The sequence below is a fragment of the Salmo salar genome, chromosome ssa14 (genome assembly GCF_905237065.1).
Source record: "Salmo salar chromosome ssa14, Ssal_v3.1, whole genome shotgun sequence".
In the NCBI taxonomy this organism is placed as follows: Eukaryota; Metazoa; Chordata; class Actinopteri; order Salmoniformes; family Salmonidae; genus Salmo; species Salmo salar.
In genome coordinates this window covers 25,992,777-26,064,865 of record NC_059455.1, presented here as the reverse complement: position 1 = coordinate 26,064,865, position 72,089 = coordinate 25,992,777, and the positions used below count along the sequence as shown (strand labels likewise).

The 72,089-nt window shown below is 42.2% G+C and overlaps 1 protein-coding gene across 1 annotated transcript; it reads left to right on the top strand.

The window, feature by feature from the left end:
• The first annotated feature begins 15,529 nt into the window (after positions 1-15,529).
• On the top strand, positions 15,530-71,577 carry LOC106569209 (TGF-beta receptor type-1). The gene is made up of 9 exons (XM_014140342.2): positions 15,530-15,694; positions 55,511-55,765; positions 57,160-57,396; positions 59,482-59,712; positions 60,080-60,247; positions 60,464-60,620; positions 63,956-64,080; positions 64,395-64,525; positions 70,632-71,577. The coding sequence occupies exons 1-9, from the start codon at positions 15,619-15,621 to the stop codon at positions 70,755-70,757; spliced, it is 1,506 nt and encodes a 501-aa protein (XP_013995817.1). The 5' UTR covers positions 15,530-15,618; the 3' UTR covers positions 70,758-71,577.
• The last annotated feature ends 512 nt before the right edge of the window (positions 71,578-72,089 follow it).

Sequence of the window (72,089 nt, the reverse complement as noted above, 5' to 3'; positions counted from 1 at the left end):
TCCTGAGACCAAGGCCATGGAGGAGTACATCGAGGACTCTCTGGCTGTTGGGAGTGTTCGTCCTTCTGCCTCTCCTACTGGTGCAGGATTCTTCTTTGTGGGAAAGAAGTTCAAGACCCTGCGTCCATGCATTGATTACCAGGGTCTCAATGACATTACGATAAAAAAAATTGGTACCCTCTACCACTCCTCTCCTTGGCTTTTGAGCCTCTCCAGGGGGCTACCATCTTTTCTAAACTGGACATTCGGAATGCCTACCACCTTGTGAGAATACACGAAGCAAATTAATGGAAGACGGCTTTCAACACTGCCAGTGGACACTGAGTACCTGGTCATGCCGTTTGGACTCACCAACGCACCCGGTGTCTTCCAGGCCCTGGTCAACGATGTGCTCCGGGACAAGTTGAATCATTTTGTTTTTGTCTACCTCTGACATCCTGTTTTTCTCTTGTTCTGCCCAGGAACACTCTCCCATGTTCGACAGGTCCTTCAGTGCCTCCTGGAAAATCAGTTGTTTGTAAAAGCTGAGAATTGAGTTCCACCGCTCCTTTCTGGGATACATCATCGCTAAAGGGAATGTTTAGATTAGAGGTCGACCGTTTATGATTTAACGCCGATACCGATTATTGGAGGACCAAAAAAGGCCGGTACCGATTTAATCGTCCGCTTTTCTTTTTTCTTTTTAGTAATAATGACAATTGCAACAATACTGAATGAACACTTATTTTAACTTAATATAATACATAAATCTATTTAACCTCAAATAAATAATCAAACATGTTCAATTGTTTAAATAATGCAAAAACAAAGTGTTGGAGAAGAAAGTAAAAGTGCAATATGTGCCATGTAAAAAAAGCTAACGTTTAAGTTCCTTGCTCAGAACATATGAAAGCTGGTGGTTCCTTTTAACATGAGTCTTCAATATTCCAAGTAAGTTTTAGGTTGTAGTTAAAGGACTATTTCTCTCTATACCCTTTGTATTTCATATACCTTTGACTATTGGATGTTCTTATAGGCACTTTAGTATTGCCAGTGTAACAGTATAGCTTCCGTCCCTCTCCTCGCCCCTACCTGGGCTCGAACCAGGAACACATCGACAACAGCCACCCTCGAAGCATTGTTACCCATCGCTCCACAAAAGCCGCGGCCCTTGCGGAGCAAGGGGAACAACTACTCCAAGTCTCAAAGCGAGTTACGTCACCGATTGAAACGCTATTAGCGCGCACCCCGCTAACTAGCTAGCCATTTCACATCAGTTACACCAGCCTAATCTCGGGATTTGATAGGCTTGTAGTCATAAACAGCTCAATGCTTGAAGCACAGCGAAGAGCTGCTGGCAAACGCACGAAAGTGCTGTTTGAGTGAATGCTTACGAGCCTGCTGCTGCCTACCATTGCTCAGTCAGACTGCTCTATCAAATCATAGAATTATAACATAATAACACACAGAAATACGAGCCTTTGGTCATTAATATGGTCGAATCCGGAAATTATCATTTCGAAAACAAAACGTTTATTCTTTCAGTGAAATACAGAACCGTTCCGTATTTTATCTAACGGGTGGCATCCCTAAGTCTAAATATTGCTGTTACATTGTACAACCTTCAATGTTATGTCATAATTATGTACAATTCTGGCAAATTAATTATGGTCTTTGTTAGGAATAAATGGACTTCACACAGTTCGCAACAAGCCAGGCGGCCCAAACTGCTGCATATACCCTGACTGCTTGCACGGAATGCAAGAGAAGTGACACAATTTCCCTAATTATAAGAAATTCATGTTAGCAGGCCATATTAACTAAATATGCAGGTTTAAAAATATATACTGGTGTATTGATTTTTAAAGAAAGGCATTGATGTTTATGGTTAGGTTTGGTGCAACAACAACCATTTGGCGAAGTAGGCTGTGATTCGATGAGAAATTAACAGGCACCGCATCGATTACATGCAACGCAGGACACGCTAGATAAACTAGTAATATCATCAACCATGTGTAGTTTGTTTTTTTAATAAGAAGTTTAATGCTAGCTAGCAACTTACCTTGGCTTCTTGCTGCCCTCGCGTAACAGGTAGTCAGCCTGCCACGCAGGCTCCTCGTGGAGTGCAATGTAAGGCAGGTGGTTAGAGTGTTGGACTAGTAACCGGAAGGTTGCAAAAACGAATCCCCAAGGTAAAAATCTGTCATTCTGCCCCTGAACAAGGCAGTTAACCCACCATTCCTAGGCCGTCATTGAAAATAAGAATGTGTTCTTAACTGACTTGCCTAGTTAAATAATGGTGTAAAAAAAAAATCAGATTGTTATGAAAACTTGAAATCGGCCATTCCGATTAATCGGTCGACCTTTAGTTCAGATGGATCCGGAAAAGGTGAGAGCGGTCGTGGATTGGCCCCAGTCCCGGTTGCACCTACAACGGTTTCTGGGGTTTGCTCATTTCTACTACTGTTAAATTTGGGGCTACAGAGACTCGAACCATCTGCATCTGGGTCTCGCCCTGTGCCCTTATAGCCTTGATGGTTGTGGCACACAGCGCTGCTTTGTACATTATTGTCCTCTAGACCAGTTGTCCCCAACCTTTGAGTCGAACACTGAGTCAAAATGCAAGCCGAGATCTACCCTTTTTTTTCTTATCACATGAAAAAAGTAAGCGTATGCAACATTAACCAATTTAAAAACAGTACTGTAGTAATGAGGTTTGTACAGTAGGCTATAGGCCCAAAACATTATCACCGCATATCGGCTTTGCTTGAATTGCCCTGCCAATGCATTGCTCTTCTCACACCATATTTTTTTTTTCTATGTCAACATTTGAGGTAGGCTATTATGATCACACCGGTAATAGATCAATTGTTGTAGTACTTGTGAAGTACAGCTGAGTGATTTGCTGTTTTATTTTACTGGGCTGTTGGAGCCTGCATCTGATGGTTAGTCTCAGCCTCCCTTCCTTCCTCCGCTGACCAAAAAGGGACACCGTCTTCCAGCTGATGGTGTTAACTCAAGTCGCACCACATTATTTCTGCCTCATGCACAAATTAATGTTACTTCTATGACCAGAGAAAGTGAAATATTCCTCAACATTAAAAAAGACCCAATCCGCTAAAAATATCGCAAGCCTATCGATATACTTTCCTATTTATTCATTGCAGCTGCAATGCTGGTTGTCGTGCAAATGGAAGTACGGAGGTCGCCCATTTTATGGTATATAAAAGTGTTAAATAGAATGTTGACAGTGCTGAGTAAACTTAAACATGACCTAACTTATAAAAACTGCAGCTCTTTTATCTGTTGACAGTCTCTTTCTAGTCATGGTTTTAAAAAATGTCAAATCTCACAGTAGCAACTTTGCTGTAGCGTTCTTTTATGACTGCAACATTACTGCAGACACGATAATCTGAGCCAACCGATTGGCCAGTGGTAGACCCATATTGTACTCGACTTGCTCCCCCGGGGCAGTTTGTACCTGCAGACATGAAATGGCTCAAAATGAGAGCACACTTGCCCACCTGCCATGCGAGAGAGCTGAATCGGGTGCACCTACCGCCAACAGTGCAAGACAAATAAAAAATAAAAATAGGAACACAAGGTTTAACTTTTTTACAGAAGTCGACCGCGATCGACCAGTTGTCCACTGCTCTAGACAAAGCTGGAGTTCTGTGAGAGCCTTTCTCTCTTTATGAGAACAGGATGCACTTTTGGATTGACCTTTTTCAATTAAAATTCCTTTTCAATTAAAATATATTCAAAGTTAAGTTATATACACACAGAAAGAGTTAAGGACAATTTAAAACTTACTGTAACAAAGTTTCTAAACCCAGAGGGTCAGTGCTCCCTGTGATCCTTGGGACATCCATACCTTAACCCTTACCTTAACCCTTACCTTAACCATTTTAAATGTCAACTTTAACACGGACCAAACGCAGAGGCGAAACATCGCGCGACTTCCGGGAACACTTGCGAAACAGACCAAGCTGGGCTTTGAGAAGGCAATGAGAAGTTCCTCCCTGGGTTGTTAATTTTCTGTAAATGTAAAGGCACAACCTAGATTCCAGCCAATGTCTTAAGTAGTTGAACACGTTATTACTCCAACCTCGTGAGTGGCAAACTGACACGTTTTCATGTCAAAAACAACTTTATATCAAAGGGGTGGCTTTATTTTGCACGTGCCCAGTTCGGCGCGAGACAACCGTTAGACCTGATGCCGTGTGGCTCAGTTGGTAGAGCATGGTGTTTGCAACACCAGGGTTGTGGGTTCGATTCCCATGGGGGACCAGTACAGGGGGAAAAAAAGAAAGTATGAAATGTATTCACTACTGTAAGTCGCTCTGGATAAGAGCGTCTGCTAAATGACTAAAATGTAAATGTGTTTCTCAAGTTGGATCTTTCATCCCTCATAAAATCAATAGCATCCATAGTAATCATCTCCAGTTCAAGAAGTGCATTGACTTGGGAGTCAGGGGGAGCTTACCATATTTCACCTGTGACAGAGGACAGTTTCTCATGCGGCAGTGTGTGTTTTCTCCATTTAATTAAATTACGTTGAACCAATGTAGAATAGATGTTGAATTGACGTCTGTGCCCAGTGGGTAGTGTCTGCTGTTTTTGGGGTTTTCCTTTCAATTAACTTCTATGGGCTACGTGGGACGCTAGCATCCCACCTGCGGGGCACAGCCAGTGAAATATCAGGGCGGCAAATTCAAAATGTCATTCAACTTTCTCAAACATACAACTATTTTACACCATTTTAAAGATACACTTCTCCCTGATGTAACCACATTGTACGATTTCAAAAAGGCTTTACAGCGAAAGCAAAACATTAGATTGTTAGGAGAGTACATAGACAAAAATAATCACACAGCCATTTTCCAAGCAAGGACATGTGTCAATAAAACCCAAAACACAGCTAAATGAAGCACTAACCTTTGATCTTCATTAGATGTCACTCCGAGGACATTATGTTACACAATACATGTATGTTTTGTTCGATAAAGTTCATATTTATATCCAAAAACAGCATTTTACATTGGCGCGTGATGTTCAGAAAATGTATTCCCACCAAAACCTCCGGTGAATGTGCACATCAATTTTCAAAAATACTAATCATAAACGTTGACAAAATATATAACAATTATTTAAAGAATTATAGATAGACTACTCCTAGATGCAACCGCTGTGTCAGATTACAGTTCGGGGTCACCTAAACTCAGAATTAGTATTATAAATATTCTCTTACCTTTGCTGATCTTCGTCAGAATGCACTCCCAGGACTGCTACTTCCACAAGAAATGTTGTTTTTGTTAAAAAATAATCCATATTTATGTCCAAATACCTCCGTTTTGTTCGTGCGTACAGATCACTTATCCAAAGGCATAACGCGCGAGCGAGGTACCAGAGACAAAGTCAAAATGTTCCATTACCATACTTAGAAGCATGTCAAACGCTGTTTAAAATCAATTTTTTATGGTATTTTCAACATAAAATTGCGATAATATTCCAACCGGACAATAGCATATTCATTCAAGAAGAAAAAGAAGGAACGGCGCGCTTGCGGGACCGCGCATATCCATCCCTTTGTCCACAGGCAGTCCACTGATTGACTGAGCTCCTATTATCTGCCCAGTGACAGGAGAATGCTGAAAGAACTTTCTGAAGGCTGTTGACAGCCAATGGAAGCCTTAGGAAGTGCAATGTGACCCCACAGAAACTGTAGTTTCGATAGAGAATCAAAAGAACTACAATTCTGACTTTCCACTTCCTGGTTGGATTTTTCTCAGGTTTTTGCCTGCTATATGAGTTCTGTTATACTCACAGACACCGTTCAAACAGTTTTAGAAGCTTCAGAGTGTTTTCTATCCAAATCTACTAATAATATGCATAGTCTAGTTTCTGGGCAAGAGTAGTAACCTGTTTAATTTGGGTATGTGTTTTCATCCGGTCGTGACAATACTGCCCCCTACACCCCAACAGGTTAAGATCTAGACTACCAGGTGAGGAGAGTTCCAATCAGTGACCTTAACCTCTCTGGGGTATGTGGGACACACTATTCAACAGCCAGTGAAATAGCAGGGCGGCAAATTCAAAACAACAAAAATCTCATAATTCAAATTTCTCAAACATACAACTATTATATCCCATTTTAAAGATACACTTCTCGTTAATCCAACCACATTGTCTGATTTCAAAAAGGCTTTACGGCGAAAGCATAACATTAGATTATGTTAGGACAGCACCTAAACAAGAAAAACCACACAGCCATTTTCCAAGCAAGAAGAGGCGTCACAAAAAACGGAAATACAGCTAAAATTAATCACTAACCTTTGATCTTCATCAGATGGCACTCATAGGACTTCATGTTACACAATACATGTATGTTTTGCTCGATAAAGTTCATATTTATATCCAAAAACCTCATTTTACATTGGCATGTAATGTTCAGAAATGTTTTGCCTCCCAAAACTTCCGGTGAATGAGCACATCAATTTACAGAAATACTCATCATAAACGTTGATAAAATATTCAACAGTTATTCAAAGAATTATAGATACACTTCTCCTTAATGCAACCGCTGTGTCAGATTTCAAAAAAGCTTTACGGCGAAAGCAAATTTTGCAATAATCTGAGTACAGCGTTCAGACACGAAACCAAACCCGCCATTTTGTGGAGTCAACAAAACTCAGAAATAATATTATAAATATTCACTTACCTTTGATCTTCATCAGAATGCACTCCCAGGAATCCCTGGTCCGCAATAAATGTTTGTTTGGTTCGATAAAGTCCATCATTTATGTCCAAATACCTCCTTTTGTTCGCGCGTTCAGTCCACTACTCCAAATGCAGGAAGCGCGCGCAAATGTCACGACGAAAAGTCAAAAAGTTCTATTTACATTCGTAGAAATATGTCAAACGATGTATAGCATCAATCTTTAGGATGTTTTAAACAAATCTTCAGTAATATTCCAACCGGACAATTCCAATGTCTTCAGAAAAGAAAAGGAACACAGCTAACTCTGTGTCAGATAGCTAGCTATCACTCTTTGTATGTGGACCCATACATCCAGTGGTAGGTGGGACAAATCATAATTCAATGTTGAAGTCTTGTTATTGATTTATATTGAAGCTATCCTCACAATATCCACATTACAATTCCCAGCAAGTGTGTTAACCCTATTGGCGCCATGCATACAGTGTTTGGATTTCACACCACCAACCTGGGTTTGCTTCCCTGCCCTGTCGTTCGATACACTGGTGTCAGAAATTAAATGGCCATCAGAACGCATGACCCGTCGAGTGAGAGCTGAGTAGTCAAAGCGCGGGGTTCGAAGGGGGCATTGTAGCGATCCTGCTATTTGAGCCACATTACAATTCCCATCAAGTGGGTTAACCCGATTGGTGCGATGAATAGGGTTTTTGCCTTTCACACCAGCAACCTGGGTTCGCTTCCCTGCCACTCGCTACAATATATATGCCACATAGGTGTAGCACATGGGGATATGTGACACTTACTCCTCATCCTGAAGTGGTGGCGCTGACTGGGAAGACGCTTCAGGAGGGCGGTCACATGTGCTAGCAAGGCAGAGGTCCTGGGTTTGAGCCTCTGGGTGAGCTGAATCAGGAAGAAGTGGTACTTGCTAAGCAAGCAGCGTGATGTCCTTTAAATAGGTTACATTAGCCCAAGAATGTAGCCTACTGTTATGGAGTCTAGGCAAGCCTACCATTGTCTGAGGACTGGCTCTGGCAGCCAAAACAGCCAAATACTCCATCTAAAAGTGAATTTGTAATCAAGTGGAATATGGTTCTAGAAACAAAGCCCTTTACTTTCATATTACATTAAATAATTTCACTAATGCAAAATATACCCTTACTGTACACTGTTTTTAACCGGGTTTAACAGCCAACAGTATTTTTCAATTATAACACTTTCCTGGTTGTCACTAGTTTCCACAGCCACAAGGTAAAAATTGGCTATATTGTAAACTCATGAAAACAAGAATGTGTTTTATGGACTTAATTTAGGGTTAGGCATAAGCAGTGTGGTTAGGTTTAAAATCACATTTTATGAAGAGAAATTGTGGGGGTTTATGACTTTAACATTGGTAGTAGTAGCATGCACAACTCTGATATAAAGTGGGGGTTTTTTCTCAAAGTTGCCGGAATCTCACGTGTCCTACTTATATCAGTACACTCTTAACCTAATCATTACAAACTTATTTTCGATCAGCCACAAGTAGCAAAAAAGCCATTACAATTTTTGTTAAAGGGAAATTTCACCCTGGCTCTGCCACGGTATATAGTCATTAGTATGTTAACAACATTACGTTTTGTCATACACGTCAACATTATCCAAACCACAAGCTAGAACGAGCTCATTTTCATTTCCCTGGTAGAATTCGGATGTTTCGACTTCCTGTCTATTCGTCTGCTCATAGTGAACCACAAAGCCCGGCATTCATCGTTAGATAGATGGGGCGTGCCCACAAACTTGGTTGATGGCGTTGTTTACATCGAACTATCAACACACAGTAATCTCAGAACTTCTCTAGGCAAGATTTTATTTTTTCATTAACATTTGTCATCATGCCCATGTGGTGTTCTGTGTCTGGCTGTGCTAATTACAAACAAGCGCGAAAATGTGTTATCGTTCACCATTCTACGTACCAGAGATTTACCCCAGTCAGGGATGCAAACTGGTGAGGGCCCAAAAAGGTGACCTTTTTTTTTTATTTTGGACTGAAACATGCAAAGAAATCCCTGCTAGGGGGAAATGCAGGTTTTAACTAATTAAACAACAAAGAATATGATCTACATGATCAGTCTGTATGTAAAATAGTGGTTAATGTGAACCAAACTCACAGCAAAAAAAATGTAAAGACAGCAATCCAATGTTATTTGTTGCCTAGACTTTACTGCAAATGACACTCAAGTCTTGATAAAAAACAATACACTAATATTGCTGTTAGCCATGACAGCCTTTATAATAGAACGCGTGTGACCACACACATTAAATATAGCACTTGTTTTTTTCACATCTTAAAGTAGAAATAGAATGAAACAAACAGGTATTCCATTTTGTGCTATTATAGTGGCCACTATGGTTGATGTCGATCAAGTGCACAAGGCTACATGTGTGCAAAAATAACGTTCATAAAAATTAAATAATCCCTCCTCACTCACGTGTCACTGTCAAGTTAAACACAAAAACAATATATTTGGGCTCCACTGCACATTATTACATCTTACACTTTCTGCCTGTGGACATCTATTCTACAATGTGCCAGCACAGCATGATACCCTTTGTTGGCATAATTGATCTCTTTCAGTCAGAGAGTAAACCTGGCATACCCCTTTTTATCCACTGTATTGAAAAACTGAGAGCGGGAAAGTGTGGTGTTCCTTCCAACTCTATAGTGGCTTCCAGTTTATGCCAGGCACAGCTCCAACTACATTTGATCCCTGAATCCACTTGTTTAACAAGCAATGCCTCATTTTCACCTAATTCTTTCATTCAAAATTTTTTACCACAAACTGTAGAGGGAAAACAGTTCACAGATAGTACTCTAGCTAACTTGTTAACATTTCACACAGATTGCAAGGGTCCTGTAAGCAACTAACGCATTATAACTTGAGGAATGGCAAGGAGTCGTATACCAGTTAATACTATAGCGAATGGTTAGGTTACTAAGGTTAGTTAACCTGATGTTGTAACATTAGCTAGCGTTAGCCATGTGACCTTAGCCGTCTGAGCCAGCTGATTTTCACACCATAAACTCAAGTAGTTGATCAGTTAACCTCTCTTGGGCAGGTGGGACGCTACCGTCCCACCCACGGTTCACACTATTCAACAGCCAGTGAAAAATCAGAGCGCCAAATTCAAAACCACAAAATGTCATAATTCAAAGTTCTCAAACATACGACTATTTTACACCATTTTAAAGATACACGTCTCCTTAATGTAACCACATTGTCCGATTTCAAAAAGGCTTTACGGCAAAAGCATAAAGTTAGATTATGTTAGGACAGGTACAACACAAGAAAAACCACAGTCATTTTCCTAGCAAGGACAGGCGTCACAAATACCACATTCAGCTAAAATTATGCACTAACCTTTGACGATCTTCATCAGATGACACTCCTAGGACATCATGTTACACAATACATGCATTTTGTGTTCGATAATGTTCATATTTATATCCATAAACCCCATTTTTACATTGGCGCGTGATGTTCAGAAAATATTTTGCCTCCAATACTGCCGGTGAATCAGCACAGCAATTTACAAAAATACTCATCATAAACGTTGATAAAATATTAAACTGTTATTCAAAGAATTATAGATGAAAATCTCCTTTATGCAACCGCTGTGACAGATTTCAAAAAAGCTTCACGGGGAAAGCACACTTTGCAATAATCTGAGTACTGCGCTCAGAAAAATACATCAGGCAATACAGATACCCGCCATTTTGGAGTCATCTAAAATCATAAATAGCATTATAAATATTCACTTACCTTTGATCTTCATCAGAAGGCACTTCCAGGAATCCCAGGTCCACAATAAATGTTGTTTTGTTCGATAAACTCCATAATTTATGTCCAAATACCCCCTTGTTGTTCGTAAGCTACTCCAAGTGCGTTCAGTAAGCTACTCCAAGTGTAGGAAGCGCGGCCAAAATGTCACGACGAAAAGTAAAAAAAAGTTATATTTACGTTCGTTCAAACATGTCAAACGTTGTATAGCATCAATCTTTAGGGCCTTTTTAACTTAGAACTTCAATAATATTCCAACCGGATGATTCCAATGTCTTAAATTGTTTTGGAACACAGCTAACTCTCAAGTGAATGCGCGCCAATGAACTCATGTGCTTTCCTGAGTCAACAACTTCCAACTTCCTCTGTTCGCTCTCTGTTCATCATAGATGCCTCAAACAAATTTCTAAAGACTGTTGACATCTAGTGGAAGCCTTAGGAAGTGCAAAATGAACCCTACGTCACTGTGTTCGATAGGCAATGACTTGAAAGGACTACAAGCTCCAGATTTCCGACATCCTGGTTACATTTTTCTCAGGTTTTTGCCTGCCATATGAGTTATGTTATACTCACAGACATCATTCAAACAGTTTTAGAAACTTCTGAGTGTTTTCTATCCAAATCTAATAATAATATGCATATTCTAGTTCCTGGGCCCGAGTAGTAGGCCGTTTAATTTGGGTACGTTTTTCATCCGGCCGTGAAAATACTGCCCCGTATAGTGAAGAGGTTAACTTCCTGCCTGATGTCTTGAGACGTTGCTTCAATATATCCACAGTTCTATTTTTGTTTCATCAGACCAGAGGACAATTCTCCAAAAAGTATGATCTTTGTCCGCATGTGCAGTTGCAAAGCGTAATCAGGCTTTTTTTATGGCGGATTTGGAGCAGTACTTCCTTGCTGAGCGGCCTTTCAGGTTATGTTGATATAGGACTCGTTTTACTGTGGATATAGATACTTTTGGTTTCCTCCAGCATCTTCACAAGGTCCTTTTGCTGTTCTGTGATTGATTTGCACTTTTCGCATCAAAGTACATTAACCTCTTACATCTAGATGTTCCGCTAGCGGAACGCCTCGCCAATATCCAATGATAGAGTGTGGCGCGAATTACAAACTCCTCAAAAATCCCCAAACTTCCATTTTTCAAACATATGACTATTTTACACCATTTTAAAGACAAGACTCTCCTAGAGAAGTTAAATTGGCTAATGTTGCTCAACATTTCTCTGGCTAGCTAACGGAGAATTCGATCCAGCTATTGTAGCAAGACACTGTAATGAAACAGGCAGGGAGCAGGTCTCGAACCCTTGACCTTCTAGCCCGAAGTCCTGCGCGCTATCGACTGTGCCGCAAAAGCATGCTCGAGCAGCTGAGTCGATAGCCGCACTTATAAACCCAGGGTCGTTACAATACTTAACAATGGTAACAATACTTGTTCCACCACACTTTCTCCCTCACCTCAAACTTCCCAAATGCCAGTTGTTTTTCGGTTACAGCTCATGAAGTATGCTTCATCACCTTCTCACCCCAGTCTCTGGTCAGGCTTCTCACCTACCTCACCGTTATCGTTCTGGGGACACGTTGCTGCCATTCAACTCTCCGCTCTCTCAGCGCGTGCTGATGCTGTAACTAGCACATTGGTTGTCTCTTCTCTCTTCAGTCGCGTGCTGCATTCTGTTATGCGAACGATTGGCTGAGCCTTGGATACAGCCAGTATTGCTCCAAAAGCCCAACAATCTTTCGCATACAGCCAATAGTGACCCCGCACAAACTTTTCTTATCGGGTCTACACGAATCACATAGGTCACCTATTTTGGATTCAAAACGGCGAATTTCGCCGAAAGGTGACTAGTTTGCATCCCTGCCCAATGCTGCGACTATCAAGAATGATGCATCCGGTGACTAAAGTCTAGACGGATTTTCAGGCTGACGACAGCTGAGAAGTGATGAGAAACCGTTTTTCATTCACAAAAAAACAGAAGATTATCGATTAGAGGTAACGTTAGCTAGCTTGCTAGCCTAGCTGGACTGAGTAAATTAGCTAGCTAATGTTACAGTCCTGTAAATCATATAGCTAGCTATCTTTTGGCTATACACTGTCAATCAATTTTGCCTATGCCATGGTAGTCACTGCTAGACTGGTAGCTACCTTCAGCAGAGTAAATATTTGTTTGTTCATTCTATAATTGACTAACGCTAGCTAACATTAGCAAATAAGAGTAACTCAATCTGCTAGCCATCTATTCCACCCTTGTCCGGAAACACTGTTACTAAAAATAGAATTGTCGATTTACAGTGCATTTTTCCACATTTTGTTACGTTACGGCCTTATTCTTAAATGGATTTTAAAAAATCCTCATCAATCTACACACTACCTCAATGACAAAGCAAAAACTTCTTTTAGAAATGTTGCAAGTAAAAAAAAAAAATGTTTTAACTGAAATATCACATTTTACATAGGTATTCAGACCCTTTTACTCAGTACTTTGTTGAAGCACCTTTGGCAGCGATTACAGCCTCGAGTCTTCTTGGGTATAACGCTACAAGCTTGGCACACCTGTATTTGGAGAGTTTCTCTCATTCTTCTCTGTAGATCCTCTCAAGCTCTCAGGTTGGATGGAGAGCGTCATTGCACAGCTATTTTCAGGTCTCCAGAAATGTTCGATCAGGTTCTGGCTGGGCCACTCGAGGATATTCAGAGACTTGTCCCGAAGCCACTCCTGCGTTGTCTTGGCTGTGTGCTTAGGGTTGTTGTCCTGTTGTTCCTTCTGGGAAATTATGTGTGAAACACATCTCACTGACGTAGATACGCCTCAGACATGATGAAAACAAGCCCAGATTCCCCTAGATTGAAATTCCCCTTTAACCAAATTAGTCACTCTCTCTCATTGACCTCCATAAAAAAAATATGAAAAATCACCACCTGCTGGAGAAGACAGATTTTGGGCCCAGTTATCCCTCTCACTTCACCTCTTCCTCTCTATTCTCACTAACTGCACCATGAATGCAGCCCTCACTTGCATTGTTGGAGGCAATATTTGTCAACCAATCATTAGGGTGTTTTTGTTTGACCCACTCAAATGAACATAGACGGGACTGAAACAGGAACCAACATGATCGGGATAGAATTGAAAATTATATTTGAGACCTCTCTCTAACCAATTAATTGTGCACATATTATGTTTTCAGTTTGTATGTTTTCAGTTTGTTAGTTTGTGATATGGGGTATAGAAAAGTTTATTTAGACATTTATACAGAAACTTTTACAAACAATAGCAGCTACACTATATATACAAAAGTATTTGGACACCCCTTTGAACTAGTGGATTCAGCTATTTCAGCCACACTCGTTGCTTACAGGTGTATAAAATCGAGCACACGCCATTCAACCTCCATAGACAAACATTGGCAGTAGAATGGCCTTACTGAAGAGCTCAGTGACTTTCTCAGTGACTTCCAACAAGTCAGGTCGTCAAATTTCTTTAGCGCTGTGCGCAATGCCAAGTGTTGGCTGGAGGGGAGTAAAGCTCGCCGCCATTGGACTCTGGAGCAGTGGAAATGTGTTCTCTGGAGGCAAGAATCACGCTTCACCATCTGGCAGTCCGACGGACAAATCTGGGTTTGGCGGATGCCAGGATAACATTACCTGTCCCAAGGCATAGTGCCAGCTGTAAAGTTTGGTGGAGGAGGAATAATTGTCTGGGGCTGTTTTTCATGGTTTAGGCTAAAACCCTTAGTTCCATTTAAGGGAAATCTTAACACTACAGCATACAATGACATTCTAGGCGATTCTGTGCTTCCAACTTTGTGGCAACAGTTTGGGGAAGGCTCTTTCCTGTTTCAGCATTACAATGCCTCCGTGCACAACACGAGCTCCATACAGAAATGGTTTGTCAAGATCGGTGAGGAATAACTTGACTGGCCTGCAAAGAGCCCTGACCTGAACCCCATTGAATATGACAAGCTGGTGTCCACATACTTTTGGTCATGTAATGTATCTGGCTGTCTCCCCCGCCCCCTTCACTTCAATGGTGGGCTGAGAATAACTTTCCTTGTCTCGAAATATTAAAATAGAGTGTAGGACAGAATAGTTTGACTGCTCCCTGCCTGGTGTTACTTTTCATCAGGCTCTGTACTCTAGTTTCTCTCTGTTCAATAGCTTTTGTCTCTTGAGGAAGAAGACAAGCTGTCAGGACATTCCATATTCAGGTTTTATTCTCTGTGTGTAGAACTACGTTGAGCTCAGTAATAGTGTTTTGATTTACATAGACCTTCTATTCTTGTTCTCAGCTGAATTGCTCACCTGGGTGTGCAGGCAGATGTACTGCCTGAGCCCTATGAGCCCTGGTCAAAGGACTTGCACTATATAGGAAATTGGGTTTCATTTAGGAGTGGGATGCAGCCATATTTTGTCAGCTGGATAAATATTTCATCATGTTATTTCCAGATTATTTATTTAGAAGTGGTGCCTGTGCACAAAGCGAGATCCATACAGAAATGGTTTAGTCGAGATCGGTGTGGAAGAACCTGACTGGCCTGCATCGAGCCCTGACCTCAACTCCATCGAACACCTTTGGGATGAATTGGAACACCGACTGCAAGCCAGGCCTAATCGCCCAACATCAGTGCCCGACCTCACTAATGCTCTTGTGGCTGAATGGAGGCAAATCCCCACAACACTGTTCTAGTGGAAAGCCTTCCCAGAATAGTGTAGGATAGTATAGCAGCAAAGGGGGACCAACTCCATATTAATGCCCATGATTTTGGAATTATATGTTAGATGAGGCAGTGTCCACATACGTTTGGTCATGTAGCGTATGTTGACACTGCCATGTTAATCTGAGCCTTGCTGTTGGGAAACCACTACAGTGTCCGACTTTCGGCTGTCGCAGATGCACCTCCGCTGACTTCATTCATTGATTTTCGACTACCGTCTGCATGCTTGAACACGCCCAGTGTGAGAAGGGGTTTTAAGGGCGGTTGGGGGTGTTCCATGTGGGCGGGGTATTTTCGCGTTGTTGGCAATCAGACCATTTTTTTTGTTCTTCCTCCAAGCAAAGAATACAGAAGTTGGTGAGAAATTGCCCAGAGTAATTTGTTATGACAATGGATACAATACGCTGTAATTTCATATTTTTGGTCGTGTTCCTTGGAGCAGGAATTCACATATCCATTGGTAAGTGAAGCAGACACTGCCGTATATGGCTTTAGACACAGAATTATGATTCTCAAGTTAGATTTTCACACTTGGTTTTGTTTTCAATAATTGTGTTTTCAAACATGGCGCAGGTCATGGGGAACCGAGCTGCCAGGAATGGTTATTGTTAAGCAAATGACCAGGCGAGAAAGCGGGGGAGAAAACGTATAAAAAGTCACTTGCACGAAAATGGCCTCAGTTGCCTATAGTTTAGGAGGTGCCTTGGCCAGACATTTATATCCCGATGTGTTGAAGTGGCTGATATGTTGTCTAGCAAAAGAGAGACTCGACAATTGCTCTCTTTCGGGTACTTGGTCCATTTGTGACATCGCGCGCGGTGAAGTCGATTTGTCCAGTATATATTCTTTTTGGTCAACATAGTTGTTTGAGTCATAGGACGAGCAAAGCGAACCGAATGAATAGGATCGGCACATATGAACTGTTGAAAACGTGACAGTTTTATACTTGTTACAATGTGATACAGTTTCCAGATAATTATTATCATGGAAGCGTGATAGGGAGGCGACATTGTAGTCTATTGGATCATACAATGCATCCGCTTGTCTGCTGAGATATGTAGTGTCTCTAGAGATCGAAAAAGCTCGTCATAACTTCTTTCGTTGTATTCGACAAGTGCTATCTGAATACATTAGTCCAAAGAGCACATTATCATCTAAAATGTCTAAATAGTCGATTATTGATAAGGACTCACGTAGGTAGATCAATATGTAGCCTAGGCTAAGCCCCTTTAGGCTATTTAACGTTAGATACACTGTTGCAAATAACTGACTACCGAATGACCCGTTTACCAGATACAAATCGTATGCTTTGATACAGAATATTGGAGGCGTATCGATTCAAGACGTGGTGTTTCTGATAATTGACTAACAAGGAATGATTACTTAGGCTACCAAACATACTCTACGTGCCTGCTGAAGCGTCCATGGATGCTGGAGGCGCATGTAGCCTACATTGACATTGTAACCCACGAGTTGTTGCCCGAGGCAACAATTTATATATTTTTCAGCTTCTCCATTGAAGCTTTGCTATAGCAAAATTACCTTGTCACAGTATAGTCATCTCGAGTTCCAATTCTAAAATTGTGCAGGGAGTTTTTTTTAACGGATGGATAGGAGATGTAGTCTAGAGATGAGAAGGTTATAGTTAATGAAGCCATAACGTGTTTAATCTTAATCGCAATCCAATTCACGGAGTAGGCTCGTGGAAACAAAGCATCCCATCTGTATGAGGAATGGTGATGGGCTCCATTTGTCCACTGATGGGCAGAGCTGAGAACGGCTCATCCATACATACCTTCAATGTACAGAGAGCACAAATTCTCCAGCACAAGCATCCCTGTGTAGGGTGTCTTGTAATGGATGACAAGAGGAGAGGAAAGCAGGGACATGATCAGAAACATGATCTAGTTTTCTGCTGTAATATGTCATAGGTTCATAAATGAGTAATGTTATTTTGCATGGTTAGATCTCATCTGGTCCATGCCTATCAGTGTACTGTGCTGAGATGTGAATAGGTCTATATGTAATTTCCATAATGTCACTTACAAACCTATAGTCCACCATAGGGAATAAACCCTCCTCAGAGCCATTCCACAGTGTGCACAGAGGGATGGAGTTCTGTGAACCAATTGAAGATGGGTCTTTCCATGTCATTTCAGCCATCCACGACGCCCACCATCTCAGATTGTATCTGTAGTTAGAAAGAGATCAGATTAGCATTCCTGCTATATTTTGTTGAAATATAATTTGATCTCTGATAAATTAAGGTAATTGATTCCACACAAATTTGCCATTTTTAAATTATAGGATTCATATGCTAATTCAGAGACTTTCCTCAATTGGCCCAGACCTAATATTTAATCCAAATTGATTTATTCTAAAGTGATGTCACAGGTGCCAAATACAGCAGGTGTGGACCTTACAGTGAAATGCTTATTTACAAGCTCTTAACCAATAGTGCAGTTAAAATAATTAAGGAGCAACAATAAAAGAATAGTAGCGAGGCTAATATACAGGGGGTACCGGTACAGAGTCAATGTGTGGGGGCACTGGTTAGGTGAGGTAATTGAGGTAGTATGTACATGTAGGTAGAGGTAAAGTGACTATGCATGGATAATAAACAGAGTAGCAGCAGTGTAAAAATGGGATGTGGGGACAATGCAAATAGTCAGGGTAGCCATTTGATTAACTGTTCAAGAGTCTTATGGCTTGGGGGTTGACGCTGTTAAGAAGCCTTTTTGACCTAAACTAGGTGCTCTGGGACCGCTTGCCGTGCGGTAGTAGAGAGAACAATCTATGACTAGGGTGGCTGGAGTCATTGGCAATTTTTTGGGCCTTCCTATGACACCGACTGGTATAGAGGTCCTAGATTACAGGAAGCTTGATGTACTGGGCCGTACACATTACCCTCTGTAGTGCCTTTCGGTCAGAGGCCAAGCAGTTGCCATACCAGGCGGTGATGCAAACAGTCAGGATGCTCTCGATGGTGCAGCTGTAGAACATTTTGAGCATGTGAGGACCCATGCCAAATCTTTTCAGTCTTCGGAGGGGGAATAGGCATTATCGTACCCTCTTCACAACTGTCTTGGTGTGTTTGGACCATGATGGTTTGTTGGTGATGTGGACATCAAGGAACTTGAAGCTCTCAACCCACTCCACTACTCCACTACAGCCCCGTCAATGAGAATGGGGGTGTGCTTGGCCCTCCTTTTTCTGTAATCCACAATCATCTCCTTTGTCTTGATCACGTTGAGGGAGAGGTTGTTATCCTGGCACCACACTGCCAGGTCTCAGCCTATAGGGAGGAGGTCAGTCTATATCATTGTCAGTGGTCAGTCCTACCACTGTTGTGTCGTCAGCAAACTTAATGATTGTGTTGGAGTCGTACTTGGCCATGCAGTCATGGGTGAACAGGGAGTGCAGGAGGGGACAGAGCACGCACCCCTGAGGGGCTCCTGTGTTGAGGATCAACGTGGCAGATGTGTTACCTACCCTTACCACCTGGGGGCGGCCTGCCTGGAAGTCCAGGATCCAGTTGCAAAGGGAGGTGTTTAGTCCCAGGATGCTTAGCTTAGTCATAAACCTTGAGGGCACTATGGTGTTGAACGCTGAGCTGTAGTCAATAAATAGCATTCTCATGTAGGTGTTCCTTTTGTCCAAGTGGGAAAGGGGAGTGTGGAGTGCAATAGAGATTGCGTCATCTGTGGATCTGTCTTGCATACCGCCCCGACAGCTCTGCCACATCTGAGCGCCGGAGCTGGTGTAGTACGATTCAATCTTAGTTCTGTATTGACCCTTTGACTGTTTGATGGTTCGTTGGAGGGCATAGCGGGATTTCTTATAAGTGTCCGGGTTAGAGTCCCGCTCCTTGAAACCAGCAGCTTTACCCTTTAGCTCAGTGCGGATGTTGCCTGTAAACCATGGCTTCTGGTTGGGGTATGTACATACAGTCACTGTGGGGACAACGTCATCAATGCACTTATTGATGAAGCCAATGACTTATGTACTCAATGCCATTGGAAGAATCCCAGAACATATTCCAGTCTGTGCTAGCGAAACAGTCCTTGAGCTTAGCATCTGTGTCCTCTGAACACTTCCTTATTGAGCGAATCACTGGTTCTTCCTGCTTTAGTTTTTGCTTGTAAGCAGGAATCAGATTTGATATGGTCAGATTTGCCAAATGGAGGGCGAGGTAGCTTTGTACCTGTCTCTGTGTGGAGTAAAGGTGGTCCAGTTTGTTCCCCCCCCTGGTTGCACATTATACATGCTGGCAGAAATGAGGTAAAACAGATTTAAGTTTCCCTGCATTAAAGTCCTCGGCTTCTAGGAGCGCTGCCTCTGTGTGAGACAGCTATAGACAGCTACGAAAAATATACAGTTGAAGTCAGAAGTTTATGTACACCTTAGCCAAATACATTTTAAACTCAGTTTTTCACAATTCCTGACATTTAATCCTAGTAAAAATGTACATTACATTTTAGTCATTTAGCAGACACTCTTATCCAGAGCGACTTACAGTAGTGAATGCATACATTGCATACATTACATGCATATATTAAAAAATATATATGTTGTACTGGCCCCCCGTGGGAATCGAACCCACAACCCTGGCGTTGCACACACCATGCTGGCGTTGCAAACACCATGCTCTACCAACTGAGCCACAGGGAAGACTATGCCATGTCTTAGGTCAGTTTGGATCACCACTTTATTTTAAGAATGTTAAATGTCAGAATAATAGTAGAGAGAATCTTTTATTTCTTTCATCACATTCCCAGTGGGTCAGAAGTTTACATGCACTCAATTAGTATTTGGTAGCATTGCCTTTAAATTGTTTAACTTGGGTCAAATGTTTCGGGTAGCCTTCCACAAGCTTCCCACAATAAGTTGGGTGAATTTTGGCCCATTCCTCCTGAAAGAGCTGGTGTAATTGAGTCAGGTTTGTAGGCCGCCTTTCTCGCACACGCTTTGTCAGTTCTGCCCACATTTTCTATGGGATTGAGGTCAGGGCTTTGTGATGGCCACTCCAATACCTTGACTTTGTTGTCCTTAAGCCACTTGCCACAACTTTGGAAGTATGCTTGCGGTCATTGCCCATTTGGAAGACCCATTTCCAACCAAGCTTAACAGAACCCCGTTCCGCCAGCGGAACCCCTAGCCAACAGCCAATGGGATCGCATGGCACGAAATACAAAAACTAAAATGCCACAATTCAATTTTCTCAAACATACGACTATTTTACACCATTTGAAAGATAAACCTCTCCTGAATCCAACCACATTGTCCGATTTCAAAAAGGCTTTACAGCGAAAACAAAACATTAGATTATGTTAGGATACAACCACAGCAAAAAACAACACAGCCATTTTCTTAGCAAGGACAGCGATTTTCAAAGCAAGGTTAGCCGTCCAAAAGCACAAAACCAGCTAAAATGATGCACTATCCTTTGACGATCTTCATCAGATGACACTCCTAGGACATTATGTTAGACAATACATGCATTTTTTTGTTCCATCAAGTTCATATTTATATAAAAAAAAAAACATTTTACATTGGCGCGTGAAGTTCAGAAAATGTATTCACCCCAAAATTTCCGGTGAATTTACAAAAATACTCATCATAAACGTTGACAAAATACATAACAATTATTTTAAGAATTATAGATACAGTACTCTTTTATGCACCCGCTGTGTCAGATTTCAAAATAACTTTACGTAGAAAGCACATTGTTCAATATTCTACTGAGCACCATGCTATTCAGTTAGCCGTCCAGCCACGGCATCCCCAAAATGCTGAAATATGTTAAATATTATCTTACCTTTGCTGATCTTTGGCTGAATGCACTCGGAAGGTCTCCCACTTCCACAATAAATATTAATTTGTTCGATAAAGTCCATCATTTATGTCGAAATAAATCCGCTTTGATGGCGCGTCCAGATCCCCATTCCAAAATGCATCTTTCCACCGTCGACAAAGTTATAAAGTTCCCTCAGCGTTTGTAGTAACATGTCAAACCATGTTCACAATCAATCTTTAGGGTGTTATAATCGTAGAATTGCGATAATATTCCAACCGGACAATAGCAGATTCATTACAAAAGAAAAATGGCTAATCCTTCGTGAACGCGCACGAGGTAAGGCAATGACCCCAGCCCGACCACATACTGTTCCGGGTGTTATTCAATGAAATTGTATTCTAGAAGCCTCAAACTAGGTTCTAATGACTGTTGACATCTAGTGGATGCCTTAGGAAGTGCAATATGACATCACAGACACTGTATTTTAGATAGAACTTCATTTGAAATGACTACAGCCATCTGAGGTCAAACTTCCTGTTCGGATTTTTCTCAGGTTTTTGCCTGCCATATGAGTTCTGTTATACTCAGACATCATTCAAACAGTTTTAGAAACTTCAGTGTTTTCTATCCAAATCTACTAATAATATGCATATTCTAGTCCCTGGGCCCGTGTAGTTGGCCGTTTAATTTGGGTACGTTTTTCATCCGGCCGTGAAAATACTGCCCCCTATAGTGAAGAGGTTAACTTCCTGCCTGATGTCTTGAGACGTTGCTTCAATATATCCACAGTTCTATTTTTGTTTCATCAGACCAGAGGACAATTCTCCAAAAAGTACGATCTTTGTCCGCATGTGCAGTTGCAAAGCGTAATCAGGCTTTTTTTATGGCGGTTTTGGAGCAGTACTTCCTTGCTGAGCGGCCTTTCAGGTTATGTCAATTATAGGACTCGTTTTACTGTGGATATAGATACTTTTGGTTTCCTCCAGCATCGTCACAAGGTCCTTTTGCTGTTCTGTGATTGATTTGCACTTTTCGCATCAAAGTACGTTAATTTTAATCTCTAGGAGACAGAATGCGTCTCCTTCCTGAGCAGTATGACAGCTGCGTGGTCCCATGGTGTTTATACTTACGTACTATTGTTTGTACAGATGAATGTAGTACCTTCAAGCATTTGGAAATTGCTCCCAATGATGAACCAGACTTGTGGAGGTCTACAATTTTTTTTCTGAGGTCTTGGCTGATTTCTTTTGATTTTCCCATGATGTCAAGCAAAGAGTTTGAAAGTAGGCCTTGAAATACATCCACAGGTACACCTCCAATTGATTCAAATGATGTCAATTAGCCTATCAGAAGCTTCTAAATCCATGACATTATTTTCTGGAATTTTCCAAGCTGGCACAGTCAACTTAGTGTATGTAAACTTTTGACCCACTGGAATTGTGATACAGTGAAATAATCTGTCTGTAAACAATTGTTGGAAAAATTACTTGTGTCATGCACAAAGTAGATGTCCTAACCAACTTGACAAAACTATAGTTTGTTAACAAGAAATTTGTGGAGTGGTTAAACTAGTTTTAATGACTTCAACCTAAGTGTATGTAAACTTCCGACTTCAACTGTAGATAAACTCTTGGTATATAGTGTGCTTCACAGCCTATCATGATATACTCTACTTCAGGTGAGCAAAACCTCGAGACTTCCTTAATATTAGATTTTGTGCACCAGCTGTTATTTACAAATAGTCACAGACCACCAACCCTTGTCTTACCGTAGGCAGCTGTTCTATCTTGCCGATGGACCGAAAACCCTGCCATCTGTATGTTATCCATGTGGTTATTCAGCCACGACTCAGTGAAACATAAGATATTAGTTGTCCCGTTGGTAGGATGTCCTTGATCGGAGCTCATCCATTTTGTTATCCAATGATTGCACGTTGGCTAATAGGACTGATGGTAGAGGGGGTTCACTCACTCGCCTCCGAATTCTCAGAAGGCAGCCCGAACTCCGCCCCCTTTATCTCCGTCTTCTCTACACGCAAATTACAGGGATTTGGACCCGTTCCCGAGAAATAAGTAGATAATTCACGTGGACTTGTTAAAGAAAAAAATCGTATTTGTCCAGTTCGAGGTGGGTAATCGCTGTTCTGATGTCCAGAAGTTATTTTTGGCCATAAGTGACAGTAGCAGCAACAATATGTACAAAATAAGTTACAAACAATGCGGAAAAATTAACAGTTGGTTAGGAGCACGTAAAACTTCAGCCATCCCCTCCGGCACCATTCTTCAAATAAGGCTGTAACATCACAAAATGTGGAAAAAGGGAAGGGATACTTTCCGAATGCACTGTGTGTGTGTGTGGTGTGTTTTTCTTTACTCAGAACTTAGGAGGCCAAATAAAACCACAATTTGCAGGCCGCCAGTTGGGGAACCCTGCTTTAGACATACGAGTTACCACACCTCTACTGAGTTAGGTAAATCAGCTTTTAGTTTGTTCCAGGGCAGTTCAGAAAGCTGATTGAGGACCTTATTACCGAGGAATGTGTTTTGTGTGTGTATATATCTTTGATTTGGGTATGTTATGTAGGGCTCATCTGTTAGACCTTGGTCTCAGTATGACTCCCAGATAAAATAAAGGTTCAATATTTTTTTTTTTAACCCCTGGTCGGGCTCGACATCCAGCGAAAAATCCTATCGCCATTAGCATAACAAAATTTAATATATATATTTTTTCAAATATAGGACTATGTTCTATCATTTTATAGATACACCTCTCCTGAATCGAACCACGTTGTCCGATTTCAAAAAGGCTTTACAGCAAAAGCAAAACTGTAGATTATGTTAGAGGAGTATATCGTAAAAGTAGCCACACAGCCATTTTCCGACCAACCACATGCATCACAAATAACCAAAAAACAGCTAAATGCAGCACTAACCTTTGACAATCTTCATCAGATGACACTCCTAGGACATCATGTTACACAATACATGCATTCTTTTGTTCGATAAAGTTCATATTTATATATAAAAACAGCATTTTACATCGGCGTGTGACGTTGACTAACTATTTTCCCTCAAATGCATCTGGTGAAACAGCGCTACAATTTACTAAATTACTATTCGAAAACATTTTTAAAATGTAATATTGTCATTCTAAGATTTATAGATTAGCATCTCTTGAAAGCACCTGCAATGCCAGATTTAAAAATAACTTTACTGGGTAATCACACTTTGCGATAAAAGGGGATGCGATACTCAGAAAAATAGGCTACCGTTACAGGTCAGCGCCATCTTGGAACAATCGCATATCAAATCTACTCTTGTATACTATTGTCAATAATCCCTTACCTTTGATTATCTTCATCAGAAAGCACTTCCAGGAATCCCAGGTCCACAACAAATGTATTTTCGTTCGAAAAAGTTAATCCTTTACGTCCCAATAGCTTGTTCTTGTTAGCGCGTTCTGAAGGCTGCTCCAAAAGCTCCGTCGGCCGCGGGACTCCTCTTTCAATAAAATGCATTTTTTTTAAATGTAGGTTTGTTCAAACGTTGTATAACATAAATCTTTAGGGCCTTTTTCAACCAGAGCTCCAATAAGATTCAAGGGGGACGATTGCATTGTCTTTCTAAACGTTTCGAAAGGGGAGGGTAGCCAGGGGCGCCAGCGTCATAATGGTGATGGCCCTCCTCATGTGACCACTTTCCACAGCCTCTCATTCTGTCAGTTTTCACAGTAGGAGACTCAAACCACTTTGTAAAGACTGGGGACATCTAGTGGAAGCAATAGGAAGTGCTCAATGAACCATTGCTCACGGTATGATTTATAGGCAAAGTGATGAAGTTGAGTCCCCAATTCAGAATTCCACATCCTGTTACGATTGGTCTCGGGGTTTTGACTGCCATATGAGTTCTGTTATACTCAGACACCATTCAAACAGTTTTAGAAACTTTAGGGTGGTTTCTATCCACAAGTATTAATTATATGCATATCCTAGCTTCTGAGTTTGAGTAGGAGGCCGTTTAAAATGGGCACGAATTCTTTTCAAAAATTGCTGTAGCGCCCCCTATCCTAGGCGACTGTCAAGAGGTTAAATATAGTACACATCTGATTTGTAAACAGTATCAGCCCATCAACGAGCATACAGTATCAGCTCTGTCTGACAAGTAGTATGGAGCTGCGGCTCGTAGTATTGTTTCTATTCATCCTATGTAATGCATACTTAGGGAATTTGATGGGAATTTAGGGAATTCCGCCTTTCTGAGTGGACTAATCCATTGCGGAGGCCGTGAGGGTAGCACACCAGTATCAGCAGTAGTACATAATTTCTAATCTACAATGTTTGTTTGGTTCCGGTAACTTCTTTTAACCTGTTAGGGCTAGGGGGCAGTATTGACACGGCTGGATAAAAAACATACCCGATTTAATCTGGTTACCACTCCTACCCAGTAACTAGAATATGCATATACTTATTACATATGGATAGAAAACACCCTAAATTTTCTAAAACTGTTTGAATGGTGTCTGTGAGTATAACAGAACTCAAATGGCAGGTCAAAACCTGAGAGATTCCTTTACAGGAAGTGGCCTGTCTGACCATTTGTTGAACTTCTTTTCCATCTCTATCATTTACTAAGGATCTCTGCTCTAACGTGACACTTCCCACGTCGTCCATAGGCGCTCAGAGCCCGGGAAAAAACAGAATGTCGTCATTCCAGCCCCAGGCTGAAACACATTATCGCCTTTCTCAAGTGGCCGATCAAGGGACACTGGCTTATGCGCGTGACCCCGACCGCCCCCGCCTTTGGGATTTTTTCCTCTGTTTGCCGAAAAGGAGATTCCCTGTCGGAATATTATCGCTTTTCTACGAGAAAAATGTCGTAAAAATTGATTTTCAACAGCGGTTGACATGCTTCGAAGTACGGTAATGGAATACTTAGAATTTTATTGTCACGAATTGCGCCATGCGCGCGACACTTCTTTACTATTTCGGATAGTGTCTGGAACGCATCCGAACAAAACGCCGCTATTCGGATATAACGATGGATTATTTTGGACCAAACCAACATTTGTTATTGAAGTAGCAGTCCTGGGTGTGTATTCTGACGAAGACAACAAAAGGTAATCAAACTTTTATAATAGTAAATATGATTATGGTGAGTGCTAAACTTGCCGGGTGTCTAAATAAGCGAGCCCGTGATGCCTGGGCTATGTACTTAGAATATTGCAAAATGTGCTTTCACCAAAAAGCTATTTTAAAATCGGACATATCGAGTGCATAGAGGAGGTCTGTATCTATAATTCTTAAAATAATTGTTATGCTTTTGTTGAACGCTTTATCGTGAGTAATTTAGTAAAATGTTAGCGAATTCCCCGGAAGTTTGCGGGGGTATGCTAGTTCTGAACGTCACATGCTAATGTAAAAGCTGGTTTTTGATATAAATATGAACTTGATTGAACAAAACATGCATGTATTGTATAACATAATGTCCTAGGGTTGTCATCTGATGAAGATCATCAAAGGTGAGTGCTGCATTTAGCTGTCTTCTGGGTTTTGGTGACATTATATGCTGGCTTGAAAAATGGGTGTCTGATTATTTCTGGCTTGGTACTCTGCTGACATAATCTAATGTTTTGCTTTCGTTGTAAAGCCTTTTTGAAATCGGACAGTGTGGTTAGATTAACGAGAGTCTTGTCTTTAAATGGCTGTAAAATAGTCATATGTTTGAGAAATTGAAGTAATAGGATTTTTAAGGTTTTGAAAATCGCGCCACAGGATAGCAGTGGCTGTTACGTAGGTGGGACGAATTCGTCCCGCCTAGCCTAGAGAGGTTAATGCATTCAAATTATTATTATTATTATTATTATTATTATATTATTACAGTCTTACCGTTGTCATTGTAGGAGTGGACACGTTGTGAAGCAGAGGGCACAACCTAGGCTACACTTGTGAGGAAAAAGTTTTGGTTTTATTTCATTTCATTTATTCATTGTCTTTTGTTTGGCGCACTCCTGTCAATCTTGATTAAGGACACTCACCTGGTTACTCTTAGAACTAGGGCTTAGCTACCTGGCCTGCATGCAAATGTAGGCTCATAAATGTGCCCATTTGGGGATTTGATACTATTTTTGATTGTCTTAACTCACCATCACTGTGGAGCTTCTCAAAGTAATTTTTATTTGCCTCAAAAAGCAAGTAAATCCATTGAGAAAGTCTTGAGGAATTATTGTCAATTTGAAAAATCTTTCCAGCTCTCTCCCTTTCGATAACCACTCAGCATGAAAGGGGGAAAAAATGTCATGCTCTGATCCAGTGGAAATGTAATAAAAAAAGGCCTATCTGATTACTTCTTATCTCTTGCTCAAATAACCTAAAACTGTGTCTGTCTGTCAGGAGCTCACTGGCATGGGAAACTGAGGGCACAGAATACTTTATACAATGTTGCAAGTTTGCTAGTGCAAGCTTCAGGCCAGGCCCAAGTTAATAGTTGATACAACATTTCAAGTTTGTTGCAGACTGGCCAGTCATAGCCAATGCGATTTATAGGTATTTATTTTTATCAGGATATATTCTACTTGGGACAGCCCAAAAGTCAATGGTACTTATATTATCACGCAAACAGATTGGGGTGGGTGGCTTTTGACCATTTCTTTGGAATCCTCATATCTTACTCATTACTCAACACTGGGGCCCCTCAGGGGTGTGTACTTAGTCCCCTTCTGTACTCCCTGTTCACCCACGACCAAACACGACTCCAACACCATCATTAAGTTTGCTGACGACACAACAGCGGTAGGCCTGATCACCAACAACGACGAGACAGCCTATAGGGAGGAGGTCAGAGAACTGGCAGTGTGGTGCCAGGACAACAACCTCTCCCTCAATGTGAGCAAGACAAAGAAACTGATCGTGGACTACAGGAAAAGGCGGTCCGAACAGGCCCCCATTAACATCAACTGGGCTGTAGTGAGCTGGTCGAGAGTTTCAAGTTCCTTGGTGTCCACATCACCAACGATCTATCATGGTCCAAACACACCAAGGCAGTCGTGAAGAGGGCACGACAAAACTTTTTCCCCCTCAGGAGACAAAAGATTTGGCATGGGTCCCCAGACCCTCAAAGTTCTACAGCCCCACCATCGAGAACATCCTGACCGGTTGCATCACCGCCTGGTATGGCAACTGCTCGGCATCTGACCGTAAGGCACTACGGAGGGTAGTACATACGGCCCAGTACATCACTGGGGCCAAGCTTCCTGCAATCCAGGACTTATATAATAGGCGGTGTCAGAGGATAGCGCATAAAAGTCCAGTCACCCACACGGCAAGTGGTACCGGAGCGCCAAGTCTAGGACCAAAAGGCTCCTTAACAGCTTCTACCCCCAAGCCATAAGACTGCTGAACAACTAATCAAATGGCCATCAGACTATTACATTGACACCCCCCCTTCCATTTGTTTTGTACACTGCTGCTACTTGCTGTTTTATCTATGCATAGTCACTTCACCCCTACCTACATGTACAAATTACCTCTAACCTGTACCCCAGCACACTGACTCGGTACCGGTACCCCCTGTATATAGCCTCGTTATTGCGTTTTATATTTTTTTGCTTTATTTGGTAAATATTTTATTAACTCTTCTTGAACTGCACTGTTGGTAAAGGGCTTGTAAGTAAGCGTTTCACGGTTAGGTCCATACTTGTTGTATTTGGCGCATGTGACAAAGTTTGATTTGATTAACCACATCATACTGTATTAAAAAAATCACAACGGCTGTGATGGAATTCAGATTCTACATGCTGAGATCTTTTTGTGTCAGAAAAATGAATTGTGCGAGAAATGTCGGTGGAAACGCCATATAATAACCATCATATCGAAGTAATGTCATAAGGTGTGCGTGTGTGGTCCTCCAACTACGACTTGGGAACAATGTGGTTTATTAGGCTACAGATTAAATAAGTTATGATGATCTTCACAGGGTGGCGAAAGTGCACGTTGATGAGCTTGATGCTCCTTTCCTATAAATATCGAGGGTCTTATTCTGGTGACATGATCGATGCTTGAATGCCGTATGACAAAAATATTCTTGCTCTTTTCCATAGTAATCTCATCCATGTAAACTAGCCTACTTGATGTATATGCAAGCTGTTGGCTAGAGAGCACCTGCTACTGTATTTAACACAAGTTAGTGTTGAAAATACAATGGAAACAACTTTAAATTATGGAACATGAATTTAAGTGAAAAGTACATTGTGTACACCATGTCATCACGCACTGATTTTTATCCAGAACAAGCGCGTTTGGTGGAAATGCACCACTGTTTGGAAAATGTGCAAATTTTCTTTATGCGGATTTTAGAATATTCACATGGAAATCTGCCGTCAATTGGATGGAAACATATCTATTGTTAGATATTTTTGTTGATCCAAATCAGATATTATGTACTTTAATATTTATTGAATATTATATGAATCCTTTAATTTAAAATGGCAATTGTAACAGATGTATATCGTACTCTCCTTGCGTTGTGTTTTCTCCTAATAAATCACATCAGCCAGTGGTCCCAGTTGAGCATCATTTATTCCTGTTGTTAAATGAGAAACAGCACGGTAGTTGTGCAGGGCTTAATGATACTGATGGCTGTCGATGGCAAAATCCCTTGCGTCACATTTTCATACTGGGAAGACCTGACGTTCGCCATCTCCCCCTATCTGCAAGCGGGGCCAATCACAACAAACCTTATTGTCATCAGTTGAACCAACCAATACGAATGCTTGAACATTAAGTACACATTTCTTTAGAGGCAAGTGGAAACATAACCAACCCTGTTACATTCTCCCCTGCAGAATTACACTTGCATACTATAAAGAAACAAAATGAGGTATGCAATACATATGTCACCAAATATTCCAGTGCAAAGACTATTCTCTAAAGAGAATTAGGGGAATTCAAAGACCCCGTAGGAAAACATGCCTGTTACATGTTCACTACACTCAGTGACAATAAGAACCTCAGACAGAAAAACCTTGACCTCTGACCCATGACCTCCATGGGGTCTCTTGAACGAGAAAAAAAAAAGAAATGGGCTACAGACTTGGATTCTAATCCTACACCCACACAGGTATTCTAATGAATTCTGTATGAAAAACCCTCTGTGTCTGCATAGTCTCTGAGTCTCACTGGGCTTTTCTTAACCCGACCAGCCCCTGACCTGACAGGCCTAACAGAGTTATTACGTTTAACCTGTTCACCTACAACCACCACTGGTCTGTTCTGATACCCACACACTAGTCCTCTCACCAATGTCCATTTCTGGTGTATCGTTCACGGATGAGTCCTCCATCTCCTCACTTGGATCCTCACGGTCTCCCGTATTAGGTGTCTCCAAGGCAGTGTCAGGTAGAGGCAAGAAGTTTACAGGCATTATCAGATTACGGTGGACTGTTTTCTCCTGGCCAGTCGACATGTTCTGTATCTTGAAGATGTGGATAACGCTATTCTTCTCCGTAACAATATAGAGGTTGTTCTCCCAATGATCTGCCAGCTTCCTCTTTCCACGTTCACCCTTATTCGCCAGCAGCACCCGATCACCGAGCTCCTCTGATCTTCCTGTTGTAGAGGCCCGCATGCCTCTTCAGCTGTTTGGTTGCCGACACCTGTACCGTCTCCATGGCCTCCCTCAGGTCGCTCGTCAGGGACTTTATGTACTCGTCATAGTCTACAACCCTCTGAGTCTTGCAGCACAGTACCAAACATCATGTTGACAGGCATACGTGGGGTTCTCCCAAACATCAACTGGAAAGGGGCATAGCCCGTGGTTTCATGGGCTATGGTTTCATGGTCAACGACTTCAGCTTCTGAGGCCACCTGTGCTTTGCTCTTGTAGGTAAAGCCCTGATCATGTTTCCCAGCGTTCTATTGAACCTTTCGACTCCCCCGTTCCCCATTGGATGGTAGGGAGTTGTGTGCGACTTCTGGACTCCTGCAGCACTCAACAACTCAGCCATCAATTTGTTGGCCCCTTGGTCAGAGTGGATACGACGAGGAAAACCATACACACAGAAGATTTGTTCCATAGCTGAAGGGCCACTGCTTTAGCTGATTGGTTCAGACACAAGAAGGCATGGGCCATCTTAGTAAAATGATCAGTGATGACCAGGACATCCAAGGACTTGTTGTTGGAGTCTTCAGCAGACCAGAATTCCACGCACACCAACTCGAGGGGCTCAGTCGTGATGATGTTCTCCAGTGGAGCTCTGGCCTCTGGCTCGGGGGCCTTACTGAACACACACCTCTTGCAGGTCTTGACATGCTCTCTGACATCCGACTCCAGACCATGCCAGAAGAACCGCTGTCTCGTCAAGTACAACGTCCGCTGTTGCCCCTGATGACCGGCTTCATCGTAGAACTGTCACCCTCATGGAGGTGGGTACTACATACTGGTACGTCTTCTTCTTTGACAGCAAATTTTTGGTAACGCGATACAGTACACCCATTTTCAGAGTGAACTTCTCCCAGGTCTTCAGAATCCGCAGAGCCTCGAGTGGTTCATGGCCACGTTCCCTCCTAGGTCTACGGCCCCTGTCCACGTAGAAGACAACTCTGGCGAGAGCGTCATCCTGTCGCTGCTTTGATATCAGGTCGTCACGGGATAGCACTCTCACATCTGACATCTCAGATGGCACCAGTGACTGAGTGAGCTGAGGCAGTAGCAGCGCACAGTTCTGTAGACCAGCCTCCCCTTGCGACCTCAGGACTGCTGACACCACTTCCTTTGACAGAGAACCAGGAGAAGGATAGGAGGTAGTTTGGCAGTCCATGACAATTTCACAGGCATCTGCCTCAATTGACGGTGAGCAGCTTTCGAGGTCGAATGGGTGGTTCGACCAGCAGAACACATCTTGCACCTTCTCAGCACGTACTCCCGCAGCTTCTTCCAGCAAGGCCTTGTATGGAACCCTTGTGACGCGGTGGAGAGCGCTCGGCTGCACAAATGGCTGTCTACTGAGTGCATCAGCAATGACATTTTTGGAACCGGGAATGTACTTGATGTCAAACTCGAATGGAGCAAGTTTAGCAACCCATCTCTGTTCATAGGTGTCCAATTTGGGCTTGGACAGGATGTATGTTAACCTGTTAGGGCTAGGGGGCAGTATTGACACGGCTGGATAAAAAACATACCCGATTTAATCTGGTTACCACTCCTACCCAGTAACTAGAATATGCATATACTTATTACATATGGATAGAAAACACCCTAAAGTTTCTAAAACTGTTTGAATGGTGTCTGTGAGTATAACAGAACTCAAATGGCAGGTCAAAACCTGAGAGATTCCTTTACAGGAAGTGGCCTGTCTGACCATTTCTTGAACTTCTTTTCCATCTCTATCTTTTACTAAGGATCTCTGCTCTAACGTGACACTTCCCACGTCTTCCATAGGCTCTCAGAGCCCGGGAAAAAACAGATTGTCGTCATTCCAGCCCCAGGCTGAAACACATTATCGCCTTTCTCAAGTGGCCGATCAAGGGACTCTGGGCTTATGCGCATGACCTGACCGCCCCCGCCTTTGTGATTTTTTTTTTCCTCTGTTTGCCGAAAAGGAGATTCCCTGTCGGAATATTATCGCTTTTCTACAAGAAAAATGGCGTAAAAATTGATTTTAAACAGCGGTTGACATGCTTCGAAGTTTGGTAATGGAATATTTAGAATTTTATTGTCACGAATTGCGCCATGCGCGCGACACTTCTTTACCATTTCGGATAGTGTCTGGAACGCACGAACAAAACGCCGCTATTCGGATATAACGATGGATTATTTTGGACCAAACCAACATTTGTTATTGAAGTAGACGTCCTGGGAGTGCATTCTGACGAAGACAACAAAAGGTAATCAAACTTTTATAATAGTAAATATGATTATGGTGAGTGCTAAACTTGCCGGGTGTCTAAATAGCGAGCCCGTGATGCCTGGGCTATGTACTTAGAATATTGCAAAATGTGCTTTCACCAAAAGCTATTTTAAAATCGGACATATCGAGTGCATAGAGGAGGTCTGTATCTATAATTCTTAAAATAATTGTTATGCTTTTTGTGAATGTTTATCGTGAGTAATTTAGTAAAATGTTAGCGAATTCCCCGGAAGTTTCGGGGCTGTCTGCGCTGCTTAAATATATGCAAACATGCATGTATTGTATAACATAATGTCCTAGGGTTGTCATCTGATGAAGATCATCAAAGGTGAGTGCTGCATTTAGCTGTCTTCTGGGTTTTGGTGACATTATATGCTGGCTTGAAAAATGGGTGTCTGATTATTTCTGGCTTGGTACTCTGCTGACATAATCTAATGTTTTGCTTTCGTTGTAAAGCCTTTTTGAAATCGGACAGTGTGGTTAGATTAACGAGAGTCTTGTCTTTAAATGGCTGTAAAATAGTCATATGTTTGAGAAATTGAAGTAATAGGATTTTTAAGGTTTTGAAAATCGCGCCACAGGCTGCAAGTGGCTGTTAGCGTCCCACCTAGCCCATAGAGGTTAACCTCTTACATCTAGACGTTCCGCTAGCGGAACACCTGCTCCAATATCCAATGATAGGCGTGGCGCGAATGACAAATTCCTCAAAAATACAAAAACTTCCATTTTTCAAACATATGACTATTTTACAGCATTTTAAAGACAAGACTCTCGTTAATCTAACCACACTGTCCGATTTCAAAAAGGCTTTACAGCGAAAGCAAAACATTAGATTATGTCAGCAGAGTACCCAGCCAGAAATAATCAGACACCCATTTTTCAAGCTAGCATATAATGTCACAAAAAACAAAACCACAGCTAAATGCAGCACTAACCTTTGATCTTCATCAGATGACAACCCTAGGACATTGTTATACAATACATGCATGTTTTGTTCAATCAAGTTCATATTTATATCAAAAACCAGCTTTTTACATTAGCATGTGACGTTCAGAACTAGCATTCCCACCGAACACTTCCGGTGAATTTACTAAATTACTCACGATAAACATTCACAAAAAGCATTAACAATTCTTTTAAGAATTATAGATACAGAACTCCTTTGTGCAATCGAGGTGTCCGATTTTAAAATGGCTTTTCGGTGAAAGCACATTTTGCAATATTCTGCGTACATAGCCCGGCATCACAGGGCTAGCTATTTAGACACCCAGCAAGTTTAGCCTTCACCAAACTCCGATTTACTATTAGAAAAGTTTGATTACCTTTGGTGTTCTTCGTCAGAATGCACTCCCAGGACTGCTACTTCAATAACAAATGTTGGTTTGGTTCAAAATAATCCATTGTTATATCCAAATAGCGGCGTTTTGTCCGTGCGTTCAAGACACTATCCAAGGGTGACGAAGGGTCACGCGCATGACGCATTTCGTGACAAAAAAATCTAAATATTCCATTACCGTACTTCGAAGCATGTCAACCGCTGTTTAAAATCAATTTTTATGCCATTTTTCTCGTAAAAAAGCGATAATATTCCGACCGGGAGTGGTGGTTTTCGTTCAAAGATAAAACATGGAGTCAACTCGTGCACGAGCCTGAGTCTCACAGTACTGTGACCAGCCACTATCCAAACGCGCTAATGTTTTTCAGCCAGAGCCTGCAAAGCCACGATTCAGCTTTTTGCCGCCTTCTGAGAGCCCATGGGAGCCGTAGGAAGTGTCACGTAACAGCAGAGATCCCCTGTATTGGATAGAGATAATCAAGAAGGGCAAGAAATTGTCAGACAGGGCACTTCCTGCATGGAATCTTCTCAGGTTTTGGCCTGCCAAATGAGTTCTGTTATACTCACAGACACCATTCAAACAGTTTTAGAAACTTTGGAGTGTTTTCTATCCAAAGCTAATAATTATATGCATATTCTAGTTTCTGGGCAGGAGTAATAATCAGATTAAATGGGGTACGTTTTTTTATCCGGCCGTGAAAATACTGCCCCCTAGCCATAACAGGTTAATGGGTTGTTGTCTGTCCATACAGTAAAAGGCTTGCCCCTAAGCCAATTACTAAATTTCTCACAGACAGCCCACCGTAAAGCAAAAAACTCTAACCTATGGGCAGGATACTTTGAATGTGCATAAGTAAGTGATTTGCTGGTGAATGCTACCAGTCTGGCTGCAGACCCATCCCCTGGCACCTGGGAAAGGACAGCACCTAATCCATTACTAGATGCGTCTACAGACAGCAAGAAAGGTCTACTAAAATCAGGGTGGGCTAGCATGACCTGATCGAGGAGAGCTTGTTTCAACTGACTAAAGGCCTGTTTGCACTCACCAGTCCAGTCTGCTGCTGTGAGTTTCCTATGTATCCCTCTTTTCCTCTTGCCTTTCCCGTGGCGTGGTGCCTTCGTCCCCGTTGTCAGCCCATGCAACGGCTTAGCGATGGTGGAGCACCCCTCAATGAACTGCTGGTAATAGACTATCATTCCGAGAAAGGACTGAATCTTCCACTGGGAGGGCACGTCCGTGTTATCCTCCATGAGATCCTTCTCTGTCATCCCTGCAATAGCCGTCACTTTTTCTGGGTATGTGGCCACACCTCCTTCACTGATGACATGCCCCAAGAACCGCACTGACCTCTTCATGAAATGGCATTTCTTTGGAGACAATTTCATATTATGGGCTTTGAGACGCTCAAAAACTGACTCCAAGCGTTGCAATCCAAGTTCTTCAGTCGGGGCAAAAACCAGCACATCGTCCAGGTAGCATAGGAGGCTAGAAAAATGTTGATCCCCAAAAATGCTCAACATCATCCTCATGAATGTAGCTGGGCTGTTGCATAGTCCTTGTGGAAGACGGTTATATTCATATAACCCAAAAGGAGTAGTGAAGGCTGTAAACTTCTTGTCGTCTTCATGCACCTCCACATTGTAGTAGCCAGAGGTCAAATCCATTGTAGAGAAGAAGGCATTGCCACCCAGGGCCGCCAGAGCATCAGCTTGGTGAGGTAGAGGGTGGGCATCCTTTACGGTGCGAGCATTGAGCCATCGGAAGTCTGTACACAGTCTCAGATCACCAGACTTCTTCCAGACCAGCACGAGTGGGGAGGCATACTCACTGCTGGATTTCCTGATTATCTCTCGTCTCTTCTATCTCATCCAAGGCCTGCCTGAGCTTGTCATAATGGTTAGGGGAGAGCCTACGGTAAGGTAGCCTAAAAGGCTTAGTGTCACGGAGTCTGATGCGATGGACATATCCCGTAGCCTTCCCGCAATCTAGTTTGTGCCGGGAGAAGATAGACTCGTAGCGGGCTATAAGCTGAACTAGCCTGGCCTTACACTGTTGCGACAACTGAGTGGACTCAATGTCACCTAGCCCTAACTCGTGCAACACCTCACTTGTCACTCTGTGCGGTTTGACGGTACTGTCAACGGTCAAGCTATCTCCACTACCATTGTCAAAGTCTGGATTGTCATCCATTTTGTGTACCTGCTGCACCAGGGGGACCGGTTTGACAGTGGGCCCATCCATATAGTCAGTGTCAAAGTCCTCTAATGCCATGCAAGGAAAAACGTCCGCTATCTTGGCATTCCGTCTCACTGTTACTGGCTTTGGTGAGGGATTGATAACTTTGACAGGGACCCAGCCATCGCTCCATAATGTCGCTACTGTTCTCCCCACTAGAATGTTTTTTGGTCTTGAGCGTGCCCTCGTAGGCTCAATAACGACAGCACTGCCCGCGGATACATTTTGAGGCGTACACAGCCGGCCCCAGACTAAATGTTCCTGCATAGGCTCCAATGTGACCGCCCGCTTCAGCCTTACTGTGCCCACTCTTTCTGGCACTTCGGTCCCTTTCCATCTCTCTACATTAGCCAGCAGACGGAACAGTTTGTCATCTCCATTGTGTTCAGATGATGACATCTTCTCCCAGAAGTCACCAGTCGTCTTCAGCTCCCTGATGAGGTGTTTAATCACGTTGCTGCCTAGGATAAGCTCATCACGTTGGCCATCCACTACTAGAACAGGGACAGAGACACTGCTGCCATACAGACCGATTCAATTCACACACACCTACAGGCTTGGTCTTCAACCCCCTGCAGCCAACCAACACCACTTCAGTTGGATTGAGGGAGCCACTCTTGAGCACACCTGCTTTCTCAAGGCGTGGCACCACTGTTGAGCTCAATGTGCATGCCATAGAACCGCTGTCAATCATAGCGCTCACCTCTATAACATCCCCCAGTAACACACTAGTATAGAAGAGTTCATCGTTGTGGAGCACTCTCTGTGTATTTTGCATAACGACTTTTTCGTTCGACTTGACTTCATCACAAACACTTGAATATACTGACTCTAAATCTACACCACTAACTGATTGGGGCACCTCACAAGGCCCAGCACTTCCCCCCCCCATCCTGTGCGGGCCCGCTAGTTTTCCTACCGCTGTGTCGTGTTGCTGTTTGATGGAGCGACGGGAGTTACCGATGAAGTGCGAGGGCATTCTTGACGTGTGTGTGCCCAGCTGCATAACAGAGGAAGCATAGGTGGTTAGAATAACAATGATCCATTGTGCTGTGATTCGCATCACCACACACTTTGCATTGCAAAGACGGGTTCTCCCTTCTCCTGGGCCTCCCATGGAAATGGTTATCATAGCCGCCTACAGGTTGCTGTGGCCTCTGCTCCAAGACCCGTTCAAGTATGCCAATCACCCGATCCAATGCCTCGGATGAGCCAGTTGTGGGCTGCTGCAAGGGGTCCGGACCGTTTGCAATAGCCAACACTGGCCTACTTACTTCCTGCGACAGTGTGGTGACCAGTGGGGCCAGCCGCAAGGGACGTGGAGCCTTGCACTTCCTCTGGTACTCCTCCAGCCTGCCATGGACCTCCGCAACCGTCCACTCATGCAATGGTTTGCACATGAATATCAATGACAGCTCTGGGTTTGGACAGTGCTTGATGAACATGACAGTCAGAACACGTGATGGATTGTCTAGCTCCTTGTTATGCCTCTTCAAACAGTCCTCTGCCACCTCTATGGCCCTGTTCAGTCTGCTCCAGTAATCAAATGGAGTCTCCCCTTCCATTGACAACGTAGAATAAACATCAGCTAGGGGCATGTCGGAGTTGACTGTGACGCTTCAGAATGTCAAAAACTGGTCTAGGGTCCTGGCTTAAGTTAACTGGGTTACTGCGTAGGCTTACTCTTACCACGTCACGTGCCCGCCCTGACAGTTTATCTGACCTCTCCTGCCCACCATAGCCCTTCTTCTGCATGTACGCTAACATGGTCTCCTCCCACTCATGCACTGTGCATTTCTCTGAACCATCCCCCCTGAAACACACTGGTTCCCTGACATCATTTTTCACCACTACATTTAGACTAGAGCTGGCCCCAGCCATGGTACCACCAACATAATCGACCTTCTGTCCTACCCCATCTCCCATAGCCTTTGATTCCAAACAAGAGGCAATATTTTCACCTATGGAGTGACCTATCTGCTTAACAATGTCTGCCAGGAAATCCATAGACACATCCTCCTTCCTAGGACTAGGTGAAACTGGCTCGAATGCACTGAGTTGAGGTAGCTCTAAATCATGTGGAAAGCGCACACTTGCCTGTGCAGTTGGCCTGGCCAGAGGTGTGGAAGTAACTGGAGAAATAGCTGCCCCCCCTACCCACTGGCGGTGAAGGGTTAAACATGAAAACTCCCCTACCTCTCCCAAAACGTTCCATTTTTAAAATTAAAATAATATATATATATATATATTTATTTATTTATTTATTTATTTATTTATTTCTTTCTTTTAATGTAAATATTAAGACAAAAATATCACAATCAATAAGAACAATTCTATCAAATCAAAATGAACATAATCCACTCACTACAAATGTTCAGTAGTAGATGTCTAACAAGACCAAGAATCAACACAAAAGTAACAAACGCCATCATAAATAGTTGTCGCCACCGTGTGGTAGAAAATGGCATTGCCCTCACGTTAATTGGCTTCGGAAGGTTACTAGCATAACAGCACAATTACATCACTAAATAATCATAGCATCACCACATACCAGTACATTATATTTCCCCCACTCACTCATGCTACCAGGAGCTCCCTGAGAATTCCACTTGTGCAGACTGCGAAACCTAGGCCTCTGGCGTGCATCAGCAACCACAGTCCTTCTTGAAGCCAGGTCTCGGATCCCTCCACGTGACGTCCGGCGAAGACAAGAAGACGAGTCACGGCACCAGTGTAACAGATGTATATCGTACTCTCCTTGCGTTGTGTTTTTTTCCCCTAATAAATCACATCAGCCAGTGGTCCCAGTTGAGCATAATTTATTCCTGTTGTTAAATGAGAAACAGCACGGTAGTTGTGTAGGGCTTAATGATACTGATGGCTGTCGATGGCAAAATCCCTTGCATCACAATTTCATACTGGGAAGACCTGATGTTCGCGATCTCCCCCTATCTGCAAGCGGGGCCAATCACAACACACCTTATTGTCATCAGTTGAACCAACCAATACGAATGCTTGAACATTAAGTACACATTTCTTTAGAGGCAAGTGGAAACATAACCAACCCTGTTACACAATCATTTGGCTTAATTTACCAGAGAAAAATGATATTTCAACAAAATAATGTTGCAAGAATGCTAATCTTATGTTTCTTGCAGAAATTATTTCAGAACAATCTGAGATCAAATACAATTTAGCAGGTTTTGTGGCGGGTGCAGCGAAATGCTTATTTTCCTAGTAATCAATGCAGTAAATGTCTACAAAATATAAAAAAAACTATGAGATGGTGGGTGTCAATCCTTGTGTTTTTTGAGAAGAAACGACACAGTTTTCACATCAATTGACAACCAATATTTCTCATCATCAAAGGCTTTGTTAGTGAATGCTTCTGCTCCACATATTGAATAAAGATGGTCGGGCCAGCACAAATGTATAGAATTTCTTACATTTTATTTCGTAACACCAGCCTCAAGGACACATATTTTGGTTTCACAAAGTTAGCTGTCCACAAAGCTAGAATATTTCAGCCAACAAAAAAAACATTGTCTGGGCTGTTGTATCCTTGACACTGCTGTTATGAAATAGCCTAAACATAAGAAATAGTCACTGCACTATATTTGTGAGTGCTGCTAACATATACATTCATTCTGTAAGTGTTCAATGTGGGGTGGCAGCGTAGCCTAGTGGTTAGAGAGTTGGACTAGTAACCGAAAGGTTGCAAGATCGAATCCCCGAGCTGACAAGGTACAAATCTGTCGTTCTGCCCCTGAACAAGGCAGTTAACCCACTGTTCCTAGGCCGTCATTGAAAATAAGAATTTGTTCTTTACTGACTTGCCTAGTTAACCTCCCTAGTCAACAGCCAGTGGAATCGCGTGGCGCGAAATACAAATACCTCAAAAATGCTATAACTTCAATTTCTCAAACATATGACTATTTTATACTATTTTAAAGACGAGACTCTCGTTAATCTAACCACATTGTCCGATTTCAAAAAGGCTTTACAGCGAAAGCAAAACATTAGATTATGTCAGGAGAGTACCCTGCCAAAAATAATCACACAGCCATTTTCAAAGCAAGCATATATGTCACAAAAACCAAAACCACAGCTAAATGCAGCACTAACCTTTGATGATATTCATCAGATGACACTCCTAGGACATTGTTATACAATACATGCATGTTTTGTTCAATCAAGTTCATATTTATATAAAAAAAACAGCTTTTTACATTAGCATGTGATGTTCAGAACTAGCATACCCACTGCAAACTTCCGGGGAATTTACTAAATTACTCACCATAAACGTTGACAAAATACATAACAATTATTTTAAGAATTATAGATAGCGAATGCATCTGTATGTCAGATTTTAAAATGGCTTTTTGGCGAAAGCACATTTTGCAATATTCTGAGTACATAGCTCAGCCATCACGGCTAGCTAATTTGACACCCGCCAAGTTTGGGGCAACCTAAACTCAGAATTACTATTAGAAAAATTGGATTACCTTTGCTGTTCTTCGTCAGAATGCACTCCCAGGACTTCTACTTCAACAACAAATGTTGTTTTGGTTCCAAATAATCCATAGTTATATCCAAATACCTCCGTTTTTTGTTTGTGTGTTCAGGTCACTATCCGAAGGGTAACGCACGAGCGCATTTCGTGACAAAAAATTCAAAATATACCATTACCGTACTTAGAAGCATGTCAAACGCTGTTTAAAATTAATTTTTATGCTATTTTTCTCATAAAATAGTGATAATATTCCAACCGGACAACGTTGTATTCATTCAAAGAGGAAAATAAAAAAATGGCGAGGTCTCGTGAACGCGCATCTCCAGTCTCACTGTCCCCAGGCAGACCACTTACAAACTCTGCTCCTGTTATCTGCCCAGAGACAGGAGACGCGTCATTCCACTTTCTGAAGGCTTTAGAGAGCCAATGGAAGCCTTAGAAAGTGTCACGTAACAGCACAGATACTGTAATTTCGATAGAGATGCAACAGAAGGACTACAAATTCTCAGACAGGGCACTTCCTGCATGGAATCTTCTCAGGTATTTGCCTGCCATATGAGTTCTGTTATACTCAGACACCATTCAAACAGTTTTAGAAACTTTAGAGTGTTTACTATCCAGATCTACTAATTATATGCATATTCTAGTTTCTGGGCAAGAGTAGTAACTAGATTAAATCGGGTACATTTTTTTATCCGGCCGTGAAAATACTGCCCCCTATCCACAACAGCTTAACGCTACAGCATGCAGTGACATTCTAGAAGATTCTGTGTTTCCAACTTTGTGGCAACAGTTTGGGGAAGGCCCTTTCCTGTTTCAGCATGACAATGTCCCCGTGCACAAAGTGAGGTCCAGACAGAAATGGTTTGTTGAGATCGGTGTGTAAGAACTTGAACACCTTTTGGGATGAATTGGAACACTGACTGCAAGCCAGGCCTAATCACCCAACATCAGTGCCCGACCTTACTAATGCTCTTGTGGCTGAATGGAAGGAAGTCCCCGCTGCAATGTTCCAACATCTAGTGGAAAACCTTCCCAGAAGAGTGGAGACTGTTATAGCTGCAAAGGGGGGACCAACTCTATATTAATGCCCATGATTTTGGAATGAGATGTTAAACGAGCAGGTGTTCACATACTTTTGATCATGTAGTATATGTTGATCTGAGCCTTGCTGTTGGAAAACCACTACAGCACTTTCGGCTGTCGCAGATGCCCTTCCCCTGACTATATTCACCGACTTTCAACTACAGTTAGCCCACTTGAACACACCCAGTGCAAGTGAGAAGGGGTTGGGTATGACTGAGCGGTTAGGGGTGTTCCATGTGGGTGGGGTATATTTGTGTTGTTGGCTAATCTGCCAATTTCTTATTTTTTTTCCTCAACGCAAAGACTACAGAAGTTGCGTGTGATTGATTGCCCAGAGTAATTTCGTATGACAATGGATACAATGCGCTGTTTCTTGAAGCAGCAATTCACATATCCATCGCTAAGTGATCCAGTCACTGCCGTATATGGCTTTAGACACACAATTGTGATTTTCACACTTGCTTTTTGTTTTCAAGAATTGTGTTTTCAAACATGGCGCAGGTCATGGGGAACCGAGCTGCCAGGAATGGTTATTGTTAAGCAAATGAGCAGGTGAGAAAGCGGGGGAGAAAACGGTGGGCTGAGAAGAACTCCTGTGTTCACAACTCACGTTCGCTATCCACATCATGACATTTTAATACTCTATCCCTGTTCTGGATAAAACTTTACATTTACTTTCCCTGTCTCTAATTATTCAAATAGAGAGAAGGACAGGATAGTTTGACACTGCTCCCAGCCTGGTGTTACTTTTCATCTAGTTTCTCTCTGTTCAATAGCTTTTGTCTCTTGGGGAAAAAGACTGGCTGACATTCCATATTCTGGATTATTCTCTGTGTGTAGAACTACATTGAGCTCAGTAATAGTGTTTTGATTTACAAAGACCTGTTCTTGTTCTCAGTTGAAATGCTCACCTGAGTGTGCAGGCAGATCCCAAATTGCACCCTATTCCTTATAGGAAATATGGTGCCATAGTTTGTCAGCTGGATAAATATTTAATCATGTTATTCCAGATTTATTCATAAGTGGTGCCTGTGAATCGAGACCATCCGTCTGCACTGCCAACAACTATAACAAGGTAAACTGACAAATGTTATTTAGTTTCACATTTCTGTACAAGTGCCTTACAGCTCAGCATTTGTCTGCTCGCAAAAAAATGAATTAAACTAAGCAGGTTAGGGTTTTTATTGTACTTGGGCCAACTCGGGAAATAATGTTTCCTCTGAAATTGGTTGTGTTGGTTGGTGTGCTATAAGGACAATATGGTTTGCCAGGACAGGGGAAAGTGGAAACACAAACGTGATCTCAGAAGTACATTGTTGGCATTGTAGGATTCCACAGTAGTCAAATATCATTTTACCCATGAGCAAAGCAATTTTATATGAATTATCGATTCATATAAAATATTTATAGAGGAGCAAAGACTGCTCTTTAGAGACTGACAACGCAATTAGTCACTAAGCTAAGGGCAAAACATTGGGTGTTTCTCGAAATGCATACTACCGTGCTCTGAACACGCAAATTGGAGTACAGCAGGGTCGGAGTATGAGTCCAAATCATAGTAAGTCTATAGGGCTAACTGGCTAGCTCCTACTGTTAGCTAGCCAGATGACTATGAATAATTCTTAGCTAGCTACCCACAAAGATTTAACATACCTAACTTGCATAACATTAGTTTTAGGTCATTTTTTTCATGTTGAACTATCTGGTAAGCTATATTTTAATCGTAATATTGTAGCTAACTGAAAGTTATGAAGTAAAATGTTTGCTTTGTGTACTGTATATCATGTTTAGTCTTTATTGCAATTTTCCTAGCTGGAAGAAGGTTCAGTGAATGGGTACGTCCGTAGTAAGTCAACAGGGCTAACTAGCTGGTTAGCTAGCTACCTACGAAAAATGTACATCTACCTTGCATAACCTTAGCTTTAGGTCATTTTAGCTAGCTAGATTATGATTCACATATAGCTAGCTGATAATTATGAAGTAGAACTTTTGTTTTGCGTATATCTTGTTTCATCTCTATTGTTGCCATTGCCTTGGCTAGAAGAAGGTTCAGTAAATGGGGAGATGCAGTGTGAGGTAATATAGTAGGTGCTGCTCCAACAGTGGAGGCTGCTGAGAGGAGGACGGCTCATAGTAATGGCTGGAATGGCGAAAATGGAATTGTATCAAAGATGTGGTTTCTATGTGGTTGATACCATTTCATTAACTCCATTTCAGCCATTACTATGAGTCGTGCTCCCCTCAGCAGCCTCCACTCTTCTCAAATGTAATGTTTTATGCGTTCTCCACACTCTCTCGCCCTCACAAGAACATACTCAAGAGAACATCCTCGATGAATGCACTCGGAGCATGGTAGTATGCATATTGACAAACACCCAATAATACTTATAAAGCCATTGTTTTCTCCCGAAACCACTGTCTAGAGGGTGTATGGAGGAACATGTGTTTTTGAAAGCTTGTTTTGGAGTGGCTTCTCCATATGTGTGGCTGTCTTCCAGTTCAGTGTGACTCACAGGGTGGATTTGGAGCAGACCAGTGTCTGTATTAGGCTGACTTTTTATTTTATTTTCTCCAGACTTGGCTGTCTGTCACTTCCTCTACAGGCAGAGCAGGCATATTGAATAATGCTTCAGCAGAAAACACATTCAGCAGAAGACCAACAGAGTCCATTGAAGTACATCAAGTCAAAAGCTATACACTTGGCTTTGTGTTCCAGCTCTAAAATCGATCTAGGTTTGTGTTAAATTAGGTAATCTCAGTGTACTAGCATCAGCTAGTCCAAATAGGCTCAGACCTACTGAATTACTCTGAGGTCCCTAAAGTCATGAATGGGCAAGGAACAGGCCACGACCAGACATCTGCTGAAATCAGGCCTTGCCCCACACACACACACACACACACTGGTGAGGACAAAAGAGCTTCAATCAGGGTGATGAAGCAGAGCAGCAGGGCTGTGACCTGACTATGGAAATGAATGTAGAGCTGTCAGCTCAGTGGCGTCAGACACACAGGGAGGGAGCAGCAGCTGATCAGTGTGACCAACACAACAACAGCGTCAGATTAAGATTAAAACTCTCGTGTGTCACAATTACCTCAATGTCCATTGTCCATGAGATTCCAGAATCATCAGTGTAGATAGGTATTCTTGATTGTCACTTCTGTGAATCAAAGGTAATGGAGTTTGGTTATGGTAATTTCTGTTAATGCATTCAATATATATTATTATGCCTTTAACCGTTCTCATTATCAGAGTGGATACATTATTTGCAGAGCGACAACCTATAAAACAGTTTTGGTTTATTTCATTCCATTTTACGAGTTTTGTCAATTTAGTCATTTTCTTTTGTTTGGAGCGCTCCTGTCAATGTTGAGTAAGGACGCCTAGAAGTAGGCCTATAGGCTACCTGGCAAGCGTGCCATTGTAGGCATTAAATGTGCCCATTTTGGGAACTGATAATATTTCTGATTGGCTTAACATACCACCACTAATGAGCTGTGGAGCTTCTCAAAGTAATATTTTCTTCACTGCAAACGGCAAGCAAACTAAGTCTGTTTTTACATCCATTGAGATTGACAATAGTTCATCAATGTAGTTGTAAAATCTTTCCAGCTCTCTCCCTTTCCATAACCACTCAGTGTGAAAGGGAAAAATGTCATGCTCTGATCCAGTGGAAATTTGATAAAATAAGCCTACCTGATTATTTCTTATTAGTGCTTAACTTGGAGAGAAATAGGTTCTGGTACTCATTTTGGGTGCTGGTAAAGTTTGTATTTAGGTGCAGGAGCTCCACAATACTTTTAAGCTAATATTCTATAAGAGGAACTGGAGCTCAAACAGTAGAACATTTGAGGTGTTGATACTCTGCTCCGGTGAGCTCCTGTCCAAGTCAAGCACTGCTTCTTATCCCTTGCGCAAATAGCCCACAGCTGTGTCTGTCCGGAGCTCACTGGTGTGGGAAACTGAGGGCCCAGAATATTTTATACAATGTTGCAAGTTCAGCAATATTTTATACAATGTTGCATATTCTTGCAAGCTTCAGGGACTCACTAATAGTTGATACAATGTTTCAAGTTCAGGCCATGCAAAGCCAATGTGATTTATAGGATACCTGCAGGCTGCTGTTTTTATTTGTTGGCTTTATGTAGGCTATTTGGCCTACATAAATAGCCTACATAAAGTAGGCTATTTATGGCTTTATGTAGGCTACACATTTGGCAATAGAAGTTACTTTTTAGGTTTATCATTTTAATTTAGGTTTGGATAGAATTTTGATTAACCACGACAATGATTTTGAGATGAAGACTATTATAAATGAAATGAAACTGTTCCACGAAAAATGTGCATATGAAAACCATATCTGGCACGCAGATCGGTAGAAATGGTAACATAAATTCGCATTCCACATGAAGAAGCTTACCGACTCCTCGTGTAGCCTATTACCGGCAACTTCAGGAGAGTAGTGACAGAATCTGTGAAAGCCAGTAGGAGAGGGAGGAGGATGTTTGTTTGTTTGTTTTGGTCAGGTTAATTATTTTAATTTTTTTTATTTTTTCCTTCTGGTTATCTAGATCTCTGGCTCTCATCTTATTTCATCAAACAGTAAGCCTAAAGCATCAGATAAGCTCAATGCATATAGTTGATTTTATTAAAACACATAAGGTGTGTCAATATATGGAAAAATACACATACCATTTTTTTTTCTACCGAATGATTGGTCGAAAGAGCAGGTGATTTTCGGTTGAACAATTTTTTTTTTCTTCTTTCGGGGACAGTCCTAAAGAAACACCTGTCTAGATAAGGTTCCACAGTTGACAGTGCATGTCGAAGGGGAAACTATACCCCGAAGTCCAAGGAACTCTCCGATCTCTGAGATAAATCAGGATGAGGCGTATATTTGGGGAAGGGTATAAAACTATTTCTAGTGTTGAAAGTTTCCAAGAGCACAGTGGTCTCCATTGGGAAATGGAAAAAAATATGGAACTACCCAGACTCTGCCTAGAGTTGGCTGTCTGACCAAACTGGGCATGAAGCACTTTAGTCAGGGAGGTGTCCAAGCACCCAATAACCACTGACAGAACTACAGAGTTCCTTGGGTGAGATGGGAGAACCTGCCAGAAGGACAACAGTCTCTACAGCACTTCACCAATCTGGGCTTTATTGGAGAGTGGCCAGACGGAAGCCACTCCTGGGGAAAAAAAGGCACATGATAGCAAATCTGGAGTTTGCAAAAAGGCACATGAAAGCCTCTGAGCATAAGGCAAAAGATTCTGTGGTCTAAGACAAATTGAACTATGGCCTAAATGCAAAGTGCTGTGTTTGGAGAAGCAGGCACAGCTCATCACCTGTCATTACACCATCACTACCATAAAGCATGGTGGTGGCAGCGTCATGCTGTTGCGATGCTCTACCTTCTGGTAGATGGAAAGGCTTTCCCAAAAACGTTCTCAATTACATTTTAAACATCCACGCCAGTAGAAATCAACTTTTACGAGCTGAAAGACGATGGCCAGAGCTTACGCATAATGTTGCACAACGATGTAAGTAATAGTTTTAGTCAAAGTGTGATATATTCAGGCTTGAAGTGCCGAATCCAAATGTGTGACTTCGGATGTTTCCGGGAGTCTTGCCTGTCTTTTTCTATGAGATGTGCAAATTATTTTCAGCCTACGTTTCAGGGATGGGTTTTATATATTAATCAGAAACACCTGCTGCAAAGTTCTTCCTATTCTCAAGTCATCTGTAGCCTTAGTTTCCACTAGCTAAAACAACCACAAAGTCAAAATTCGCTAAATCATACAAATTTTATGAAAAGAAAAAGGATATGCTAAGGTTAGCCGTGCAGTTAAGTTGAGTTGGGTATAAAATCCAATTTTTAAGAGATTTGGGTGGAGATTTTTCTTTAAGATCAATGAAATGTATTACTTTGTGACCGTGTGACGACCCTACACTTGGCCGCCTTGCCATGGAGCCAATTAAAATAGGGTGCAAATTGTTTTGGCCCCTCTCCTTTATTACATGCAAATGATCATAATTCATGATCCATCAAATTTCACTTTTTGTTTTTATTTAACTTTTTTGGAAAAATGTATATAAATGGTAAAATTGCATGATCTGACTGCATTTTAGAACGCCGCTCCCCTTGTCGCCCCAAGATGAATGGTTTTGACCGATAATGTTTTAGGCCAATTCCTTTTGCAGAGTTGGCTCCTTCCATTGATCTTAAAGAAAAATCTCCACCCATCCGGGGCACCGGTCCATGCAAATCGAACTTGCCCATTATTTCAATACCTGCTCCAAACCGTTCAGTGGTTATACTATCCATATTACCGGAGCTTATGTTATTTTTATTTCTATGGCAGATTTGCGGCTGCAAGTGTCTTACATCGGTTAAAATATTACATTCGTGTTAATCTAACTGCACTCTCCGATTTACAGTAGACTTTACAGCAAAAGCATGCCATGCGATTGTTTGAGGATGGTGCCCCATATCAAAATATTTTTCCACCGGAACAGGTTTTATAAATTCACAAATGGCGATTAGATATTCACTTACTTTTTGAAAATCTTCCTCTGATTTGTCATCCAAAGGGTCCCAACTATAACATGTAGTGTCATTTTGTTAGATAAAATCCTTCTTTATATCCCAAAAAGTCTGTTTAGTTGGCGCAATCGATTTGAGTAATCCACTGCCAAGATTGGAATCTGAATCTTCCCCTAAAATTTGTTTCAACAAGTCAAAATACGTTTCTATTAAATCCTCAGATACTCTAAAATGTAATTAAACAATATTTTATACGGAAAGAAGTATGTTCAATAGGAAAAGGATATTAGCTGGTGCGTGTCCTCTTCCTCACGTGCGCATACACAAATTTCCAAGTCTGTGTCCTTGTACTAAAACTCAATATTCTTCCTCGTTTTGGAAGAAAGAAGCCTGAAACCTTGAACATTGAGTACTGACACCCAGTGGAAGCCATAGGAATTGCGTGCTGAGAGCTAGATTTCAGAATGCCCCTATACTTTCCATTGTAAGAGCATGGGCTCTCTCTCAAAAAAAAATTCAGGTTGGTTTTTCTTTGGATTTTCTCCTACCATATCTATTGTGTTATAGTCTCCTACATTATTTTAATATTTCTACAAACTTTGAAAGTGTCTTCTTTCCCATGGTACCAATTATATGCATATCCTGGCTTCAGGGCCTGAGCAACAGGCAGTTTACTTTGGGTACATCAGTCAGGTGGAAATTGAGAAAAAAGGACCCTAGCCCTAACAAGATTTATATAATTATTTTTAACTGAAGTGGTGCTCCCCAAGTGGTGCTCTCATTAGCTGGCTAAGTTTAGCATGCTAGTTAGGTTCATTGACAGCTGTCAGTCAGTGCCCGACCTGTTATTTCTCTGCCACACATGGAAATCACCACAACATATCCACCCCTTCAATAAATAGGCCATAGTAGCATAGTAATTACAATTTAGAAAAATAACACTGGAGTGATAGATGATGATGATGTGCAAGTAGAAATACTGGTGTGCAAAAGAGCATAAAAGTAAATTAAAACAATATGGGGATGAGGTAGGTAGATTGGATGGGCTACGTACAGCTGCAGCGATCGATTTAGCTGCTCAGATCGCTGATGTTTAAAGTTAGTGAGGGAAATATAAGTCTCCAGCTAAAGCGATTTTATATATATATATTTTTTTTTTGCAATTCGATCCAGTCATTGGCAGCAGAGAACTGGAAGGAAAGGCGGCCAAAGGAGGTATTGGCTTTGGGGATGACCAGTGAGATATACCTGCTGGAGCGCATTCTACGGGTGGATGTTGTTAGTGAACTGAGATAAGGCGGAACTTTACCTAGCATAGACTTGTAGATGACCTGGAGCCAGTGGGTCTGGCGACGAATATGTAGCGAGGGCCAGCTGACTAGAGCATACAGGTCGCAGTGGTGGGTGGTATAAGGCACTTTGGTAACAAAACGGATGGCATTGTGATAGACTGCATCCAATTTGCTGTGTAGAGTATTGGAAGCTATTTTGTAGATGACATCGCCGAAGTCAAGGACCGGTAGGATAATCAGTTTTACTAGGGTAAGTTTGGCGGCGTGAGTGAAGGCGGCTTTCTTGCGAAATAGAAAGCCGATTCTGATGGTGGTGGTGGTAGTGTGATGGTGTGGGGATGCTTTGCTGCCTCAGGACCTGGATGACTTGCCTTAATAAAAGGAACCATGAATTCTGCTCTGTATCAGAGAATTCTACAGGAGAATGTCAGGCCGTCCGTCTGTGAGCTGAACCTGAAGCACAGCTGGGTCATGCAGCAAGACAATGATCCACAACACACAATCAAGTCTACATGAAATTGGCTAAAAAGCAACACATTTTGAATTTTTGGAATGGCCTAGTCAAAGTCCTGACCTAATTCCAATTGAGATGTTGTGGCAGTTCATGCTTGAAAACCCACAAATGTTGCTGAGTTAAAGCAGTTCTGCATGCAAGAGTGGGCCAAAATTCCTCCATAGTCATTGCAGCTCCCGAGTGGCGCAGCGGTCTAAGTCACTGCATCTGAGTGCTAGAGGCGTCACTACAGACCCTAGTTTGATTCCAGGCTGTATCACAACCGGCCGTGATTGGGAGTCCCATAGGGCGGCACGTAATTGGCCCAGCATCGTTAGGGTTTGGCCGGGGTAGGCCGTCATTGTAAATAAGAATTAGTTCATAACTGGCTTGCCTAATTCAGTAAAGGTTCAATTAAAAAAATAAAATGTGGCACAACCAGTTATTGAGTGTAAGGGGGCAATTGCTTTTTCACACAGGGGAATTGGGTGTTGCTTAACTTTTGTTAATTTAATAAATAAAATGGGCTATTTGTAAACTCAAGTTCCCTTTATCTAATATTAGGTTTTGGTTGAAGATCTGATTCAGTATCAAAAATATGAAAAAATAGAGAAAATCAGAAAGGGGCAAATACTTTTTCACAGCAGTGTACATAGGACAGCAGTCTCTAAGGTGCAAGGTAGAGTATCGGGTGGTAGCTGGCTAGTGTCCTTGGTGTGACCATTGGCCACTGTTTAGGGCCCCTGAAGTGTTCTCTTGGACCTGAGAGAAGCCTTGTCCAGCGAGGCCATTGACTATTAAGAGCTGCTGCAGCAACAGGGCTCTTGGCTCTACAGGCCCTACCTCACCCCTCAGCTGGTGGAGACATCTCACATACCTTCACTCCCGCTCTCTACCGCTCCCCACTCCATAATTTCCTCTGGCTGTGTGCTTAGACCCAGGCATTTCCATCTGTCTGTCTGTCTGCTCCAACCTGCTGATGCTACTCGCAATCAATTTTCTTTTCTCTCTTAAAGCCTTTTAGTGATTCCATATGAAACCAGAACCAAAAAATACTATGATTATGAGAATTTTCACAAAATTGTATCCATAGGATGGAAATCGTTATTAAAGTTGGCAGATTTATATTTTAAGCTTTTTAAAGCTGCAATATATAACTTTTAGGGTGACCTGACCAAATTTGCATAGAAACGTGAATTATAGATCTGTCATTCTCATTGAAAGCAACTCTAAGAAGTTGTAGATTTGTTCTATGTGCAATATTTCTACACTTCCATTGCTGAATTTTGTTTTTGCATCTTTTACTTTGTTTTGTACACCAGCTGAAAGTACAATATTTTTGCTTATGGAAAATATATTTCACAGCGTTTTAGATGGTACAATTGTTCTTTACACTATACTTGCTTGTTTTGTCACAAACTGAAATTAAGCGAACTGTTAGAATTTTAGCAACAAGGAAGTGGCAGAGCGATTTCTGCACACATATACACACACATTTTTTTTTACACACATGTAACTAAAAAACGTGCAGATATTCCAACCTGGGACTTTGATAGGACTGTGGAGGTATATTAAGATAAACAAAATATGCCAAATCAAAATATTTTTTTCAATATTCATGTTTCTATTTTTCTATATTCATAAATTTAATGTAAAGTATTTTGTTTTATTGATATCAAACGGAGCAAGCAGTAAAGCTTCATATGACACATTTGAGCTTTTTAGCACCTACAGATGAAGCATTATGGAGTCTTACAGTTTCAGTCTTACATGGAGTCTTACAGTGTCATAAATATGCCAACTTTGAATTATTTCTATATCATGATTTTAGGTATGTCAACAATTCTTCCTCCAAATGACCATTCTATGGATCCAATTTTGTGGGGAAAAAATGTCCTGGTTTTGTATGGAATTACTCTTTAGTGAGTAACCCTGGTATAAAAGCAGGCAGTGGATTAATTGGGTTGTCATTTTTTGAGTAATCCTGCTCGTACTAGGTTTTGTTCATTGTGTGTTTTGGAGTTAAAGTATTTTTAGTGCTGCTGTAGCTGGGCCTTAGTGATTATCCTGTTCCAGTGGGGCTGTCAATCATCCCCACTCACTCTGTCTGCCAAGCCCACTGTCTGACTGTTACATATGTGAATCTCCAATACCTTTTGGGAAACGGTAGGAAAGATGGGCTACTTTGAAGCTAGAAAGCAGCTACGTAAAGATATTTTGATGCTAGTCACCTTTTTCAGATCTTTTGGTGCTTTTCAACTGCTTGCTTTGAAGTGTAACTCGTTTTGATCAGTGCTGACATCAGGGGTGTCAAAACATCAGCGGTGCATTTCCCTCTATTGATTGGCCAGCCAGGTTTAAGCTCCTGTCACTGCTGATAGAGAATTGATTGGCCAGATACAGATAGAGGACAAACCGTGGGAGAGAATAAGGAGTTTTTGACTGATTTTTGTCTAATAACCCCTAGAGATTGGGTAAGTAAGGTGGTTGTGGGGGAGTGAAAGAACCAAGGCAAGGAAGGAAGAGTGCAGAGTGGAAGGAAGGAGTCTGAGGAAGGGAGGAGAAACTGGCTGGTGATTACAGTAAATGATGGTATGTGGAGAGGCCAGGCCATCCACAAATGAATTAGGCAAGCACTCTAGGCAGCTATACTTTGAGCGACTCGGAGTACCTGCCACCTCGTATCTGTCTCCTGGGTGCCTGCCTGTTCCAGTGGACTGGTTTATCCCAAATAGTCCACTACTTTTGATCAGGGCCCGTATGAGAGAATATCGTGCCATTTTAGGATGGACTCAGCGAGCCATGCAGGGTTCATCCTCATTCCTCACACCGCCCTGGATGTGTGATGATGTTCACACCAATTTAGAGGCTACATGTCATGTGTAGGACATGCATGCAGGCCAAATCAAGCAGAGTTGGCTGTGCTGGATCAATTCTGTTGTATGGTCTAGGCCTGTGTTTCAATTAGATGTTGAAGGCTATGCGTGATCCTCAGAAAGCTCCTTTGTTAAATAGTTGAAGGTCTAGTACAGAACCCAATATTTATTGAAACCCCACTCCCCTGTGAATCTCTTTCGTATAATGGCACAATGTTAAGCGTTTGATAAATGGATCGAAAAAGCAATTTTGAAGAAAAAAACTACTTATCCTAACTTTTCTCTTTTGAGCTTGGAGATTTAGGTCGATACTTCTGTTTTTATGTTTTCATCAGTCTCTGCCAAGCAGATGGAGAGCGCGGTAGATAGATGGATGCTTCAGTCAGTGCTACAGGATAAATGATCAGACTGCCACTCTGCCCCTGCCAATTTTCTCTCACAAAACAACTCTCCTCTCCTGACTCTCTCTGCCGTACTGTTGCCATTACATCTCCCTCTCAAGTCCCTACCCCAGATTCTCTCTCTAGGAATGCAGCAGAGTTCATTTACGGATAGTGTTCCTTTAATGGCCGCCTTCTCTCTCCCTCCCTGGGCTCGTTTCAAGCCAGAGGTCTAGAGGGCCGTCTAGACGGCCTGCTGTCCCACACTGCTTTAATTGTAGCCTGTGGTTTGGTGAGAGGCCGTTTTTAGGTTGGACCTCCAGTGTGTGTGTGTGTGTGTGTGTGTGTGTGTGTGTGTGTGTGTCTGTATTTTGTGAGTGCCTTTGCGGTGTGTGTAGTGTGTCTAGCCTACACAGTACATTTGCAAGTGTAAATCTTGGTTTTGAGATCCAGTAAGTGTTGTGAGTGTTTCCGAGGGATTCTAGTGGGGTTAACACCAGTGAGATTAACACGTTATTTGAATCCCAGTGGAATCACCTCTGCGTGGTGTTGTTACTCGACTGTTGAGTTAATTTCCGTTAACTCTTTGACTATATATATTATACATTTGATAAGACCTTTAATTATAGCCAGCATATTGTGACTTGCAGGTCTGATGTGGCCCATTCAAACACATTCACTTGGGCAGAATTTATTGAATGCAACCACCACCATGTTTCTGTCACTAACAAACACAGGGGTGGGTATTGCTCACATTTATTCAAAAGGCATGCTGGGAAATATGTAAATAAGGCTTTACCCCCCCCGCCCCCAAAAATAAACTGTAAAACTAAATGTGTTATTGCCTGACACTGAGAAAGTGTACCAGCATCAACTTTAATAGCCATGGTGTTAGGGACCAATGCTATAGTAGGGTTGTTAGTTTGTCAACACTTTGTAAAGTGTTAGTTTAACACTATTTTGGTGGTTCACATATAATTTCGAAGAAAGTGTTGCATTTTAACACTGTTGGTGTTAAAATTCAGATCTCAAATGTTCTAATATGTAAGATCACAGGAGCTGAGTCACTTGCTGCAGGCTGGGTGTAGTGCTAGGCCCACTACATCTGGCTTGTGTTGGCTGCAGCTCTGCATGATGGCACGTTTGTGCACACGCACACATATACACACCCCCCAGCCATCCCTGTGTAACCTGAGCTATGGGGCCAAAGGCTGAGCAATAACAACTCTCTAGTCTGGATTCTCCTGTTGCTGTGAAGACATTAGCAAGTCTTTCCTTCTACTTAAGGGTCACACACATCGCACAGAATTTGGATCTAGCCTTCATCTGCCGATCGTTCAGTGTTTTAGTGACAACCCGCTGTAGATGTCTGACTGATGCCATTTTTCGCCCGATTCAACATGTAAAAAAACTCTGCTCACAAATTATGTTCAGAAAACTGAGGTGCTAATTCCTCTCGGCCAGAAACCGCTATTGGTGTGTCTGAGCCCTTACTGTGTGTTCTATGGTGTCTTCAGTTGCAACCCAGTATCAATCACATTGTGTACTTACAAACCACATCTGCTCTTATCACATTTATCCTGCAATTACTGCTCTGAAAAAACATCCCTACCTGTTGTGCACGAAGAGTGACAATTTTCATATTACAGAGCTGGTGTATATTCCAGACATATTGAAAAATGTTACGGTGTTGACTTGGCTATGCTTTTCTTTTTTTTTTACCAGATGTACCTTTTATCAGAACAAGCGCTTCTTTCTTTTGACCAGATTCTGTTTCTATATTCTGTATATTCACTAAAACCCATCCCCTTTCTCCTCTTTCAGCGTTGCAGTGCGACTGCCAGTGGTGTAGTAACAGTACCTGCTACACAGATGGCCTGTGCTTTGTGTCCTTTGTCAAGTCGGGCAGTAAGATGGTGGCACAGGGGAGCAGGTGTTTACTGGAGGCAGACCTCATCCCTAAAGACAGGCCATTCTTCTGCGCCCCTTCCAAGAAGGAGAACACCGGTGTTGTCCCTGTCTGCTGCAACAGAGACATGTGTAACAAAGACCTCAACCCAGAAGACTACTCGGAGACATGTAAGTGTCTGATATGTCTTGGGTCTCTATCATCTTTCACACACTCGCATGCCATGTCCTAATTTGGCTACTAGCTCATAGGCAACTACCTAATGTGCAGTTCATCTGAAAGGAGGAAGTCATAATATGAAAATGTTGCCCATCATATTACCATATACTTTCCTAATCATTTCAGATGTACAAAAAATGTTTTGGGGTTAGGTGCTAGGAATATATTGGGTGACTCAATCTAAACAGTGAAGCAGAGAACTGATGGCGAGACAATATATTTCTAAAGCATGTTTGATCCTCCATTCACTATTCTACAATAGAATAAGGGTGTCTCCTGCACAAAGCATTCCCTGTACTTTTTTGGACCATGGACCTTGAAAATATGTCACAGAATTGTCTGTGTTACTGTGTGTGTGCACGCTATGCATACGTACAATTGAATCTTTCCGCCATTCTGCTCTTTCAGTTTCTGTCGCCTGCTTTGTGAAATATGAACCCATACATACAGGCCACAGGCCCAAGTCATTTTTCAGCTCTGATTTATTGGATGTTAGGTCATTTTTATAAGAACAGGAGGTGATTGTTAGTGATATTATTCTCCCAGCAACAACCCATGTTTCTTCATGAGTTATTTGCTTTCACACCGCAAGGCTCTACCTGTTTCTTTTTATAGCACTCTCACTCATGCGGGAAAGTCACAATGCCAGTTTTTAAGCCCGGTATCCTGGACACGGACGCACATCCCGTTCAACAAGCTTTTTAGTTTAAGACCGTCTTAATCTGTGTTCATCAAACTGGCACTATATGTCACTGAATATCGTTGAATATATCTGAAGCAATGTCTCTGCTTGGACATGCTGTCGGGTTCTGCTCTTGTGGTCAGAAAGAAGCACCTCACTGCTCCCATTCTTGATCATGGGTCTGAAACTGCCTCCATGCTGTGCTTCTCAGTATGATAGTCAGCAGATTTCCTCTCACCATACTGTCATTCAGTAATAGCAGGGCCGTTCGTAAGCCTTCCTCTGTGTGCAGCTGTGACTATTGGGAACATTTGACAGCCTGTAGTCGCCAGGCGGCAGTTGGATGATTGAAAAGCTCCAGAAGCAACTTTTGATGCTTCATAATGAAATCCCACGACAGCTCTTATTCTGAGAGCTGAAAGTGTCTGACTTAAAGTTCCATTAATATTTGATCACCCTCACGTCTCAGATCAGACTCCTCTGATTATCAGCAAGTCAATTAGAGAAAGTCTAGCCAGTATCAGGAAATGTATTTGAATTTAAACCGGGCCGTTGCAATGTTTTCAAAGGAACTCTATCAGTTCCTGCTTTTTTTTGTATCACTGTCCCATGCATGTGTGTTAGTATGGCACAACACTAACCCCAGTCTCGTCCCCCCTCCAGTCCCCACAGCCCGTACCCCTCCACTGAGCCCAGTGACCCTGGCGGCCGTCATCGCGGGACCGGTGTGTGTGCTGTGTTTCGTGCTGCTGCTGGTGTTCTATGTGTGCCACAGCCGCTCTGTCGTCCACCACCGCGTGCCCAACGAGGAAGACCCTGCCATGGACCACCCCTTCCTGGCCGATGGCCACACCCTCAAAAACCTCATCTACGACATGACCACCTCAGGCTCCGGATCAGGTGGATTTTGTAGTTCTATGTACTACTGTACATTCATCACACCCTTTGGGAGATACGTTTTAAACAGATTGAGTTTAATGGAGGAGGTGTTGCATGCTCTGCTATGGTACCGATGAAGCTTTGTACAAGATGTCCAGTTTTATCTTCATAAATATGTTCCTAAAGTTAACATAACATCCCTACCAATACAGTTTTCGCACCTCGGGGTGCTAGAATCTCCCTTAGGATAGATTTACGTATTCCATCTATTTTAAGTTGGGATGCTATATCAGCCCAATGCACAAAGTCTGGCTGTAGGCACTTTCAAATGACATTTACTGACAGGGTTATGTAAGTTCTGAAAATGCCTAGAAGTTGTTTCTATAGAGCTGCAATACTGACCTTGGGAACGCTTACAGTTTCTCATACTAAATGGGTTGTATTAAAGAAGTTCTTCAATACTGTGGTTTTCTATGGAGTGATCCGCAAGATGTAAATGAGAGCCAATAAGCTGCTGTAAATGTTCTTGGCTATGAATGTTTCAGCGAATGATTAAGAGACCTGAGTGTTTCATCAGTAATTCATCCGTTTAGCAGCCGGTGAGACTGACATACAGCTACCAGTCAAGGACCATCATTCAATCATGAAATCAGAATCGTATTCATCGAATTCAGTCAGAAAAATAGAATTGTGGCCATCATTCCATAATGGCTTTAACATGAACTGTCCATAGAACTGGAGATGAAAAGTTATTCAGCTACTTGATATCAGCCTTCTATTGATAGCGAGGTCGTGACAGTATTTGTTTTTCTCTGCCCTGGCACCAACTTAATGGTTATTCTCCCTGCTCATTGAGTTTAATGTCCAGGTTTAAGAGAAGGTAAAAAAATGTAGGCCACCCATGCAGCTGGAACGTGGGCAGAAGCACGCTCTAGAACAGGGTTCCAAACACCTCTCATGTCTCTCCCCCAGGTGCACGTTTTGTTTTTTTGCGTTAGCAATACACTGCTGATTCAATAATCAAAGCTTGATGACGAGTTGGTTATTTAAATCATCCATGTAGTACTAGGGTAAAAAAACTAACTGTCCTGCCCCCCCCTGCTAAGGGGACAGGACAACTTCACCGCATCAAAGGGACGATGGACGGGGCCATGTACCGTCAAATCTTGGGTGAGAACATCCTTCCCTCAGCCAGGACATTGAAAATGGGTCGTGGATGGGTATTCCAGCATGACAATGACCCAAAACACACAGCCAAGGCAACAAAGGAGTGGCTCAAAAATAAGCACATTAAGGTCCTGGAGTGGCCTAGCCAGTCTCCAAACCTTAATCCCATAGAAAATCTGTGGAGGGAGCTGAAGGTTCGAGTTGCCAAACGTCAGCCTCGAAACCTTAATGACTTGGAGAAGATCTGCAAAGAGGAGTGGGACAAAATCCCTCCTGAGATGTGTGCAAACCTGGTGGCCAACTACAAGAAACGTCTGACCTCTGTGATTGCCAACAAGGTTTTTGCCACCAAGTACTAAGTCATGTTTTGCAGAGGGGTCAAATACTTATTTCCCTCATTGAAATACAAATCATTTTATAACATTTTTGACATGCGTTTCTCTGGATTTGTTTGTTGTTATTCTCTCTCACACTGTTCAAATAAAAAATTATAGACTGATCATTTCTTTGTAAGTGGGCAAACGTACAAAATCAGCAGGGGATCAAATACTTTTTTCCCCCACTGTACATGTACGATATACCAGGTAAAACCAGACAGATGGAGGACCTCCAAGGTACAGAATGAGAGGATACTGTCAAAACTGACACTCTTCAGACAGTGTTTAATTTGTTCTATTTTCAGAAGATATTTTGTTTGACGTCTTTGAAACAGAGAGTAGCTGCAGGTCTGACTGTTGATGTCTTCCTACTATGTCTTCCTTCATTCCATTTTTGGATCCAATGGCCTGCTTTTAATCCGTGTCTTCAGTGTCTCTTCCACACAATCACTATCACAGTTGCAAGGTCCTCTCACCTTGCTGTATCAAACTGCTTTTAAACTTATCCTAAAAGGGCCTCATAATAACTGGGCTCCCTCTCCATACACCCCCCCCCCTGCAGGTCTGCCCCTATTGGTGCAGAGGACCATAGCCAGGACCATCATCCTGCAGGAGAGCATCGGAAAGGGGAGGTTCGGGGAGGTGTGGCGGGGCCGCTGGCGAGGAGAGGAGGTGGCCGTTAAGATCTTCTCATCCCGGGAGGAGCGCTCGTGGTTCCGCGAGGCCGAAATCTACCAGACAGTCATGCTTCGCCACGAAAACATCCTGGGCTTCATTGCCGCTGACAACAAAGGTCCTACGGAATATTGGAACAGGGTAGTGTTCAGTAGGGAGAAACATTTTTGAAACGGGGAGGTACTTGTCCAATAAGAGCCCAGATTTTCATTTTCTGTAGGAAAATGTTTTGATAGTGTGCCCTACTGAACATGACTCTGTATTGATCCTATTTTCTATGACCTATGATGCTCTTAATTTGACATGCAGTTGGAACTGTGTATTTGGGACCAAGATAGTAGAGTCAGGATACTAGCAGGCAGCGTTTCATTGAGTTTCTCTGATCTGTTGTAAATGCAGGCATTGTGTAAAGTGTAGCTCACCTAACTGCTCTCTCTCTCTCTCTCTCTCACTCACTCACTGTTCTCTCTCTCCTTTCCTCTCAGATAACGGCACGTGGACCCAATTGTGGCTGGTATCAGATTACCATGAGCACGGCTCCCTTTTTGACTACCTGAACAGGTACACGGTGACAGTGGAGGGCATGATCAAGCTGTCCCTGTCCACCTCCAGCGGCCTGGCTCACCTGCACATGGAGATTGTTGGCACGCAAGGTGAGGAGGACCAATCAAAATGTGTCTCTTAATGTACTTCGTATAGCATATGTATCCACATAACATGCACATAGTTATGAAATGTAGTGGTTTTACTCTGCACTCAGATATTCCTTTCTCTGCATCTCTTCCTTTTCCTCTTCTCTCTCTCCCTTTTCTGCTCGCTCTCGCTCTCTCTCTCCATTTACCCTCTTCCCCCTGTTCTCCTCCCCACAGGTAAACCTGCCATCGCCCACCGCGACCTGAAGTCTAAGAACATCCTGGTGAAGAAGAATGGTACTTGCTGCATCGCTGACCTGGGATTGGCTGTCCGCCATGACTCTGCCACTGACACCATCGACATCGCCCCCAATCACAGAGTTGGAACCAAGAGGTGACTGCCTGCACGGCCAGAGAAACATGTGTCTGCGATACACACAGAGGGAGAAACACACATACACAGAAACGGATACAGACACACACACACACAGACAGAGAGAAGCCTCACGTAATGCGGCACCTACTTAAGATTAGGTAGACCTCAATTAGGTTACATTATTTTGCTCGGGTCCCTTACTCCACACGGCTGTGTATGCCCTCAATGGTGTGCTGTCAGTATTGAGTCTGTCTTGGGCTGAGGCTCAGGGAAAATGACATCTGAGTCATTGGACCGGTTGACATTGGATGCCTGTGAGTGATAGAGAGAGCGGAGGAGTGATGACGAGAGAGACTGCTGAGTGGATACAGCATTATCTCTGAAATCTTAAACCGCTCAGTGGAAGGAGCGTGTTGGCAAAGCATCGCTATCTGATCCGATTGGTCCATTACACTTCTCGGGTAACAGTGTAAAACATGGTTCAAACGATCATTTTGATATCATGAATGGTGAATTCTTGCATCCATAGCTCGGTCTATGAATTTGAGAGTGATTCAATTTCTCCAGCCCAATCCCTCAGCTGTTTACTGAACCAGGGGTGAGACGGATCCTTTGTTATTGTTTCTACTGCTGATTACCGCTTTAAGGTATTGCCTGCATTACTTTTATTTGCGTTAGTAATGCCATTTATCACTAATGTTCATTGTTTACAGTTTAAGTCGGAAGTTTACATACACTTAGGTTGGAGACATTAAAACTCGTTTTTCAACCACTCCACAAATTTAATGTTAACAAACTATAGTTTTGGCAAGTAATTTAGGACATCTACTTTGTGCATGACACAAGTCATTATTTCAACAATTGTTAAGACAGATATCATTCACTGTATCACAATTCCAGTGGGTCAGAAGTTTGTATACACTAAGTTGACCGTGCCTTTAAACAGCTTGGAAAATTCCAGAAAATGATGTTATGGCGTTAGAAGCTTCTGATAGGCTAATTGACATCATTTGAGTCAATTGGAGGTGTACCTGTGGATGTATTTCAAGGCCTACCTTCAAACCCAGTGCCTCTTTGCGTGACATCATGGGAAAATCAAAATATATCAGCCAAGACCTCAGAAAAAAAATTGTAGACCTCCACAAGTCTGTTTAATCCTTGGGAGCAATTTCCAAATGCCTGAAGGTACCACGTTCATCTGTACAAACAATAGTATGCAAGTACAAACACATGGGACCACGCAGCCATCATACCACTCAGGAAGGACACGCGTTCTGTCTCCTAGAAATGAACATACTTTGGTGCGAAAAGTGAAAATCAATCCCAGAACAACAGCAAAGGACTTTGTGAAGGAAACAGGTAGAAAAGTATCTATATCCACAGTAAAACGAGTCCTATATCGACATAACCTGAAAGGCCGCTCAGCAAGAAAGAAGCCACTGCTCCAAAACCGCCATAAAAAAAGCCAGACTACGGTTTGCAACTGCACATGGAGACAAAGATCATACTTTTTGGAGAAATGTCCTCTGGTCTGATGAAACAAAAATATAACTTTTTGGTCATAATGACCATCGTTATGTTAGGAGGAAAAAGGGGGAGGCTTGCAAGCCAAAGAACACCATCCCAACCGTGAAGCACGGGGGTGGCAGCATCATGTTTTGGGGGTGCTTTGCTCCAAGAGGGACTGGTGCACTTCACAAACTAGATGGCATCAGGAGAAAGGAAAATGATGTGGATATATTGAAGCAACATCTCAAGACCTCAGTCAGGAAGTTAAAGCTCGGTCGCAAATGGGTCTTCCAAATGGACAACCCCAAGCATACTTCCAAAGTTGTGGCAAAATGGCTTATGGACAACAAAGTCAAGGTATTGGAGTGGTCATCACAAAGCCCTGACCTTAATCCCATAGAAAATTTGATGGCAGAACTGAAAAGGCTTGTGCGAGCAAGGAGGCCTACAAACCTGACTCAGTTACACCAGCTCTGTCAGGAGGAATGGGCCAAAATTCACCCAACTTATTGTGGGAAGCTTGTGGAAAGCTACCCAAAACATGTGAGCCAAGTTAAACAATTTAAAGGCAACGCTACCAAATACTAATTGAATGTATGTAAACTTCTGACCCACTGGGAATGTGATGAAATGAATAAAAGCTGAAATAAATAATTCCCTATTATTCTGACATTTCACATTCTTAAAATAAAGTGGTGATCCTAACTGACCTAAAACAGGGAATTTTACTGGGATTAAATGTCAGGGATTGTGAAACTGAGTTTAAATGTATTTGGATAAGGTGCATGTAAACTTCTGACTTCAACTGTAGGTGTCATAATTAAGAGGACAGTGTCCAGTGTCGTTCCCACAATGATATAAGGAATGGACAACGATGTGTAAAAGAGTAGACGAGGACGTAACCATTTTCACGTGTAAAACAATGTATCCGGCTAATGCTGTACAGCGGGATGGAAGGGGGTGTGAGGGGAAGTGTGGAAGGAAGACTGTCGTGTGAAGGAGGAAGGTTGAAGCTGAAGTGTTGCAGAGTGGGGCATGTAGAGCAGTGCTGGGGGGCTTGGCTGGTCACAGCGGTCACCAGCAGGCACCAGCTAATCCGCTTCACTGATGCGGTCTTTCTGTGTGTGCTGTCAACCCCACTCCAACACAGACAAGCTCACACGCGCACATACATGCACACTTACACTGACGTGTGCAAACACACGTTATGTTCTTCTGTCCTCGTGGAGACCTAAAATTTAATTTCCGTTCAAAATCCTATTTTCCCTAACCCCAAAATGAACCCCAAACCTAACAACACATAATCTAAACCTAACCTCTAAGCTTAAAATAGCCTTTGTCCTCGGGAAATGTTCCTTGTTTTACTATCCTTGTGGGGGCGTTGAGGATTTTAGGTCCCCACAAGGACAGAAGAACCAACTCTTCCCCCCCCCCCATCTCACCACCACTGTCCCCTGAGGCCTCCAACGACATGTTCCCCCCACCAGGCGGCGCTGCAGTCTGTGACAGTGTGCTAATGTGTCGCCTGGCTTTGTATTCTTGCCACACTCTGCCCTTCCTGTCATTTCATGTACACTGTGATGGACCGTGAACTCTAACCTACTACAGCCCCTCTCGCTCGCTCAGTCTTGCTTACGCTCTCCTGCTCTCTCTCTCCCGCTTTCCCTCTCCTGCTTTCCCACTCTCCTGACAACACTGCAAGGCTCACCTCGATGAGATCATCACGTAGTGAATGATTGGACAATAGCCTTGAGAGTGTACAGGGTCACTCAAGATACTCTGCGAATAATGTTGTCACTCTGTCTGAGAGGCTAAAGGGAACTGTCTGATGAATGTCTCCTCAGGTACATGGCCCCTGAAGTCCTGGATGACTCCATAAACATGAAGCATTTTGAGTCATTCAAGCGGGCAGATATCTACGCCATGGGCCTGGTGTTTTGGGAGATCGCACGGAGATGCTCAATAGGAGGTGAGCTAACACTATGCTCCTTTTAGCTCCGAGTTGTTTTGGCCCCAAGGACCTTGGCTAATTCTGAAGCATCAAGTCCATTACACAGTGCAGCCAGCCACTGACACAAGGCTTTGGATCTGTGGGACTCTGACTCTTCTCTCATCTGTCCCTTTAAGGCTTGGTGTCATCATATTTGTCATTCTCTAGTATTTTCAACACTTTCTGTCAGAATTATATCGTAGATTGCCATTGGCCTGTGTTCTTAGATTAGCATTGGCCTTTATTCTGTGTAAGCGTTTGTCTAATCCAATCCTGTGTCTGTTGCCCCCAAGGTATCCACGAGGACTACCAGCTGCCCTACTATGACCTGGTCCAGCCAGACCCCTCGGTGGAGGAGATGAGGAGGGTGGTGTGTGACCAGAAACTACGGGCCAACATCCCCAACAGGTGGCAGAGCTGCGAGGTATTACACCATGCACTTCTTGCCTTGCTGTACTTCACTGCCCTTAGGAATATCATCCATTTTGTTTCTCGCTCCCTCTCTCTGTTTGTCGGTTGGACTGTCTACCTCTTCTCTCTCTCTCTCTCTCTCTCTCTCTCTCTCTCTCTCTCTCTCTCTCTCTCTCGCTATCTCTCTCTCTCTCGCTATCTCTCTCTCTCTCGCTATCTCTCTCGCTATCTTTCTCCATTGTTTTGTCTCTATTCTCCTTTCGGTCTCCTGCAAACAGCCTTCCCACTTCATCATCACTAGATCTCCTCTGTCTTTATTGATGCACTTTTTATTGCTGGAGAACAGACAATTAGATTACATCCAATTTGCAGTAATAAAGCCTCCTAATCGAATCATCATCCCCTGCAAGGTTACAATGGCTGCTGCCAGAGCATCAGCATCCCAGGTCAGCTGTAAAGCAAACCACTGGATTGATGGACAAGCTTGTGAATATTAAATGGCCCATCAGTCTAAATCACTCATAGCACATCAGGGACATATTCAAAGAGATGAATAGAAGACTCATCTCTCTGCCCTTGTCTATGCTGCTCCTCACTTTAAATCTGGAGATGGACTGGTGTTCTTTCAGCAGTGCTGAGCTTTCTCTCTCTCTCTCTATAATGTTGCCAATGTTAAAAGTCATAAACATTTCCACAGCTCGGCTGCGTGGGTGCGAGCCGCCTGCATACATACATACATACATACATACATACATACATACAAGTAGCAGCAGCCTTTAGTTAAGAGAATGAGTTTATCTGGATGTCTAGACAGGTCTGTTCCAGCCAGGGTCATGTTGTGTAGCTGTCTCCTCTAATAAGCAAAGCATTCACACAGACCGCTGGTTCTGAAGCGGAGCACATGTCCGTGACTTCTCAACAATGAAACGCAGTGTTGGTTCAGGAACTCTGTTTATTATAAGATGCGGTAAAGACGTCAATGGAACGCAGACCGTGGGGGATAGAAAGACGCCGGATTGGTGCACATTCAACAAATCTGATCTAACAAATGTGACATTGGGAGTGGTGGAAAAAGTGTCCGATTTTCATACTTGAGTACAAAGTAAAGATTCCTTAATAGAAAATGACTCAAGTGAAAGTCACCCAGTAAAATACTATTTGAGTAAAATATACTTAAATATCAAAAGTAAATGTAATTGCTAAAATATATTTAAGTATCAAAAGTAAAAGTATAAATAATTTCAAATTCTTTATATTAAGCAAACTAGACAGCACAATTTTCTTGGTTTTTATAATGTACGGATAGCCAGGGGCACACTCGAACACTCAGCCATCATTTACAAACGAATCGTGTGTTTAGTGAGACGCCAGATCAGAGGCAGTAGGGATGACCACGTATTCACTTGATAAGTGTGTGAATGGACCATCTTCCTGTCCTGCTAAGCATTTAAAATGTAACGAGTACCTTTGGGTGTCAAGGAAAATGTATGGAGTAAAAAGTACATGTATTTTCTTTAGGAATGTAGTGAAGTAAAAGTTGTCAATAATTTATAAATAGTAAAGTACAGATACCCCAAAAAAACGACTTAAGTAGTACTTTAAAGTATCTTTTACTTAAGTACTTTACACCACTGGATATTGGTCATCCATCATCAGTGATGTATTGTAACAGGCCCACAATGTGGTTACTAATGTTACATTTCGATATTTGGCTGTTTTTGCTACATAACATTTACAAGTAGTCCCTTTTCAAGTTTAGAAGAAGTTGAATGCTAAAGGCTGACTCCCGTTAATAAACAGTGGCTTCGGAAAGTATTCAGACCCTTTTGTCTTTTTCCACATTTTGTTACGTTAAAGCCTTATTATAAAGTTGATTAAATAAAGGTTTTTCCTCAGCAATCTACACACAGTATCCCGTAATGACAAAGCCAAAACAGATTCTTTTTTTTACATTTTTGCAAATGTATTAAAAATAAAAAACATACCTTATTAACATAAGTATTCAGACCCTTTGCTATGAGACTTGAAATTGAGCACAGGTGCATCCTGTATCCATTGATCATCCTTAAGATGTTTCTACAACTTGATTGGAGTCCATCTGTTGTAAATTCAATTGATTGGACATGATTTGGAAAGGCACACACCTGTCTATATAAGGTCCCACAGTTGACAGTGCATGTCAGAGCAAAAACCAAGCCATGAGATCGAAGGAATTCTCTGTAGAGCTCCGAGACAAGATTGTGTCGAGACACAGATCTGGGAAAGGGAACCAAAAAAATTCTGCAGCATTGAAGGTCCCCAAGAACACTTCCATCATTCTTAAAGGGAAGAAGTTTGGAACCACCAAGACTCTTCCTAGAGCTGGCCTCCCAGCTAAACTGAGCAAGCGGGGGAGAAGGGCCTTGGTCAGGGAGGTGACCATGAACCCGACTGTCACACTCTGACAGAGCTCTGCAGTTCTTCTGTGTAGATAGGAGAACCTTGCAGAAGGATAGCCATCTCTGCAGCACTCCACCAATCAGGCCTTTATGGTAGTGGCCAGACGGACGCTACTCCTCAGTAAAAGGCACACGACAGCCCGCTTGGAGTTTGCCAAAAGGCACTGAAAGACTCAGACCATGATAAACAAGATTCTCTGGTCTGTTGAAACCAAGATTGAACTCTTTGGCCTGAATGCCTAGCGTCATGTCTGGAGGAAACATGTCACCATCCCTCAGGGAAGCATGGTGGTGGCAGCATCATGCTCTGGGGATGTTTTTCAGAGGCATTGAGACTAGTTAGGATCGAGGCAAAGATGAAGGGAGCAAAGTACAGAGAGATCCTTGATGAAAACGTGCTCAGGACCTCAAACTGGGGTGACGGTTCACCTTCCAACAGGACAACGACCCTAAGCACAGAGCAAAGACAATGCAGAAGTGGCTTCAGGACGAGTTTCTGAATGTCCTTGAGTGGCCCAGCCAGAGCCCGGACTTGAACCCGATCGAACATCTCTGGAGAAACCTGAAAATAGCTGTGCAGCAATGATCCCCATCCAACCTGACAGAGCTTGAGAGGATCTGCAGAGAAGAATGTGAAAAACTCCCCAAATTCAGGTCGCCAGGCTTGTAGCGTCATACCCAAGAAGACTCGACGCTGTAATCGCTGCCAAAGTTGCTTCAACAAAGTACTGAGTAAAGGGTATGAATACTTATGTAAATGTGATATTTCCGTTTCGGATTTTTAATAAATTTGCAAACATTTCTAAAAACCTATTTTTGCTTTGTCATTATGGGGTATTTTGTGTAGATTGATGAGGGGGGAAAAAACGATTTAATACATTTTAGAATAAGGCTGTAGCGAAACAAAATGTGGAAAAAGTCAAGGGGTCTGAATACTTCCTGAAGGCACTGTAAGCTAGTAGCATAGCTAGCATAGAGAACAAATGTGATAACAAATATTTTACATAGCTTATTTTTCATACCCTTAATGTAAACATGTCTTTTGGTGATTTTGATCCACTGTTGCGTGATTGAACAGAGATGGGCAGTATTTCCGTTACGTTTTTGAAATGTGTTTTTCAGTTACTTCTGAGTATTTTACTTAAGTCATTTAGCAGACGCTCTTATCCAGAGCGACTTACAAATTTGTCATTTGTATTTTACTGGCCTGAACTACAATATAATGTATTTAGAACATTTTTGCGCACTTTCAAAATACAAAATACTTTTCTATACCATTTTTTTTATATAGCGGCTCACAATTTTGTGGCCCCTTGTCACCCCAAATGTACTGCTTTGGTGTCAGAAGTGCGATGGCACTATGATGTGATAAAAGCTTCTGTTAAATTAACAAAATGTTAGGTGAAAATGAACACTTGCAAACCACACTGGGTATTATTCTAATGATCTCTGTCCCAAACAAGGCCACATTTTATTACAATACAAATGATTTGGACATAAGCATTTGTGCCAATTTTGATTGATTGAAATTATTTCAGTGGGAACATGGGGCCCGGGAAACATTGGTGGACCCCGGTGATAGTCATTCGTTTTAACTGCAATGCAGTTGATTGGCGACGATGACATGAACATGTATTGGGGTTGACATCCATACAAGCGTTGTATGTTGATTTTAACCACAACGGTGTGAAATAAACAGCCTAAATGTAGGCACATTTTTCTGTGGGGCAATGAGGAGATTCGGGATCTTTCCACCTCGCATTTCCATGGAAGTTTTTGTGATGAGTTTCATTGACTTCTTTACCGCATCTATGCTGCCAGGTATCTTCAAGAATCCTGAAACAAAAGAGAACATTCTGGTTAGAGTTGTGCATTCCGTGTGCCGACAATGCTTTGACATAAAGTCGCCAAAGTTGTTTGTTGCACAGGGCAGTAATTAAACCATGTTTCTTTCTACTGTGTTTAAAGCTGCCCATTTAGTAGTACATGCTCTAGCAATGTGAAATATGTTATTAGAAGAACAATCAAAGTGTTGGTTGAAGAATAATTATAGCTTTTATTTAACCTAACGATGTGTTTGTTTGAAGCTCTGCACTGTATCCCTGTTGGCGTGCCGTTGCAGAATAATTTGCGTCATGTGCGAGTCTTCAAGGAATATGTATTGGTTGATGGGAATAATGTTTATGATGCGTTGATATTTCCATGGAAAATGATGTGTTTATGGTTTAAATGTATTTTGGGCTATTGCTTAGGCCTACTTAGGTGCTTATTTGGCCTTTTCCTGAGAGAGGGCAGGTAACAGGTTGGCAATAGTAGAGCCATACCGAAGTTTTGTTTTAAACTTTTCAGGCATCAACTCTGTCTATTAACTACTGAGAATATCTTTGATTTATCCAAGTCGTTATGTCAATGTCCTGTCTGTTATTTTTTGCACTAAAGTCTATTGGCCAATTCGTCCTTCACTGTCCGATCCGCTGCCTCGGCTCATGCTTCACAGTAGGCGTTCAGTGTCCAGGCATACTGCTGATTACAGCCCTGCATTCAACACCGTAGAATCACTGACACATCAACAGGACCGCCAGGACCTTTGGCGGCGATTGGGGCATTGATAAATAGGGATGCTGTGGATTGGTATTCAGGCTTGTGGCTGTGGCCTGGATGTTGTAAATCTGACCAGCCTCTTCACGTCAGAGCTCCATTGTGTCTCCATTACTTACAGGGTAACGTTGTCTTTGCTGAGACGTGCAGACTATGGGTTGAAGTCTTAGTTCAGACTTCTGCTGCAGGTTCAACACCATGCCTCTGAGTCTCTGTCACTGTTTATCTCTCTCACGCTCATGAGTTCTTTCACAACAACAGTGATTCTACTTCAAAGAATGACATTGTGACTTGGGTTGCAAAGGGAGGGTATATTACTGGGTATATATCCAGAAGTTTACCAGTAAAATACCAGCATTTTGGTATCTTCCAAGGATTTTATGTAATTTATCACATCTAGTGGTCATTTGTTGTACTTTAGATTATCACAGGTAATTATCGCTGGCTCTCTGTGGCTTTATCACATGTAAAATATATGAAATAATTAAACCAAGATGATTTAAAATGAAAAAGCTGTAAAACTATCAATTTAGTGAATACCATTGATGTTTAATATGATAGATTCTGCATGAAATATGCTTAATATTTTTAGACACTTATTAATTTTACGTTGTCAATATGCATTTGTCAATGTTTTGGTTTCAAACTGGTGGCAGTTATGAAAAAAGAAAATAGTTGGACAAGTTTCAGAGGTAATTGAAAATAATTCCATTCCTAATGAATGTTTTTCATTAATTAGGCTATTTTCTCTGGAACCATATGGTCTATCTACTAGAAATTCATGGTCGATGTGGACACAGATATAAAAAATAAACACCAAATATGAATATATATATTTTTTAAGTTATTCAATTACAAATGACCAAAGTTATGATAGATTACCAAAAATACTGAAGATTCTGGTAAATTACCAGTAGCCTTGCAACTCTAATTGTCACATTGCTACAGACGTGGTGTATATTCAACGATTGGTGGGGGCAGAAACTATCTCAGTGCTCAACAACTTGCAAAACAAAGTATGGGTGTGTTATTGCTGCTTGTGATGTTGACCCACTTTCTCCCCTGCCACTGTCCCCTCCCCAGGTGCTGCGGGTGATGGCTAAGATCATGAGGGAGTGCTGGTACTCCAACGGAGCGGCCCGCCTCACCGCGCTGCGCATCAAGAAGTCCCTGTCCCAGCTCAGCCAGCAAGAGGGCATCAAGATGTAGACTAGAGGGTCAAGACTACCGGTCTGTCTGGATTTTCTTTCTGTCCCCATCGCTATGTGCTGCTCTCTTCGACATCTCTTTCTCTGAAGAGGGAGGGAGGGGATAGTACAATTCAGGTGGGTTTGTGTACCTTCAATGTCCAATCAGCCTTGAAGGAATGGGAGAGATTGCTTCTCTGCTCTTCTCTGTTCTCCTCTGAGATTGCATCAGGACATGGGTAGATTCTGGATAACATTCTAGACTCTGGATGCGGAGACACAACCCCCTGTCCCTCCTGTTGTTTTGCCTGTCTGTATCCATCCCTTCTTTCTTACCCCATGCAAGAAACGCTGGACTTTATTGGGACCTCCTGTAGGAATTCCATTGCAAATATTCTGAATCAAAGAAAATATGCATTGAAAGAAATTCTAAATTTTGATATACCTCTCTCTGGTCATTTCTCAAAGTACCAAGGTCAGTGTCTATTGAAGTGTTTTGTTTAAACATGATTAAGTGTTACTTATATGAATTTCTTTATTTCACTTAAGATCTTTCACCTTAAAACGTTTATTTTACAGATGCCAGATCCATATTTTTGTATGTGTTTTGTCAAGCAAAACAGGACATGACCTCATTAAGCTTCATCAAATATTCAGTGAAATATGCAATATCTTGTTCATTGCTATGTGTGTATATATATGTTCCTTAAAGTGTTTACAGTGTATTCAGACCCATTGACTTATTCCACATTTGTTACGTTACAGCCATATTCTAAAATTGATTAAATTGTTTTTTTTCCCACTGATCAATCTACACACACTACCCATGATGACAAAGCAATTTTTTTTATATAAATGTTTGCAAATGTATAAAAAAAAACTCAACCTCTGTCAGGTTGGATGGGGAGTGTTGCTGCACAGCTATTTTCAGGTCTCTCCAGAATTGTTCGATCGGGTTCAAGTCCGGGCTCTGGCTGGGCCATTCAAGGACGTTCAGACTTTTCCCGAAGCCACTCCTGCGTTGTCTTGGCTGTGTGCTTAGGGTCCTTGTCCAGTTGGAAGGTGAACCGTCGCCCCAGTCTGAGGTCCTGCGCGCTCTGGAGCAGGTTTTCATCAAGGATCTGTCTGTACTTTGCTCTGTTCATCTTTACCTTGATCGTGACAAGTCTCCCAGTCCTTACCACTGAAAAACATCCCCAGAGCATGATACTGCCACCACCATGCTTCACCGTAGGGATGGTGCCAGGTTTCCGCCAGATGTGACGCAATCTTGGTTTCATCTGGCCACTCTACCCTAAAGGCCTGATTTGGTGGAGTCCTGCATATATATGCATCGGGCCTTTAGGGTAGAGTG

Coding starts and splice junctions, on each gene's coding strand:
- LOC106569209 (XM_014140342.2), top strand. CDS start 15,619: ATGACAATGGATACAATACGCTGTAATTTCATATTTTTGGTCGTGTTC. Junction 59,713..60,079: donor CATTGCCGCTGACAACAAAG/GTCCTACGGAAT, acceptor CTTTCCTCTCAG/ATAACGGCACGTGGACCCAA. Junction 64,526..70,631: donor ACAGGTGGCAGAGCTGCGAG/GTATTACACCAT, acceptor TCCCCTCCCCAG/GTGCTGCGGGTGATGGCTAA.